Below are 67,520 nucleotides of genomic sequence, written 5' to 3'. Positions count from 1 at the left end.
ATCTTCCCATCCTCTTTGGAAACCAATAAATAAGCCACAAAACCAGAACAACCCTACTAAAGGTACATCCTATCTCTCGCAGCTGAACAAAGAGTTGGTCCCCGTTAAGCACCCTCACCACGAATAACTAGTTCTCCCTCACTTAAGATTCGAACCTGAACTCACTGGTGCTCGCAATCAATCATTGCCTCATTAGGGATTAACCAATCCATTCCTACAATAACCTTGCTCTCACACAAAGGTATAGGGATTAAATCAATCGGATACTGCTTGCAAATAACTCTAGTACACAACCACGATGAAATCTCGATACTTGCACTGTACGATCGTCGACTATCTCCACCTGTAGCAGATAATGAAGCTCCCTAGGAGTGTCACCGAATTTCTTGTTGAGCACAAGTGAAACGACCCAAAATACGACCCAAATTTTTTTGTTTAAATAGTACTAAAAGTTAACAATCATCTGTAATATATAATGAAACAATACGTCACAAATCTCAAAGGTTATAATAGACGTGTCATGACAAAATAACTATATCAACATATCATAATATCTGATATAAACTCCCAGGATAAAAGCTGAAGTTGTGGTGTGTGCGATGCCATCAACCCGATCTCTTCCCTTTGCTAGCGGAAGTACCTGAAACCAAAACTAAAAACTGTAAGCACGAAGCTTAGTGAGCTCCCCCAAACTACCACATACCATACAGTAACATATAAAGCACATACTAGGCCTTGCCCACTGCATCGGACCCAAGTCTGGAAACTGCATCGCACCGAATTCCGGAAACTAACCAGGGCCTTGCTCTCTGCATCAGACCAAAGTCCGGAAATTGCATCGGATCGGAGTCCGGAACTAACTGCATCGGACCAAAGTCCGAAACTGACTGCATCGGACCGATGTCCGGAACTAACTGGGACCTTGTCCCCTGCATCGGACCGAAGTCCGGAACTAACTGATCATAACATGGCATAAACATATCAACTAGCATGAACCCAAATACTTCATACTGCATCGGACCTGAGTCCGGAACTCATACCACAAAGCATACTTGAATCACAAAGACATCAAGCACTCTAACTAATGCATCGGACCTAGGCCCGAAACTAGTGCTAACTAAACGAGTCGGCATTGTGGCCGTAGACCCATTCCTACTGGAAGGAAACTCACCTCGTAATGCTGGCTGCTGAGATGCTAACTCTAAAAGTGGTTGACTGCTGCTCCGGAACTATCTGGCTACAAACCCAAAAGCACTAGGTTAGTTACTTGCAAATACCCTCAGGGTAAGATGACTATTTTACCCCTGGTCAAAGTCAACTCCATGATCAAAGTCAACTTCCAGTTGACCGGACTCGCCGAGTCAGGGCACAGACTCGTCGAGTCCCTCCTTTACTAACTCTGTCTTTAACTCACCGAGTCCCTTTCTCACTCACTGATTCACACTGAACTCACAAATCGAAGAAAGATGGGGGACTCGCGACCCGACTCATCGAGTCCGAAGAACAACTCGCCGAGTCCTATCTTGCAGATTCCAAACAGTCGTTTCTAATCCAAATACAGAGCATCTAACTCGTAGATCTAAGCTCCTGGGACCATCTGAACATGTAAGGTTGCTAACTTTACGTGTAACTAAGAAGGAATGAAGCTATTTGTAACACCGTAGATCCGGGCTAGTCAATTTAGAGACGTTAAGCGTCAAAAATGACTTTTTGATAGAAGATTATTTAGAATGAATAATCTTAACTAAGTTTTAGTATATATTACAAGGATTCCGTACATATAAATAACGTTGAAATCTGAGTTATAACGAAGAAGTTATGACCTGTCAAAGTTTCGCGACGGAACGACATGACACAACACGACGTAAAAAGTGAATTTACGTTAGAGCGATATTTAGCCTTAGCGATCTAAACAAAAGTCGTAGAGTTCGTTAAACTGTGAGCGTGCATAAAAAAGAACGTCCAAATTTGACTTCGTATGAGGAAGTTATGATTTTTCTAAGTTTCGACTTAGCGGTATGCAGCCCGAATACTCGATTTGAGATCGAGCGGTTTTTAGCCGAAACAATCTAAACGAGAATCGAAGATCTTGTTGATATTAGTGCAACGGTAAAAAGACAGACGAAAACAAACGTCGGATAAAGAAGTTATGAATTTATAACGGAGTTTTCTTGTCCCGGCCTACTAAAAATAAATAATAAAAATTAAAGTCAAAACTAGCCGATGAAGTCTAAGTAGATCTTATTTTTACCTACGCGTGGATATAAAGAACGTCAAAAACGGAGTTCGTATGCGAAAGTTATGAATTTCTGAAGTTCGGGGCACAAAACCCCAAAACTGTCAGAACTCACGAGGTGAACATATGTAGTTCACGAGGTGAGCCCAGTTCACGAGGTGAGCATTAGTGACTCACGAGGTGAACAGATGATGGACGTTTTCCAGGGCAAGTGGCCATGACGAACACAATGACGTATCGAGCTTACGAAGTGAATATTAGAAACTCACGAGGTGAACCCAGAAAATCCGCCCTATAAATAGAAATCAAGGGTCAGCCGAGTTTGGTTGCTCATCTCTTACTCTCCCACTCCCGATACTCTCTCTAAGCCCTATTTTATCCCCCCGAAGCCCCGGTATCATTCCCGATACCCGAAGCAAGTCCCGAAGCCCGAAGATCCCGAGAAGTGAGATTCCCGAGCCGAAGCTCTGCCCGCGAGGAGCCCGGTTTTTGTGAAGATCTTCCAGATCTACCAAAGATTACTACTTCTACAAGCTGTAGTGCTGCCCGATCATCTTTTAATCAAGTGAGTGTGTGGTCACTTTATTCTATCACATAATTATAAAGTATTTGATATGAAATACATGTTATGTGTACATATTGTTGTTTATATGAGAGAGTGTATAGTTACTTTCTTCTAACACATAAATATGAAGTATTTGCTATGAAATACATGCTTTGTGTTTATATATTGTTGTTTATTTGAGATGAGTGTGGTATGGATGTTTTTTATAGTTTTTAAATGAGTTAAACTGTATATGTATTTATATCTACAAATATGTTGGGTAGAAAATGGGTAGATGATATAGTTGGTGTGTGATGAAAGATGGTATGAGTGAACCTTGGCAGCTATTGTCTTAGTGCCTAATAAATAACCATGGCAGCTATTGTCTTAGTGCCTGACAAAGAACCTTGGTAGCTATTGTCTTAGTGCCTAACAAAGAACCTTGGTAGCTATGGATTTAGTACCGTATAGATAAACCTTGGCGACTATGGAGTTAGCGCCTATTGTATAAACCTTTGTGACTATGGAGTTAGCGCCTATTGTATAAACCTTGGTGACTACGGAGTTAGCGCCTACTGTTAAGTAAACCTTGGTGACTATGGAGTTAGCGCCTATTTGATAAACCTTGGTGACTATGGAGCAAGCGCCTATTGTACAAACCTTGGTGACTATGGAGTTAGTGCCTTTTGTATAAACCTTGGTGACTATGGAGTTAGCGCCTATTGTATAAACCTTGGTGACTATGGAGTTAGCGCCTATTGTATAAACCTTGGTGACTATGGAGTTAGCGCCTATTGAGAAAACCCTGGCGACGATGTGACATCTGCCTATACCTCAGGTCAATCCTTAAGAATGAAGGATAGATGATTCTTAGGGTAGATCCTTAAGATAAATGGAGATAATGGGGGATGGGTAATTGGATTGATTGTTTGATGATTAAATATAATAATTATATTATTGTGGGTTGAAAACCCTATATGCTCACCAGGTTCCCAAGCCTGACCTACTCAGTTTTCTTTGCATTATAGGTAATGGCACAAGAGTATAAGTTGGTGGACATGTCGAGAGATTTTGGATTATAGATCAGTAGTTATAAATAACTGTTGCAAGGTCTATTTTATACTGTTTATGCTTTTGGTCTGTATTGAAACATGACATCCCGAGGTTTTATTACTTAATAAAAATACATTCTCTTTGAGAAATGTTTTGATAAATGGTTATCACATTTTGTTTTTGGGACAAATTCCGCAACTGTTTTCTTTAAAAGATAACTCTGGTTTTATAAAACAAAGGATAAACAAATCGGTCTTTTTTGGCCGTGAAATTGGGGATGTCACAGTTGGTATTAGAGCATTAGTTTAAGCGAACTAGGAAGTTTGTAGGATTTCTAGACTTAAACTTAGATTGCTAAGCAATGATTGTGAGATGAGTGTCTACCATAGTTTAGACACAAGCACTAGTATATTTTAGGAAAGATTCCTAAAATGCTTTTATGTGCTAAATGCTATATGTTTCCCTTATATGCTATTATTTGTTTGGATCTATGGTCTGTTGCCGATCGGATGTAGAAATTTTATGTGCTCAGGATTCTAAACATTTAATTACGATATTAGAACTATCATGTAATTTTTTTCGGAGTAATAAAGAGGATTACACGTCTAAACCTTCCTCTATCTATATTCTTTCCCGGTACACCGAACGTTTGCTTGGGTGTATAAAACGTGAAGGTGAAGACTCGTAGAGAATTAAGTAAATGGAGGAAATGAATGGCTTATGATAGTGAATGACACCTATCGGAAGATATCGTAAGAGTGGTATCTTGCCTTTAGTTTATATTTGATAAAATAACAGTACGTTTAAAGGAGTACGGTACGTCTGAAGTACACCTTCGATTGGCAGGATGATGGAACGGTTGGTGTAATTCTTGAAGTTGTCCCATCGTATGTAGTTTCCATCACTAACCGAGTTGAAGTAGAATTGATGATTGAAGATACGCATGGAAGAAGTCCTAGTAGAGTCTAGGAAATTTTATATATTAATTGGACACATTCATATGTGTTAAATTGTTTTGTGATTTTAGGACACATTCCATCACTAACTGAGTTGAAGTAGAATTGATGATTGAAGATACGCATGGAAGAAGTCCTAGTAGAGTCTAGGAAATTTTTTATATTAATTGGACACATTCGTATGTGTTAAATTGTTTTGTGATTTTAGGACTTGGGGACTGCGAGACAATACTTGGGACGAGTATGAGTAGGTGTGAATAGTAATAGAGATCTATACTACTGGAAGCACAGGACTCACGCTTGGATCAGGGAAAGTCACAAGGTTACCAAGAAGCTTGTAATTGAGTTCATTTTTATTCAAGTATGTTGTTACCATCATTTCGGTAATGACTAGTGAGATGATTTTTATTCCGACCCCAGTGGTCATATAAAATTGAGTCTGACTATGATGAGTTTGTTACATGGTTCGGAGAACCAAGTTCGATGTAGCATCTGACTGAGGTCAGAAGAATGAAATCAATGCGACCGATAGCATCGCGCTCGTTGTTAAAGAAGTTAGTAGCTAGAAATGCTACATGCTAAAATGTGAACATATCACATTAGAAAATGAAGGAAGGTATATTCCATTCTGGAATTTAACTCTAAGAGACCTGAGTCTAAATGTTGCATCATACGGTGAGAGTTCATTAGAACATGACCCATCGGTCTGATACAATAAATGAAGGAAAGTACTTATCCTAAGAAGAAGAAGGAGTCCTCAATAAGGATTTATTTTGTAACTCGTAGGTTACGATTGAAAGTCCAACATAGTACGAAGGGCGGGTGCAAGATTGAGCATCGTCTGCAGTCAAGAAGTCCAAGAGTTAGATACTCATCCGAAGAAACATAGAACTTACAGTTATTACCTAGGATGAAGAGATAACGTATGGAATCATTATACAAGTTATATTTCGTTGATGATTCCGGGACGTAATCATCCTTAGGGGGAGATAATTGTAACGCCCGTAGATCCGGGCTAGTCAATTTAGAGACGTTAAGCATCAAAAATGACTTTTTGATAGAAGATTATTTAGAATGAATAATCTTAACTAAGTTTTAGTATATGTTACAAGGATTCCGTACATATAAAGAACGTGGAAATTTGAGTTATAACGAAGAAGTTATGACCTGTCGAAGTTTCGCGACAGAACCGACATGACACAGCGCGACGTAAAAAGTGAATTTACGTTAGAGCGATATTTAGCCTTAGCGATCTAAACGAAAGTCATAGAGTTCGTTAAACTGTGAGCGTGCATAAAAAGAACGTCCAAATCTGACTTCGTATGAGGAAGTTATGATTTTTCTAAGTTTCGACTTAGCGGTATGCAGCCCGAATACTCGATTTGAGATCAAGCGGTTTTTAGCTGAAACAATCTAAACGAGAATCGAAGATCTTGTTGATATTAGTGCAACGGTAAAAAGACAGACGAAAACAGACGTCGGATGAAGAAGTTATGAATTTATAATGGAGTTTTCTTGTCCCGGCCTACTAAAAATAAATAATAAAAATTAAAGTCAAAACTAGCCGACGAAGTCTAAGTAGATCTTGTTTTTACCTACGCGTGGATATAAAGAACGTAAAAAACAGAGTTCGTATGCAAAGTTATGAATTTCTAAATATCGGGGCGCGAAACCCCAAAACTGTCAGAACTCACGAGGTGAACATATGTAGTTCATGAGGTGAGCATTAGTGACTCACAAGGTGAATAGATGATGGACGTTTTCCAGGGCAAGTGGCCATGACGAATGCAATGACGTATCGAGCTCACGAGGTGAACCTAGAAAATTCGCCCTATAAATAGAAATCATGGGTCAGCCGAGTTTGGTTGCTCATCTCTTACTCTCCCACTCCCGATACTTTCTCTAAGCCCTATTTTATCCCCCCGAAGCCCCGGTGTCATTCCCGAGACCCAAAGCGAGTCCCGAAGCCCGAAGATCCCGAGAAGTGAGATTCCCGAGTCGAAGCTCTGCCCGCGAGGAGCCCGGTTTTTGTGAAGATCTTCCAGATCTACCGAAGATTACTACTTCTTCAAGCCGTAGTGTTGTCCGATCATCTTTTGTTCAAGTGAGTGTGTGGTCACTTTCTTCTATCACATAATTATAAAGTATCTGATATGAAATACGTGTTATGTGTACATATTGTTGTTTATATGAGAGAGTGTATAGTTACTTTCTTCTAACACATAAATATGAAGTATTTGCTATGAAATATGTGCTATGTGTTTATATATTGTTGTTTATTTGAGATGAGTATGGTATGGATGTTTTATATAGTTTTTAAATGAGTTAAACTGTATATGTATTTATATCTACAAATATGTTGGGTAGAAAATGGGTAGATGATATAGTTGGTGTGTGATGAAAGATGGTATGAGTGAACCTTGGCAGCTATTGTCTTAGTGCCTAATAAAGAACCATGGTAGCTATTGTCTTAGTGCCTAACAAAGAACCTTGGTAGCTATGGATTTAGTACCGTATAGATAAACCTTGGCGACTATGGAGTTAGCGCCTATTGTATAAACCTTTGTGACTATGGAGTTAGCGCCTATTGTATAAACCTTGGTGACTACGGAGTTAGCGCCTACTGTTAAGTAAACCTTGGTGACTATGGAGTTAGTGCCTATTTGATAAACCTTGGTGGCTATGGAGTTAGCGCTTATTGTATAAACCTTGGTGACTATGGAGTTAGCGCCTATTGTATAAACCTTGGTGACTATGGAGTTAGCGCCTATTGTATAAACCTTGGTGACTATGGAGTTAGCGCCTATTGAGTAAACCCTGGCGACGATGTGACTTCGTGCCTATACCTCAGGTCAATCCTTAAGAATGAAGGATAGATGATTCTTAGGGTAGATCCTTAAGATAAATGGAGATAATGGGGGATGGGTAATTGGGTTGATTGTTTGATGATTAAATATAATAATTATATTATTGTGGGTTGAAAACCCTATATGCTCACCAGGTTCCCAAGCCTGACCTACTCAGTTTTCTTTGCATTACAGGTAATGGCACAAGAGTATAAGTTGGTGGACTTGTCGAGAGATTTTGGATTATAGATCAGTAGTTATAAATAACTGTTGTAAGGTCTATTTTATACTGTTTATGCTTTTGGTCTGTATCGAAACATGACATCTCGAGGTTTTATTACTTAATAAAAATACATTCTCTTTGAGAAATGTTTTGATAAATGGTTATCACATTTTGTTTTTGGGACAAATTCCGTAACTATTTTCTTTAAAAGATAGCTCCGATTTTATAAAACAAAGCATAAACGAATCGGTCTTTTTTGGCCGTGAAATTGGGGATGTCACACTATTTCAGTCGAACTCTACTTTAATCGGGAAAACTCATCCGATTCGCCGAGTTGTTTGAACAACTCGTCGAGTCTAAGGCAATCTTCATCGGACTCGCCGAGTTGCTCATCCAACTCGTCGTGTCCACGGCTATCTTCATATGACTCGCCGAGTCATCCTCGAGACTCGTTGAGTCCATTCAGTCCTTTTTCCATACAGACCTGATTTGAGCCATGCAGCGGCTCCAAATCATAGATCCAAGCTTCTAGGGCATGCTTATCACGTAAAGTTGCAAACTTTACGTGCATGCATGGCTTTAAAGGCTTCAAATGCCAGATCTAAGCTCTTAATTGGGTTCCAAGCTCAAGAGGGACCTCAATCATGACCCTAACTAAAACTTTACACTTCTAGAATGCAATAAAGGTCCAGATCTGAAGTTTCAATCCAAAGGAGAGTCTATATCTCAAGTTTTGAATCATAAGAGGTTCCAAAGAAGGCATGTCAAGCATAAAGGAGGTTTTAATGGAGGAATGCACAAGGTCATAACTTCATTACCTGAATGAGAAACAGATGGAAGCTAACTCCTGGATCTCCCTTCTGTGTTATGGACCTTCTTTCCTTCTTTCTCTTCCCAAAGCTTCCAAGCTAGCACAAACACACTCAAATTAACAATGGGGGCTAGGGTTTACAGGGGAAATGTTCTGAGAGGGATAGAGGCGAGGTTGGGGGCGCATAAGTGTGTTTAAATAGGGTGCAAAACCTAAAAATTAGGGCTTCATCCAGTCAGACGGACTCGCCAAGTCCCAGCATATAGACTCGTCGAGTAGCCAGCTCAAAACGTGCGATCATCCCGTCTCTACTCAACGATTCGGGCTACAGGCTCATCGAGTACCCCTTAAGAAATGAAAATACTTTATTTGAATTACATACCAGAAATGGGGCGTTACAACAAGAGATACGCATGATCAGGTGGCACCCGAATCAAAAAGAACTAAAGCTAGAACATCGTTTACTAGGAATGTCCCTACACAAATATATATATATATATATATATATATATATATATATATATATATAATCATTAAAACAATATATGAAATAAGGAGATGACACATACTAGTAACCACATATGGTGTTACATGAGCCTCCTTGGCTGTCAGATGGAAAGATCGACTTCTCATAACTGGCACCTCTGTCTTTCCCTGGCGGTCATCAGTGATCCTCAATGTAGATGGATCGGGTGTTGAAACCGCTCCTCCTACCATTGACCTTCTTGTGGCCCTTCTTATTACAATAGAAGAAAATCAGATCAGATACCGAGATAGTAGGGCAATCCATGCTAAAGTGATCGGTCTTCCATACTTGTAGCTGCCAGAATCACCCATCCTGCAAACCCCATCATGCGTCTTGCCACAAAAACCCTGACCATGTTGGCCCCTTGATCGAGAAACAAATCCCTTGGGCTTGTTCTGTGAGCCCTATGATACCTGAGCATAAACCATCTTCCTTTTCCTCACAGTCTCCACATTAGTCTCCCATTCACGGGCCTTCGCTATCATAATTTATTAATCATATAATAAATTAATAAATCAGTCTCTCTCTCTCCAAAAAAATCAATCCAGTCAATTATTAGGCTTGAGGGAAACCCAAAAGGACTTTGCTAATAATTGAAGATTATACTAATTTAGTTATTGGCTTATACACCTAATCCAACAGTCTCCCACTTAGATAAGTATAAAACTAAATTATTAGTATAACTCTAAATTAAACAGTAAAGGTTGCTTTCCAAAGCAACTGCCGAACTCTGATCTGATCATATGTTTTTCCTTTAGATAAGTGATCAAATATTCCTCCGTTCTTCTAGATATCATATGAATATGAGACATGGATTGAAACCAATCTGATTGTCCAAAACCTTGTTTCTCGATTTCTTGATTTACGACAACTGAATTCAGACTGCTAATTGAACACATCAATTTAGTTCGGGCACGGCCAAACACTTCAGATGTCGACATCAAATCATCGAGGGGCCCAAAGATATTGCTTTTCCCGTTAAGACAAAAGGAATAAATAAACTTTGACTCATATGCATGTATCCTTTACTCACCAAATCACACATGACACTACATTTTATAACACCAAGTTATTGATGCTGATATTGCCATATTTATATCTATTTTTAGGCAATATTTAAGTACATTCTTATTAATAAGTTGGTAATTTGTTTAGAATAATGGTACTTATGGGCTTAAATGTTATTTGCAGCCAAAAAGAAGACATTTTGAAGAAACGGGACTAAAAGCGTTAAAGAAAGAAACTTTGGGAATTAAAAGATTAAAGGAAAAGAAAATTTGGAAAAAGCGTCTTCACGTCGTGAGAACTGGAGGATTCACGACGTGAGTATAAGTTCTAGAAGATATGTATGCGGGTGAAGGAATCCTTGATGGGCACGGTTATCTGGAACTCACGACGTGAATATCTTATTATTCACGACGTGAAATTTATAAAAATCAGCAACTATATAAACCCTTGACCATTACAAATAAGAGGGACTTTTGGCTAGAGAAAGGGGTTCCAGAAGGTGATTTTGAACAGAAGAAAAGTCCTGGAAAGAGGTTTTCAACACCAAAAGAGTGAAGGTCCATAATTTAGTTTACTTAATTGTTACCTCGGAACATGTTTCATATTACTTTGATTTGTGTTAGGGTGTTAGTTGCTATTATGAGCAGCCGAATCTAGCTACTCTTGTTTAGCTAGATGAAGCTTCCAACTTATGAATAGCTTAATCTTTATGGATTTATTTATTTGGTGAATTGCTTGTGTTGGATTTATAGTTACCTAGCATGCTTGTGTTTGTTTCTCTAGTTGCTTGATTTCATGTTCTGTGTAGCCTAGTGACCATTAACTGCATGAACTTGTTTACCTAATGATTTAGTGAACATTGAATTGTTAGAGCTAGGATTGACCAATCTTAGTTAGTAACTAGAGTAAATAAACTTAGCTGTGCTAGAGAGCGTGGATTGTGACTATAATTGTGTTTACATAATAAATCTTACATAGCATATTCATATTCATAATTGGTTCTATGTTTAATTGTGTGTGACCATACATAGTTTGACATGAATTAATTAATTATTGGTAAAGTTAGAACTAAATTACTAATACAATTAAAACCAACTTGATAATCCATAATTATTAGCTAGCCATAAGGACGAAGTGGATTCGAACTAGACAATAGTGTTTTTACTTATTGATTGAATTTGAGTTAAGTTTGTTTGATCTTGTAAAATCAGATAAAACCCTTTCTAAACTTGTTAATAATTAGGTTAATTTGATAGCAAGTAGATTAATTAGTAACACCGTTCCCTGTGATCGACACCCAACTTACCCAAGCTATATTGTAATCTGACTAGGTACACTGCCTATAAGTGCATAGTTAGTTTAAGTTTGTTAGGTTATAAATATTAAAATTAGTGGGTACTTTCGTGCACATCAGATGCATTTTCGCAATACCAATGTACAAATGACTTGTAAATTACAACACATATATCTCGGTTTTAAAAATATAAGGTATTATCATCTCAGAATTACTCGTGATAAAATCCAAGAAGTAATTCTCTGAGCGTGGGTTTATCCAATACTCAAAATCTTCATTTTCTAAGTACTCATGAATATTGTGGTAACCATTTCAATGTCTAATCTCCATAGACAATATACAATTCAATTCATGACAATCTTATTTCACGACTTACTTCCAAAAGTATGAGCGACTGTGGAATTTTGAATAATCAAATTATTCAGGAACTAAAACATGCAAAATGAAATACAATAATAAACTAATTAACTATTGTCTCAAAACTATTGAATATAAATAAAAATCTTTAATCACCATAATAATTAAGACTTTATTCATTGTATAATGTTTCAAGTAATCAACTAACCATTTGAATTAAGCATTAGTCATGCCATGTTATGAACATGCATACTATGCCTTTCTATGGTCTTTCCTTTATGAACAGATCAATTGGACATTATTCCAATGATGCTTATTTCATAATTCCAAATTCTTGTCACTACTAGAATGTATTGGAATTCCAAACTTACATGCATAGACCTTCTGTGATGTCGAGGCTTCAAAGTCATAGAGACTGAGCCAGCGATATTACAGAATGTTCCATTGGAACTTTGTTACTAGAAACAATTCTATGATAATGAAGGTTCGGATTCAAGGTACACTCCTTGAACACTTCTCTTACATTAAAGTTTCCAACTCAAATTTAGATTTTATAATCAAATCCCATTATGGAAACATTTCCACATTCCCATATGGCCATCAATTCTGATCAAGAATCATCTCAATCCAGAATCATGTCACCATGGTCCATCCAAATTAATACCATACTTCCAACTGTCCACAAGCAACCAATCTTTAGTAAACCTCATAATGTTCCTGACAGTTGTTTAACAATTCTAGTCACACAAAATTTCTCATCCTTTTCCTCTCATTTCTCAAGGCATTTGGAAAAAATCAGAATAAGTGAATATTACAACATATGTTAGCGATCCTATATCTGAAGCACATGGGACTCGATTCATTATACCTTATATCTGTTCGATCTCTTGCTATAATATTTTCATATATAAAATTTCCTATGTTGAACCATTTCAACATGATATTCACATGTCTATGACCAATTTCTATTAAAATATACGATCTAATCCTTTAGATTTGAAACAAAGTATGAGTGCCCTCTCCCTTAGCTCTACTATAGTAAAACAATTCCTAAACTTTGCAATTTGCAAATTGAAAAACTTTGTTCCCAACGAACAGTATTGTCAACATGCATTACTAGCGTAACAGTTATGCTCCCACTAGCTTTGACATGTATCCAAAAATCAACTGGATTTCTAGAAATCAATACCCTTGACTTTCTTACTAAAGTACAAATTTATGTTACACGATGCTTCGATAAATCTCCAACTAGACTTCTTAATATTATACACATTCATTAGATAGCATATGTGTGTGTTTAAACCCTTTCATAACTTATAACTATAAGTCTTTGAAAGTTCAAACAATTCCTTGCCATTTCTCACAATTTGAAATATGAAGAGGGATTTCGTAATCATATTGTTAATTCGAGAATGCAGTTAATACAAACAATATCCATACTGATCTTTATTAGATCCTTTAAAATCTACTAGCAAAATTGTTTCCTCATAATCATTCTCATGAATTATAGTACAACCTTTGCCACCTAGATTTTATTATACATACGTTTCCATCCATGTGAATCTATCATTTACAACATACAATCATAAGATAAGGTTTGGGAAAAAAACATATTCAAATTTAGCTTTCCTTCATGGACTAAACTTCGCAATTCTGAAAATCTTCCCCTCTAGTAGCTCAAGGCCTACCAATGTTTCCATGTTGTTAGCAACTTACCATATTGATTATTAGATTTTCACTGACCAACATGCCTTTTGCTTTTGCAGTTAAATGAAAAACATTGAACTCACAAGCATTGCCAACTCAACTAGAAGTGCACAAAGATAAGAATTTGTCAACCAAACATGATAGGTTATTAACCTCAGATCGCATGTTAGTGATAACTAAAAGGTTCATTTTTTATTGACTCCCACTAACTTCTTGACATATAAGTTTTCTCCCAAGGCACATTCCTTAAATAGCTAAAAAAATATTCAAATGTTCGTGTGGATTCTCGATAAGAAAAAACACTTCATAGAATAGGTCACATTTTATCCTTTGTTTTAACGAAAAAATATCACAACTTCAATTCTATATGTGCTTGAGTAAGAACAACACTTTTACTCCACATATTTCGAGGTGTTTTCAACCTTCTTAGTTTGAAATGAGTTTCAAAATATGATTTGTAGTTACTAGAGCATGGCTCTAAAACTTGATTGGAAACGAAGTATGACTCATTTCTTGATTGAACTATTTTTCAACAAAATCTGATTCCTACTCTTATTCATACAATTGCACTAAGATGTTTTTCGAGGATCAAATGTGATATAGTTCACAAACATTAAGATGATCGTAAAACGTGATGCTAAAGTACTTTCATTTCCTTTCACATATTGGAGAAACTTTTATCTTTCTGACTAATAGACTCTTCTATTCGTTCTGCTATTCTTTGAAAACCTTTTCAACAGTAGTAGAATTTTGTTCAATCTTATGAACAAGACATGTTTACTGAAACATCAGAAAAATCATGACGAATAGAGTTATCGTCATTTGTGGTGGATCTGGAGAGTCCATATCAATATGTACTAGATCCATTAGTCCCTCACTTGACTCACATAAACATGTGATCAATGAATTAGTCATAATCTTCTAATGACCAAGATTCTCATACACCACGCAATTCGAATTGCATGACTTCAAGTTTCTGTCCAATTGAATTTGGTGATGAGAATTCCTTTTCACTTGGTTAATTATGACAATACCAGAGGCAATATAATAAGAATCAAATCCACATTTAATATTGCTAATATTAGAAACGTAACCAACACTTTCATAAATTCATTTGCAAGGAAATATAAAATATGGTAACAAGATAAACCAAAATTTCACTTTTATTGAAAATAAACGAAAAATTAAAAATTTTCATTACAACTCATAAAATGAAAGCTATGTTTGTAGACATCTCCTAACAGTGATAACAATCAATTAAATTATCCTAACTCCTTAGTAGTAGCTCCAAATTCTGATCATCGAACCATGTGACCAAAGTCCATTTCTCATGATCAAATTTAGCTCATATTTCTCAAGCTTCCTTCTTTATCTTAACCCCTTTAATACTATCAAAATGTGATCATCACATCATGTATTAAGAGTCTAAACAAGAACCTATAAAATAATGGATTCAGATAATGGATGTACCTAAAGTAGAGTCACGCAACTTGACTTTACTATCTCTAAGATCTTTCAGGTATTTTGGGCAGCTTTGTTTCCAATGTCCCTTCATTTGGTAGTAAAACAAATGGACTCTTTGGGGTCAACATATGGAACGATCCCAAAACTAGCCATTTCTCTTTACCATATGATCCAACAGTTTGATCTTGGACAACCCCTTTCCATTGTGAAGAGAAATCTTTTCTAGACCACCATTGTCACCATTGTCAATGTCCATGGAAACCTTGGAATTAGACCCAATAAGCATCCCTACTTTAGATGTGTTCTTAAACATTTTTGCTTCAGCAACAATCAACATTTGAGTTAGATCAATTAGGGTCATGTCGATATATCTCATATAAAAGTTCTCAATGAACTGATCATATGTCTTTCGAAGCGAAAGAATAACCAAATCAATGACTCGCTTCTTTGGGAAAACGACACCCATTTTATCCAACTTGTCAATGTACGATTTCTGTTCAGAACATTCATACACACAAGGTTTTCATCTTGATGTTTGTATGCCAATATGGCTCGAGTAGTTTCCTATCTTTCAACTCAAGGAAAATGCGATGTTGGGAAGTGGAAGAGTTGAAGAAGCATGATGTCCATCTCCACTAATTCCCGAAGAAGAGAAAACATTTTCACCTTGATTAGAAAGTGGAAGATCATCTTCAGAATGAAGAGGAAAACCATTTCCAAAGGAACGAGGAAGACCATTATTGTCTTGACTTGACATCTATAATGGGAGAAAAGAGAATTCAAGTTAGTTTATTTTAATCGTTAATTATTAAACCATAACTTTAAATTAAGGCTAGGATCCATATTTTTTATTTGAACTTTGAAGAGGGATGTCGTAATCAAATTCGAATCTATTTTAGATAGGTAAGGCTTTTTTCCAATTTCAACCTTATGAAACTCCTAGAACTTTTAAGATTCATTGAATCTTATCAATGACATGTTTAATCTCATATTATACTCTCACTTTTATGACTGGGATGCCGAGGATCACAAACGAGATGTGAATAACCATGAAAACTTGTTTGGCAACGTCGATGTCATTTATCATCTCACATTGATGTGTCGGTTAACCATACACACTCCATCAACAATGATAATTCTCTATATGCTCATCATATCTCTTTATAGCTACTATTAGTGTTTCAGTTAACCATACATGCTCCACTAACACATATAAAGCATGATGTGTGTTTTGATGGATTAGCATAGTTTTCACATTTTTTCTAAAGTAACTAAGAGTGAGATTTTAAATATAGTTTAGTTACTTTGTATCATTATACTTATTAATGAGATTATGTCTTATCAAATCCATTTGGCTAACGACCCTCGACCACATATGAGAGCCGTGGGTGAGAGTAGACACTTATTCAACGACCATTTTATAGGCCGCTTCCTTATACCCACTTTATAGAATGGTTTCGTGAATGAGGCGTACTAGTGAGTTGATTGACTTGTCTTATACATATATTATTTTAATCTTTTAATTATATATAGTATAAGGTGTATTTTAAAACTTTTCTAAAATACTAGGTTTAAGTTTACTTTTTGAAATTAATATAACATTAATTTAATTTAAAAATAAACCAATTTTGATTTAATCTTTATCTTTTAACTAAACAGTTAATTAATTTAATTAAATCAATATGGGTCAAACAATTATTTACAATTAAACAATTAGTAAAAATAATTCAATTTAATCCTTATCCTAAGCCTTCTATTTTTCGAAAAAGGGTTGCGGTTTACTAGGTTTTAATTTTTCAATATCTAAAACTCTTAAAATAACAAAGAAAGAAACGAGGCAAACTCTAGAAGGGATCCTTAAATCTCGAAATTTAGGCAATGGGGCTAAGGTTTCAAAAATCCTTGAAAATTTCGAAAATACTAGGGTGGAGACTAGGGCTTCAAGAACCCTATGGAATTTTCGAAATTTGTCTCCTTGGGGTTTAGTTTCTATAAGCCCTAATTTTTCTCTATTCAACTTTGTGCAAGATCAATGAGAACAATGGCTCTGATACCACTGATGAGTTTTATATGTTACAAAGAAAATCTATTTTTGGCGAAAAAAAAATAAACCCTAAGTTTGCATACACCCTAAAGGATCTATGTTCTCACTATGATTTGCAAACAACTATTGAACATCAAAAACCCTACAGTGTACAATGCTATTTTCAAAAATACTAAAGGTTATTAGAAAATACTTACCTTATTTTTATTGTAGTAAATGAACAATGATTCCTTCTTGATCTAGCTTTAGAAAGCAAGCACCAGAAGTATCGTGCCTCTAATGGGTCACACCCAAACCCTAGTAAATTGGAGGCTAAAGAGGAGAGAGGATAAGGAAGGAGAATTTCGATTCTTGCTTTTGTGGAAAGGGATAGACAAAAAATATGACCCTTATGAGGGTTTATATAGGTGACTAAGGGAACTAGGATAAGACAGGTTTCCTTAGATAAGCTTTATCCCCTTTCTTGCTCCTTAAGGACTCCTAGGCTTCCTTAATGCCCAAGGAATTCCAGTTCCATTAATCTATTCTAGAATACCTCCCCCATCTAGGTAGGTTCTAGAATTGCTCAATGTTCAACTTTTGAACATTATCACATTTAGTCCTTCCACTTTTAATTAATCCAATTAATCCCATAATTAATTTCAATTAACTTGTGATTAATTTTTAATTAAACAATACTATTTCTAATTAATATATTATTCTCATAATATGTTAATAAATTATTTATGTTGATTTCAAATTAGTTTATTAATCATATAATAAATTAACAAATTAGTCTCTCTCTCCAAATAACAATCCAATCAACTACTAGGTTTGAGGACAACCCAAAAGGACTTTGCTAATAATCCAAGATTATACTAATTTAGTTATTAGATTAGACACCTAATCCAATATTTCATTTCTCACACATCCTCTCTCGTTTCTCTCTCTCTCTCTCTCTGGTCCAATTTTTGGGTATTTCCTTCAAGGATTTGAGGTATCCTGACTTACCCAAGCTCTAGGCATCTAGGCTCAACTAATTGAATTACTCGGTATCTAAGTTCTACTAGTGCAAATCTTGGTTTTTGCTAGAAACTCTCTGTAAGTTAACCTATACTTACTAGGATTTTAAGTGTAATTTGTATTTATATTCATGGTCGTTATTATGATTGTGTAAATTAGATTTATCAGTAATTCCAGTCATAATGTTGATTGATCTATTTACGGGAGAGGTGACTAGAATGGCCATGTTGGCTTGGTTGTTGGATTTCAATAAGGCTATATGTCGAAATGGTCCTGCCTCCCAACTATCCTGTCTAGTTGATCCTTATTTGATAGATCTCTTAGTATTCATTGGGATTAATGAAAGATCTATCCTTTTTTTACTAGATTCCTATAGGAACTAATAAGCTATAGTATTATAGGTTAATCCTCGTTGGTGTGTTGTTCGCCAGTTGAATTGTCCGATTAGCTGTAAATCCTCTGAGAAATTGTCCAAGTGAGTTCTTCTCACTATATTGTATACTCTAGTATGTATCCTTTGTATGTTAGGATATAATTTCCTTATAGTATGCAATTAGGCAATTAGACTAGGATAGTTAGTTTCTTGTTATTTGGATTGTTGCTATATGTATATATAATGATTAAGGGCAGGGTCGGTTCTGAGGATTCAAATGCCCAGGACGAGGTGGATAAAAAAGGCCCTTAGGCTTTAACTTGTAACGAATTAAATTTCATAAACTAATTTTTTATTAAAATGATGATAAACTTTATAGCAATAAACAAAGCAAAATCATAATATTTTAATGAGTAGTTACATATCCTAACAGCTAACCGACGAGTTGTGAAGCTCTCCTAGCATTCTTGATTGCAAATTGGTTGATCAACTCTTCATAGTCTATACTCTCCAAGATTTCATTCTAGATAGATATCATTGCCAAACCGCTAAGTCTTTCTTGGGTCATCGTAGAGCATAAGTAAGATTTCATAAACTTCAATTTTGAAAAACTCCTTTCTGCAGATGCAACCGTTACTAGAATAGTCAACAATATTCTATATGCAATGTTTGCATTTGGGAAATAATCAAGTTCTTTCAAAAACTTCAAAACATTTATAGGGTTTCTAAATTCATTGGTTTCCAATGTCTCAAATAATTTCAACTCTGTAAAAAGTTCCTCGGCATCAATATCTGATCTTTCTTCAAACTTGAGTGCTTTTTCAAGATGATGGCAATACGACTTAAGATCTTTATCTTCAATTCCCCTCAAATTATGTGGAAATAAAAAACCAAATACTTTGTCATACTATTTGAATTGTTCAAATCTCGTCTCAAGAGAAGAAATAGCTTGATCAACAATGTATAAGAAATAACTGACTCTGAAATTCTCTTCAGGTGTAAATGAAACTTCTTCGCTAGTTGAACTCTCATCAAACATTTTTTTACTTTCAATCAAACGCTTTTGTGGAAATATCGGATCAATACTCATTTTAATAGCAATCTCCTTAGCTTCAACAGTCGCTTTTGAAAAACCAGTTTCTCTATAATCCTTGAAGTACCCAATTAATTTGTTTATTTTTGTAATAGCATTATCAAGATGCATATCCTTTGATTGTAACTTCTTACTTACAATATTCACATGGTTTAGTACTTCATACCAAATAACAGTTGATACCAAAAATTCAAAGTCACCAAGTTCTTTTTCTGCTAGTGAAGTTGCTTCACTTATAATTGCAACATCATTATCCTTTTCTCCAACTTGAACTAAAGTTTCCAGTACATCCACAAGTTGAAGTTTAATAGCCTTTACACTCTCAACCCGACTTTCCCAACGAGCTTGACACAGTGACTTAAGACTCCAAGCTTTAACACCGTCTTTCAAAATTTCCCACCTCTTAGTAGAATTTGCAAAGATAGTATAAATGTGTTGGATGAATCCAAAAAGTTTTTTTCCTTTAACACACTTGTTAGCCATATCACATAATGTTAGATTAAGAGAATGGCAACCACAAGGAGTGTAAAATGCTCTAGGATTTATATCTAAAAATCTCTTTTGCACTCCTTGGTGTTTCCTTTCATGTTTGCTCCATTATCATAGCCTTGACCACACATATCATCAATTTCAAGACCAAGAGACTCTAACTCCTCAAGTGTAATATCAAATAGTCATTATCCGGAGGTATCATCAACAATCAAAAAACCTAAAAGGGACTCCTCGATAGTAACAGAATTATATGATAATGTTAAAACCTCACTATTATAGTCATCTGTTATTGGTGACTTGAATCGGGAGTACAATCAAGTATGATTGAGTAGTACTTTGCTTCCTTTATCTTATTGATAAGTTATTTTTTAATTTCTTGAGCTAGAAAAGATATTAGTTCGTTTGGATTAAGTGGCCAAGATAATGCACATGAAGTCCATCACTTGTGATCCGTCGCACATGCTCTTTGATAACCGGGTCAAACTCTTTTAACATTTCAATAACCCCAAAAAATTTCCATTACCTATTAAATAAAATTAACAAATAAGAAGTGAAATCAGTCATAATAATTAACAAAAATGTATTTGGTAGAATTAGAACAAAAAAAATTACAATTTATAGTTACCTTTTGACTAAACTGCACAAATGGTCCCTGTGGTTTGCTCAAAATTGTCACTTTGGTCCAAAAAAGGTTTGGACTAGCACCAGAGGTCCAAAGTTTTCATTTTGTTGTTTGTTTGGTCCATTATGTTTTGGTTTTTTTTTTCAAAATGACGAATTTGCCCCTATTAATATGATTTTCTTTTTTTCTTATTTTTTTTCTGATTTTAAGATTAAAAAAATAAAAATAAATCTCTCTCACTCTCTTATTTATTTTTCCGATTTTTAGATTAAAAGAAATAAAAAATAAAAATAAAAATAAATCTCTCTCTCTCTCTTTCTCTCTCTCTCTCTCTCTCCCTCTCTACACATCCCAAGAGCACAAACCACCATTATCTTCTTTAATCTCAGATCTTCAGATCACACCCTTTCTTGCCCGTGTCTTCATATTCTCTACAAACTTAATGAAACTAATTTCTCTTAGGATCTGCTCCTTTCTCTTTGTTTTGAGTTGGGTAAAAAAACCAAATTGGGTTCATCCAGAAACGTAAGGAGAAAAGTACATATCTTCGATTTCCATGAAAAAGAGCTGGAAATAGACGAGCAAACCTATTTGCTAACTTTGTTCACCTGATGCTCTGATGTGTGCCTCTACTCTCAAAGAGAAGTGATTTGAAGAAATGAAATCAACCCCGATTTGAAGAGCCAGAGAAGCGATTCCCAAAAGATTCCCACATAAATACATAGAGAGAAAGAGATTGTACTCTTCGTTTTTACCTGATTAGGTTTTTTTGGTGTTGTATCGCGTCTTCAATTTGGGGATTCCTGAGGAGCCAATGTTCTTCAGTTGTTTATTGGCGTTTAGGTACCAACTACAGGAGAGTGGAGGAGGGAATGGAGGCGGTAGAGATGTGAATAGGTTGGGGGGAAGGAGAAGAACAAAGCAACAAAGGCTCTTGTTGACTGCTGCAGTTAAGGAGTTGCTCCAGCGACCTCTTGACTGTTCCTATTCTGATCTGGAGAGTGGAGGAGGGAATGGAGGCGGTAGAGATGTGAATAGGTTGGGGGAAGGAGAAGAACAAAGCAACAAAGGCTCTTGTTGACTGCTGCAGTTAAGGAGTTGCTCCAGCGACCTCTTGACTGTTCCTATTCTGATCTGGAAAAAAACGCGAAGCGAAAGGGTAAGGCATATCGGAGATAGAACAACAATAGGTGGGGGCATTTGGGTTATGAAGCCGATGAAAAGCTCAAGGAAAATGGGAGGGGGTTGTTGCCCTCTTGACGGCCAAAAAACCCCACCTCCGGTGGGGGTTTTCTCATTTAAAACTGAAGAAGAAGAAGAAGAAGAAGAAGAAGAAGAAGAAGAAGAAGAAGAAGAAGAAGAAGAAAGGAGGCAGTAACAACAAGTATGGGGGTGTTTGGGTTGCTTATCATCGAGCAAGAAGAAGAAAACATGGTTGGAACAGAGGGTAGCAACATTCTTTTTGTGCTTGAGTTTTCCATAGAGAGAGAGAGATTTATTTTTATTTTTATTTTTTATTTTTTTTAAATCTAAAAATAAAAAAAAAAAGAGATAGAGAGAGAGAGAGAGATTTATTTTATTTTTATTTTTTTAAATCTGAAAATCAGAAAAAAAAAATAAGAAAAAAAGAAAATCATATTAACAAGGTCAAATTCGTCATTTTGAAAAAAATCAAAACAAATTGGACCAAACAAGCAACAAAATGAAAACTTTGGACCTCTCGTGCTAGTCAAAACATTTTTGGACAAAAGTAGCAATTTAGAGCAAACTATAGGGACCATTTGTGCAGTTTAGTCTTACCTTTTTATACAACTTTTCATTGGATCCACGAAATGCTAAATTATGTTTAGCAAGAAACTTCACTACTGCAATGATTCTCAAAAGGACTTGTTTCTAGTAATCTCTTTCTTTCTTGAATTGCTCGTATTGAACTTTATCAATTGTTTCATTCAAGTTCAATCTTTTACGCATATCAAACCACTTATTCCTATTTGTAAGATGATCGAATGAAATTTTGTGTTCTTTAACCCTAGTGGTAACATGGTGCCAATCTGCATAACCTTCACCATCCAATCTACCCTTTGAAATCCCTTTTCTAAATACTTTACAACAGAAACAAAATACATTGTCTAGCTCTATCGAATATACTAGCCGTTCTCTATCACAATTCTCCAAATTTGGTAAAGTTCTTGTATATAAAGCTGCAGAAAATTGTCTACCAAATTTATCGTAGGGACCATACATAATACTATTATCTCTTTTAAGACTTTTCTTGACCAAAATTTTAATCTCCTCATAATTAAGTTTTTCCCACCTTCTTGGATCATATATATATATATATATATATATATATATATATATATATATATATATATATATATATATATATACCAACAAGCTCTTTAACGGGCTCTTGCTTATCTGCCTCTTCTACTTTTATATGCTCTTGTTCTTCAACGTGCTCTTCAATGTGCTCTTCAATAGGTTTTCTATGGATAAACTTATCTAAAGCATTGGTGTCAACCTTTCTCTTTTCTTCATCTAGTTTTTTTTTTTAACGTTTTTGACTACCGGATGGTTGTTTAGACTTCATCTCTACAATTTTACAAACAATAAACATAATTTGATTCTTTAAACACTTCGGTTTTTGAATTCCAATTTCTGATAAACAATTATACAATAAATATAATCTCATAATTTAATTTCGATTTCTAATAATCAATTTCAGAGTCATTCATTCAACATTGTGAATCAGTCAATCAGATTTCAATCTCATAATATGACAATATGACATAGTGACAAACAATTAAACATTCATGAATCTAAAAAATTAAGCAGTTAAAGATAAACAATTAAACATACCATGAATCTGAAAAATTGATAATCTATTTATTCTATAAGACTATAATTCATTCACACATTCAACTATTCAAGTATGTTATTGAATTGACAATTATAATTTACAAACTTATAATCCTTAATTCCTTATTCCTCATTCCTTAATTTCTCAATCCTCACAATCTATTACATATTTACATTATCTGTAATTCTGTATTACTGGTTAACACTAAGAATCAAGAAGACAAGAACGAAGATTGAAGAATTATTGATAAAGTGTTAACAGGATAAATAGATAATCGACCATCACCTATCTCTCACAGTATCGCATGCCGAGGCCTGATGTCTGATGCCCACTGATTTGCTGATTGACGTCACTGCAGTCTGGAAGGCTGCCATCGATTTTTTTTAACGAAAACGAACACAACGATGATTAATCGTATGATCGCTACTGGGTGCTGGCTTCGGTTTGACGTTGGTCGTTGTTGCCTGGTACTTCCGATGATGTTGAATTGATTGGGAAGTTGGGCTGAAAGATAAAACAATTTAAAAAAATGGGCCCCTTAAATTTGTGAGCCCTGTTCCATTGCCCCTCTTGCACTTGCCCTAAACCGGGCCTGATTAAGGGCAGACCAGCCTTGCGTTGAAGGCCAATAGACTCAGTCGGACTAGCTTTATGCTAAAGGACAAAGGAAAGTGAACCAGCTACATGCTGAAGGCTATATAGGGCGGACCAACTATATGCTAAAGGCCAAGGTGGGGACCATCTATAAGCTAAAGGCCAATATGTGTATACATTGTATATATGTTACGGTATGTGGTATTTTGAGGGAATGCACTAAGTCTCGACTTACAGTTGGTGAACAACTGATTTTCAGGTTGTTCTTCGGATCGAGAAAAAGCTCACGCATAATTGTACTCGTATCGAAGGCATTTGTTTTAAGACTTCTGCTAAAACTATTTTTAAATAAATGTATGACGATAGGCTTTGTAATACAATGGGTTGTAACTTATATTTTAATAAATAAAATGAAAAATTTTCCTTGAAAATTCAGGACGTTATAGGTTATAAGGAATTGATAGTAGCCTATAAGTCTAGTAGGATAGTTAATGGTTGGAACAACAACTTAGAAAGCTGTAAATCTAATTTTAGAGGTTTATATACTAACACTCAATTTGAATGTATGTTTATTGATTAAACAGCATGGATGATATAGATTTAGTTGTGTAACTATTTTAAATCTTACTATACATGTAACACTCACTAAGCTCGTTGTATCTTACCGTTTTCTATGTGTGTGACTTTCAAGTTCAGGTAGACTTGTAGAAAGAGGTGGAGTTAGTAGCATTTGATTTGGATTCTTACACAAGATTATTGTAAGATCATCTGGATAACTATTTATACTGATTTGTAATATGAATGTACACCAAATTTGTTATGTTTCATGGTTTATAAATGAAAATTTTGTGTGTACTTAGTATTAAAAATCAGGGCTTTACATAACACAACCACATCTAACTTCATTACTCTCTCATCATGTATTATATTTGAGTTACACATAAAACTTTAGAAAAATACATCTAACTTCATTACTCTATCATCATGTATTACGATTGAGTTAAACATAAAACTTGAGAAAAATACCAAGTTTGAAATTACTTATATAACTTTTTGTTAGTAATGTTAAAAAGCATTTGTATTCGAAAATCTAAAAAGTCAAATTTCAGGTGGGATTTAATATGAGAAAAGTAACAAAAGGAGGGTATTTTGGTCCAAAACAGAAGGTTATAATATTTTTTTGGAATTTTTTTCCTTCTACACCTACGACTTGGATTTCCATTTTTCAATTACAAATTACTGTTTTCAATTAAAAACAGCGATAAATATAGGAAGGAAATTAGACTATGTGATTATACTAATTATATGGTAACACATGCCATTTTTTGACCGTTATGCCCCTGGTCATTTAAAGTTTTTTTTCATTGTTTTGGCTTTCACTTTGTTTTTTTTGTTTGTATTTTTGTCATAGTAAAAAATACGCAGCTCATAAAGTTTTTTTTGGCTATCACAATATTTTTTTACCAAAAACGACAATGCACTTTAGTTTTTTTTAAAAATAAAAGTCGTGTGTTTTTTAGTATTAATCGGGTTTGTTATAGATTGTCTTATCACTGAATCTAACAAATTAGTTTGAATGGTTATAGGAAACGAATGAGAAGAAATTGAAGCTTTGAAAAGGCATCAAATGACACTTTTGGGTAAGCAACACAATATATTTATCTGTTTTTTAATCGAGTTAATGTCATTTTTTTCATTTGTTTTGGTCTGATGTTTGTCGCAGGAGGAATTAATTATCCATGGAAAGTGTCTTTTGCTTCAACTTCCATTGAGATAAATATGCCTAGAGATGGTATGGCGATATCTTATGTAGAGTGTTGTGGATTATTTTATCTCAACTTATTCATAATTTTATTTTTTCTATTAAATGATATGGATACTTTTGTACATGCGAGTATATGGAACATGATAAATAAAATATTTTCCCATCTTTATACTTCTAATCTTTCTTCGTGTATCGATCTATTGTATTGTAAAAAATAAAATGACAGAATTGTCCCTAATATGAATTAATGTTACTTTTTTATTTAGATTACATTTACTCTTTTATTTTGATTGTTAATGTTGTTTTTCTGTTTGTTTTTTTAGAGTAAATAAGCCAAACTGTCTGCAGGAGACAAAATTACCATTTTGCCCTTTCTTCATTTGTATGTAATTTCAAAGAAATACCTTTTGGAGCCATCCAGTGCGGACTACCCTTTAAGGAAAGATCACTTGAATGAGCAGAAAGCTGTAAAGTCACAAAAGGGATAACAGATAACTATTAGGACACATAGAACACTTTTTTTTTTCCTTTCCTTTATTATTAATTAATATAATATTGATAACTGATAAATATATAATATAAATTATTTTTCAACTCACATGTTTTGCTAATCCAAAGTCTGCTACCTTCACTACCCCGGATGCATCAACGAGCAAATTTGCTCCTTTAATATTCCTATAAATATAATAGAGATATATCATCTACTTATAGTTGCAATTATCAATATGTATGTCAAGAGAAATAAATCATAAATCAATATCAATAATAATAATCACCTGTGAACTGTTTTCTTGATGTGTAAGTAAGCCAACCCTGAGAGAATATGACGTGTGAAATTTCTAACTACAGATTCTGTTATTTTGTGGCGGAATGTGTGCAGAATTTTATCACTGCGATGGATTCTTTTAAGTTGAATATGGTGGCTGTTGATCAAGTTTTTCCTTTGCTTTCTGATTTGTCGGTGTCGTTGAACAAATTGTCGATTTTGCCCCCGGATTTTGAAGGGAAGGTCAAGATGAAGGAGTGGCTTGGGAGGTTGGCGAAAATGGGGGCGGCTGATGAGTTGACTGAACATCAGTCCAGGCAACTGCATTTTCACTTGGAGTCTTCCTATAATTCTTTTATGGCTGCATTGCCTACTGATGGGACATGATTTTCACTCATGTAATTTTCTAAAATCCTTGGTTTTTTATTATTCTATAATCTATTTGGTGGTTTGAAAAATGAAATTGCAGGAATTACCAGTGTGCTTCACTCTTTTTACCAATGTACTTTTTTTTACCCATGAGTAAAAAATAAAGTACATTGCTATTATGGGTATAAAATATAAGTACATTGTCTATATTGATAAAAAGAGTAGTCAATTGCTATTCCTTGCAATTTGCCCTTTTAATTTGAAGTCATTAAGACAGAATGGCAAAGGTCGGCGACTTCTTCACCCGATTTCCTGCAGTAGTCCTTCATGGACGTAGTTGTAAAGAGGTATGTCGTATATGTCGTATATGAGTTTTTTAGTTTCTTTCATTTCATAAAAATTTATAAATTTCTGAATGAATCCTAATTGACTTTACTTTTTGTCACTTCGAATTAGATATACAACCTGAAAGAAGAAAAAATAAAATGACTCAGCGCCAACGGCCACGCATGATTCTCATCTAGTTTAGTATTTGTTTACCGTAAGTTTGTATTTCATCTAATTGATTAACTTGCGAGATAAAATGTAAAACAATCTTGGTTTATAGTGTATAATGTCTAAACAAAAAGAAAATAAAATAAGACTTATTAATAGTTTAGTAATTTCGAATATCTGAAATCTACATCTGAGAATTCAGATTGGAATTTGAATATCAATATCTCCACTGCCCAAAATTTCAGTACCTATTTATGTTTATTTAAATCATTATTAGCATTATCTTAAATTATTGTCCAAAATAAAATTATGCAAATATACACTGTTGTCATATGTAATTTGATTTATTATTTAAATTTATGATTTATTTGAATCTGACTAATCATATAGATAGTAAAATTTCATATAGAAGGATAAGACTAATAAGTACTGCCGTCAGATCCGAGATGTCCCGAACGTACGACCACTCTACAAGAACGGGGAGGTATGCGGCTTTCAACGACGAGGTGCCCTTCTTTAAAGTAAATAAAAGAAAGGAATCGAAGAATTGAAGTGGCCATATCGAAACTGAAAAGGTTAGGTTTCGAGCTAGAGCCCAGAGGGTTACGAATCACGATGGGGCGGAGAAAGTTGGAGATGAAGCAAATCGAAGACAAGAATAGCAGACAAGTGACGTTTTCAAAGAGGAGATCAGGGTTGAACAAGAAAGCGTGGCAGCTTTCCGTTCTCTGCGATGTCGCCGTCGCCGTCGTCGTCTTCTCCTCCAGTGGCAAGCTCTATGAACACTGCAACGGCGGTACAAACAGGTCAGCCATCGTTTTGTATTATATTCAAATATGATATGCATTTTTCGTTACCCTTTAATTTAGTTTGTGCTCTATACTGCTTCATGTACGAAGCAATACGCTTTAGTAAGATAAATGCGCTATATATCTGCAATCGATCGGAATGAAGATATATAGGGCATAATTATATATATTTAATTATGTAGCAGAGATATACTAATTGATTGCCTCATAATTTCCTGTCTTATCTAAAATCTCAAATTTGTGAAGAGTTGGGAGTCGGTTTCGGTCATCTGAGTCATAGTCAAGCTTTTTTGCATCGGACATGTAGTGGTAAAGTTGACTATGGATTATTTTTTCTGAGTAAATTGTATATGTTCACTCATGTTCAATATGTGCACAAGTAATTATTTTCCGGTTCATTGTTTAGGCATGTTTTTTGTTAGAAGTTTGCAACTTCCAAGTATTAATTAATAGAACATATTTATGAATTAGTTTAATATATATGAACTTTGATAAAGGTTTTCTTTATCTTGCAAGTTAACACGACTTGGTGTTCTGTGATGTAAAACAATTATAACTACTAGTTAAATGAGACCTCGAAGGCTGGAAGTGGGATTATGTTTTTGCCCTAGCATAATTTTGATACAAACTTACAATATTCATTATGACCTTAATTTATGTTTGTTTTATTTTATTTTTTTATTTTTTTGAACGGCAAATCTAACCTACTCCTACTAAACTACTCTTAATACCACCTAGGTCCCAGACGGGACTTGAACCCTCAACTTAAAAGAGGAAGGACTACAACTGGTACTGCTAAGCTAGAATCTCTTTCATACATACCGTTCTATTAGGCAAAGTTGAACTAGAAAATATTGTTATTGTCATAGTATTAGATTGGAAGAAATAGTTATCCATCCTAGTTATGAGATATTCATTCTTGTAATTTCTTTTGTTTCTAGAAATTTTTAATCTATAATTATTTAAGTATTCTATTTTGTAAATTTCTATTGATTAATATTAATATAAGTGTTATGAGCATTAGTTATATCAAATTTAATTATTATAAGTAGTTGATAAGTGTATACTAACTGATTATGTATGATAAGTTGTTGGTGGAAGTCTGCTGGTTTTATTTATCTTGTTTTGGCAATTTCTCTAACAAAAAGAATTTGAAACTATTTAAAAAAAAATAAAGAAGATTGGTGAAAGGAAAAAGAGATTTTTGAAGAAGCTTAAAATTTTCGAAAAAGTTCATGATTTTCAAAATGAGATAAAAATTTTCAAAAATATAATTTAAATGATTTTTAGAAAAAAAAAACATACTTATGTCTCTTCACAAATTTTTGAAGAAAATATCAAACCTTAAATAGAAGACACCACTTTGAAAATAAGGGTTCTTCGAAATCTTTCATTTAAAAAGAATATAGATTCGAAAATTCCAAACACCTTGATTTTCGAATAACATGGTTATATCATGCAAATTATTGAAACGTGGTTGTTATGTAAGATAGGCTTTCTTTTTGTGGTTGTTGAGGTCAATATCTCATAAAAAATTTGTAATGTTATTTAAAGAAAAAAAAATGGTATGTTGGTTCTTTGTTCTTGCAAATAACCCTTCTTTTTAAATGTTAAAAACTATTAATTTTATAAATTTTGATTTTAAAAAAATGCATAAGTAAAATGTTAATTAAAGACTATAATCAAAATACTAAATAGATAAGATGCACATAATTAAATAATGTAACATCCATCATATGTGCTAGTTAAAGACTTTTTTTTAGTAGATAAACATCTTTTTTTAAAATTGGATTTCCAAAGTACTCATACTTTTAGCATCAAAGTTGCTAAAAGAAGTTTATATAAGAGAACATATCAATCATGATGAAAGGTAAGGTTCACATCAGTGGCTATTGTTATATATAATTCAAAAGTCATACATCTTTATCTCATCCGATGCTCATATTGTCACTACACTTTTCATTTGTACAACACATCAGCAAAAGTCTAGTTAGCAAACACTTGAACAAAAATCATCTCATCAAGTAGGGACATTTAGTCATCGTCAAAATTGTTAATGGTAACAAGAGTGTTTTCGGTTTCCACCATATCATCTTATATTGAATATTCAAATGTCATCAGTATCATTAATAATGAATAATTATGTTCTATATCAAAATCATAAAATGTGAAAAGTATGTTGTTATCTATAATGAGAAAAGTAAGTCAACACAATCAACCCATTAATCTTAAGTAGGTCATGACCAAAATGTGAACTATGTAGTGTAAATCACCACCACAAACACTTCCTTTTAACTCAAGAAGGTAAACGAACTTGTATTAATGAACCTATGCTAAAATATAACTATCCTCGAATCATATGCTCAAAATTACTTAACATTTATTCCACCTTATGTTTTGACAATGTTCATTTTAATTTTGTTCGTTTCTTCTATGTAGATTTGTTTTTCTTCACTTAAAGGCCTTATACAAATCGATCCTTAACCTCTCGAAAGTTGATAGTTAGTATGATAGCTTGTTTTAGTGTTAATCTGTGCAACTTTTGGAATAGTGAAGCAAATTCAATTAGTAGACCCTTGAGTTGGTTTTGTTGTGAGGGTTTCAGAGCATAATATAATAGGACTAGTATGCTTAGAGATGGAAAAGGGGCCGGGGAATACCGGGGACACCAATCCCCATCCCCGAATCCTCATCCCCATTGGGGAATATAAATGAATCCCTGTCCCCAACCCAATGTGGACCGGAGGGGAATCGAGGATTTTTTTTACTATTTTAATACGATAACTTTGTGTAAAGAAAAACTATAAATATCAATTTTAGCAAACATAAGTTTAAAGATTTTTACAAAACATAGAAATATTATAGATTGCATAAAAACTATAAATAAATTTACTACCAATTTAAATATATATATGGAAAATCAAATGGAAAAAGGTGATCAGGCTAATATTTGAGGTAACAATAGATAAATGGAGAAAAAATTGTACACGAGGTTAATTACATCAACGAAGAAGAAAAAGTATAATTTCAACTATGTAATTACTAATACGTGGGTTACTTTGATCAAATTTTAGGTATTGTAAATTTACTATAAAGATAGGATTTGTATTATATATATATATATATATATATATATATATATATATATATATATATATTATTTAGTTAGTTTTGATCATAGGGGTTATATGTTGCTTTGTAACTTCTAGAAGGTTCCATGATTCTAGAATCAAATCTGGTGTGTTTGTTAGTTAAACATGACATCAATTAATGTTCTTTGCCAATCAATTCTTAATATGCAATCCAAAGGTCCCAAATGGTAAACAATATCAACCACACACATAAATGGGCCAAATAAGAGTTATACTCCTTTACTATGCTCGTCTATGTTGCCTAAGCATATACCCAAGGGCTTAATAGTGTTGCTCTCTAGATAGAGGGCCTTGTTTACTTTTCTTGAGAGGAAATTGTATGTAGAGGAAATTGGACCAAATTTTGCTTTGTAACTTCTAGAGGAAATTGAACCAAATTTTGTACCTTAGTTTTCAATCCCCTTTGAATTATTCTGATTTCTTGTTTTTATTAATGATTCGGGATTAGTGCAAAGAGTGCTTTGAATTCCTTTATATATACTTCGATATCACATTCATTGAATATGGAGCCTAACGCGTCATTAGCGTTCCTTAACTTTGTCATATTAAACCTTTTTATTAGTTTATTCTACAATTTAACACAAACAATTTAGGGATGATTGATTAGGATTTTGGTAAATTAGTTAAGTGTAGCCCTATCCATACAAATTTAAGCGGGTTTTAGTTTCTATGAGAGGGGAATTTGATGTACCTGTAGAAGTACAAATGGCTTTATCATCCACATGGGTCTACACCATCAAATATTAGGAACTTCACCTTCGACATGGAGAACATGTCATCCTCGAAAGTGATCAACCATGAGGAACTGAATGAGTCAAAGACTAGAAGTTTTTCAAGCTAATTAACCACCAGGAGTGGAGTTCATCGATTACAAGATCAGAGAAGTGTAATTCATCTATGGTATCAGGTTGGATGAGTTTCTCATAAGATCCCAGGTGCCCCATCATCATCTTATCCATTTATTTCAAAACTTCATTAATGATTTTTATCAGAGTGCACAATGTCAATGAGGTCGTTCATCTAGGTAGAGTTACTCGAGTCTTTTTCCTGAAGTGTAACACACCATCTTTTATACAAATTAAAACCATGAAAAGTAGACAACATTTGCAATAATGTCTTTTAGCATTACCAAACTTGGTCACACCAAAAATATTTTTGGACGTTAGGTCTATAAAGGGGGTTACAGCCAATATAAAAAACCATAGTGAATCATATTACAATTACAAATGTCTAAGTAAAATACGTAATTGTCTAATTAAGCTTCTCACTTTCAAACTTCCAAAGGTCCATCTTCAACTAAGGATCAAAAAGTCGACCTATTAGGAATACATTTTTCAAATCTTAGGTACTTGAAGATGGAATACATGGCGATTTAAAAACTACATGGGTTTTAGACACATGTATCTTCATCAAAATATAATGAGAAATCTTACTTTTAATAATAAAATGAAAATCTTTACCTGTCCAGTGAAATTCCTAATGTAATGCATGACCACAAACCAAATGCAATATTGAGTAATTAAAACTCGAACGCCAGGCCTTCCCGACTTCATTAGTTTTATTTATTTCCACTTGGTTATGTACATAAACTCTAATCACAGTTTTGATACTTTATGTATAGATTCTTTATTTATACATAAAGTCTAATCACAATTTTTATACTTTATGTTTACTCGTCACTAATAAACAGATGAGATCAATTTATCATGATATCATACTATAGAGATATACCTCATGAAGGGTGGTACAACTAGAATCTTCAAGGTCCCTTCTTTGAAAATCATGTGTCTAGACCAAAATATCAAGCTAAATGCAATCTATTGTATGCATAAGCACATCTATTCTTTTATGCAAATTTCAATCATATAACATGTGATGCCATGAATAAAATTATTATCATAAGAGTTTGCATAACATAAGAAACATTCATAAAGTCTCAATCTAATAATGGAAGACATGATCTACAAATAACATCAAAATAATCTAAATCATATTCAAGCTTTTACCTATCATAGTCAAGTGTATCAACAAATTATACTTTATAAGAAATATTCATAAAGTCTTAATCTAATAATGGAAGACATGATCTACAAATAACATAAAAATAATCTAAAACATATTCAAACTTCTACCTATAATAGTCAAGTGTATCAACAAATTATACTTTCATCAAATACAATTCAAGAGTATCATAATATTTTTTTTATATGCTACTATTCAAGAGTATCAAAATACTTTTCTTTTATTAAATATCATTCAAGATTATCAAAATACTTTATTTTTTTCAACTACTATTCAAGAGTATCACAATACTTTCTTTTTATCAAATACTATCTAAAAGTATCAAAATACTTCATTCTATACTAAAACTATTCAAGAGTATTAAAATACTTTATTTATACCAAAAATATTTCAAAAGTATCAAAAATATTTTGCTTTTATCAAATACTATTCCAAAGTATTAAAATACATTACTTTTCTCAGATACTTTATAACTTTATAAAGCAGTTTATGACAATTACTTCTACTTATATCACATATCCCAAAAGGAAAAAATCCACATGTACTCACCTTTTGTAGTTAGTCTCAACTAACTACTATTATTTCCCTTGTCCTTGCCTTGTGCCATTGTTCCAACCTTCCTTTGATCTTATTCAATAGATACAATATACTTGTTTAGCAATTCACAAGTTTGTTCCAACAATACTATACCATTATTCTCATATTTTCCCATTATTGTCCCTCACTTCTATAACATCGCTTTGCAGTGTTATAATTGCAAAATCTAAGTGCTAGTGTGATTTACACATTAAATTTAACTCATAATAAGCTAACTCTAATAACAATCATTTAATCCATAATTAAAGTTGAACTTCCATTTATCAATGACCATCGCCTAAATCATTATATTGAATACCAAATACAACTCGTTACATGTTTATTTTACCTAATGCATCGCTATTTATATCCATTCCAACATTCCAAACAATTGTCCAAAACTATGGTTAATGTTATAATTCTCCTTTCATCAATTTTCATGATTCAATCTCCATTATTGATGATTTAATGGTTCTTGACCAAGTGCTATAAATCAGTAATTTAAGCTTGAATAATATGTTATTGTTACAACCAGACATGTTAATGAAGAGTTTAAGATCATTTACATTTGATCGTTTTTTGTGAAAAAGCTTGATTTTGTTTCCATTCTTCTAACCTCCTTTTTTGCCTCAAAGCAAAAATCTAAAATTACAACTTTGGTCAAACATACAAGTCTTAAAAAGTTCTAGTGAAAATGGGTTGTAATGAGCTATAATCTTAGAGTCAAAGATTCTGGCCGGTCGACTAGAGCAGACCAAGTAGATCTAAGGATAAATGGGCATGAACCGAGCTAAGCTATTGGCAAAACCTAATTAGTAACTCAGACCGAGGAAAAAACAATCCCATCTTGTGTCCATAACTCCAAATGAGTTGATTCTTTTTGCTACTTCTTCATATTTATATTAGCTACACATTAGAATCAAGAAACAACTAATAGGGAGTACTGAAGATTGAAATTTACTATCAAAATTCAAGGGGTATACTTATACAAACCGAATACATCTATGAGATTTTTGTTTTTTGATTTCCTCATGCTTTCCAAGTCTTATCTAATGCTTGTGTAATGTTTCTTGATAGTTTCCATGTATGACTTCCAAGTCCCAACAATAATTCTATCATATGCTCATTAATTACACAATTTCAAACCATAGTTAATTATTATGTATCTTTTTCCAAATATAGCAACCTACTTTGCTATTTTTTCATATTCATGTCCAAACCCTAAATGCTTTGCACCATTTTACCTCTAATATATCATAACATGTCTAAATATAATATATACAACAATATAATACATAAGACATGTTTGGCACTATTTTCTAATATATTGTCCCATTTTGCATTATTTTACTAGATCCTTGCATATAACTGTTGTTTTCCTATCTTTTTAGGACTTCAAGGTTCTAATAGGATTGTTATACTTGAAGGTAGGTTTAATGATGAGACCTTGATAGGACCTCACTCAAATACAACAATAAGAATAAGAACAAGGAGTTACTAATAATTTCTAAAAGATGATATTAATGATTCTTCCACATTTGAGATGTGGAAAACTCTCTAAGGGTCGTAGACCTTTTACAAAATTCTTCACACCTATAACAAGGGAATAAACTAGCTATAAATACTCTTAAAGTTTGAACCACCAAGTAGACATGACAACAAGACCACAAAAGTTGTCCCCCAATCAAAATTAGCCAACCTATAGAGACAATGGGAGTGACATAATTATTTAGAATCTTAAAGCATAACAGATGATCTCCAGCCCATTCCACGGAGCTAATTGGTTGCTGTCACAGGTCCCATGGTGGAACCTGCTTTAGGATCTCCCATTCTTCTATAAACTTGAGTTAGTGGGGGTTTATCAATATCATCTACCCAAACTTTCACATTGACCTCAAGGTGAAAATCAAGGAATTGCTCCATTAAGTTGGAAAAGTCTTATGTTAACGTATCCCTCAGAGGAAACGTCAAAAAAAGAAGTCAAAACTAATATCGGGCCTAGCCAGAGCTGAACCGAGTCGGACCAAGTCCGAGACCAAGGTCGGATCTTCGCCAGCGCGAATGACACATGCGTGACGATTATGGTTCAGAGCAGCGCTATAATCTCCTCACCAAGGAATAACACCCCAGTGAGCATGGGACCATTCAGAGCGTCCCACGTGCTCATCAGACGATAGCAACGATCTCCGTAATAACTAAAAAGATCCTCTTCTAGCCAATGAGGAGAGGATGCAAAAAGGGCGTGACGAAGGATCTTCTGGTAGGAGTTTGCCATGTTACGCCCCACGAAGAAATGTCCAACAGAATCAGTTAGGCCCACATACCTCTCAAACCAGGTATAAAAGGACCCTTCTTCCTCGCAAAGAGGGAACATAACTTTTTTTCCTGTGAATACATTTTCTCTTTTAGTACATACACTGACTAGATCGTTGGAGCTTCGTCCCTGGAGCCCCTCTCGGACATCGACTAACGATCTATCTTCCTTTTTTGTACTATGATATCAGGAGAAGGCATCTACACGAAACCCACCGACAACCTCAATACCACCGTCTCCAGCATATCACAACATCTTCCCAAGTTGGCTCCACCTCGAACAATCCTTCCCATTGGATTAGAACTTCAAGCTCATTTGTGTGGTTTCCTTTCCTGTTTCGTATTCCTTTGAGGGTCTTCACCGTTAACTTAAATTCAATATCCAGGGGTACTAGGTGCATTGTATTTCTGATATCATTTCAGGAACTCTAAAAGCAGGGTGAAGTTGTGATACATGAAAGGTAGGAAGAATCCTTGTTGATGGTGGCCGCATGAGTTTGTAGGCAACTTTTCCAATCTTCTTCTTAATCTTAAATGGTTCATAACGCCTTCTAGCTAAGCTTTACTGTATATAAGGTTTTAGTTTCAAATAAACTAAATCCCCCTCATGGTAATTCTTTTCAGCCCTCTTTTGATCAGCCTGGAATTGCATTTTTGATAGGCTCTTAAGAGGTTCGTCCTTAGATCATCAAGAATTGCGTCCCTGTCTTCTAACATTCTATCAATGGAATCGACTATAGTAGATTGCCATCTCACCCATATAAAGCCTTGAACATGGTGCATTTTGTTGTTGAATGGTATGATGAATTGTATCAAAATTTTGCCCATGATAACCATTTGGCCCAACACCTCAGTTTTTCTGAACGCAAACATCTTAGATATGTTTTGAGCACTTGTTTACCACCTCTGACTGACCATTTGTTTGTGGGTGGTAGGCGGTGCTTCATTTCAGATCCACCCCATGAAGTCGAAAGATTTCTTGCCAGAATTGACTCACAAAAATCCTATCCCTGTCATTGTCACTGATTATAGATATGGATAGACCATGCAACCGGACGACCTCCTTTATAAACTTGTCATCTATGGTTGCAGCAGAAAAAGGATGTCGAAGTGGGATAAATTTGCCATATTTACTCAACCTATCCACCACCACCCACAGGGTATCCCAACCCTTGGATCTCGGAAGGCCTTCGATGAAGTCCATCGTGACTTCATCCCAAGTTTGCATAGGGAAGGGAATGGATTGAAGAAAACCAACAGGTGAGTTATGAGGGTTTTATTTTTATGGAAGACTTCACATTTTTTTAATATACTCTATTATTGTAGTTCTCATTCCGGACCAGAATACCTCCGCAATGGCTGCATTGTAGGTTTTCTGCTCTTCAGAATGACCTCTGATTGGCGAATCATGATATTCTGTAATGATCTCGGGAAGAAGATGAGGTTTAGGTGGTATCACTAGTATCTCTTTGAAGAGTAAATTCCCTTAGAACACAAAAATTCCCTTATGCAACTGTGGGTCTTCAATCAAGTATGCCTTCATTTTGGTTAGAAGGTCATATCTTGCTATTTCTTCTTTAGGTTTGTCCCGATTTTTCCAGAACCACATGCTTAAAGAATTGTAGCTTGTGACAAGATCTTTTCTTGAGATGGCATCCGCTACACGATTGCTTGCTTCAGGACGATAAATAATGCCAAACGTGAATTCCATTAATTTGGTCACCCACCTTTGATACTCACTCCTGATGACCTACTGTTTGAGGATTTACTTGAGACTCAATTGATCGGTTTCCACCATGAATCTTCTCCCTAAAAGATATGTTCTCCATTTAAGCATAACCTTAACGATCGCCATCAATTCTTTTTCATAAATTGATTTCATTCTAGCCTGTTCCGAGGCTACTGATGTAATATTTTATTAGGTGGTTTTCCTATGTCAAATCTTCCCCGAGACCGAACCCCGAAGCATCCGTTTCCACCACAAAATTCTTCTTGAAATCCAACATGTTTAAAACAGGGACATTTATCATAGCAGTTTTGAGGCGTTGAAATGCTTGTTCGGCTGTATCACTCTACACGAAACAGTCTTTTTTAAGCTAGTCCGCCAAGGGTGTAGCAATTCCTGCATAGCCCTTAACAAACTTGCGGTAGTAACTCTTGAGGCCTAAAAAGCGCATTAATTCCTTTGTGTTCTTTAGATTCGGCCACCTACCATTGCCCTTACTTTGGACCCCTCAGCCTATACTCCAAGAGTTGAGATTTCATGTTCTAGGTATGACACCTAGGGTTGTCCCAATTCTCACTTTTTAAGATTAAGAAGTAAGATGTTTCTTAGAGGATTTCTAAGGTTTTTGTGAGGTGGGACTGTAGGTTCATGTCCCACACTCCACACAACACTCATGTATGTATATGAAATCAAAGTTGCAACAAATGGAAGGAGATGGAGAAGTTTTCCAATTTTCTTTTTATCTGATACGCCAAAAGAGAAAATACTACACCTATTTAACATACACCACATAAAAGAAAAAAGCTAAAAGATAGCAAAACATGTGAGACTAATGAGGTGGCTACTAAGCCACATTATTTTCTCCAAACTTGGTCAACTAAAGACCAGGTTGTCTGTTGATCCGAATCCACCAGTGACACATGATATACGACCCGCTCGCTCGTTAACCCATTAAACAAACCGATTAACCCAACAGGGACTTGTGTATCTCCTTACTAGTACTATATATGAGAATGTCATCGAAAAACACGAGTATGATTTTCGAAGTTAAGGGTGGAAAACGCCGTTCATCAAAAGAGTGGAATGTAACCGAGGCATTCGTGAGCCCGAAGGGCATGACTTTGAACTCGTAATTACCATCGTGAGTTCTAAAGGTGGTTTAAGGGATGTCTTGCACCCGAACTCGTATTTGATGGTAACATGATCTAAGATCCAACTTGTTATAAATCACCGATCCATGTAGCTCGTCAAGTAATTCATCAATGACCAGAATACGAAACTTGTCGGGAATCGTCGCCCTGTTGAGGGCCCTATAATTAACACATAACCACCATGATACGTCTTTCTTTTTCACTAAAATGATTGGGCTAGAGTAGGGACTGTTAGTTGGCTGAATGATATTTGCTGTTAGCATGTCTTTGATCATTTTCTCAATCTCTCCTTTATGGAAGTGGGTATCTATACGATTGCGCATTGATGGGAGGTGTTCCTTCTGTTAATATGATCTGAGCATTAGATCATTGTGGGAACTTGATAAAGACCCTTGAATTTATCCAAGACCTGTTTTATGAATGTGGGAACTTCTCTTGGAGATGCAAGAGTTTTTCCCAAAGCTCATTATCCCTGAAATTTCACCCATTGATCTCCCATATTGAACTCAATTGTTTGATTCATCCAACTGGTTTAAATGGTTCCAAGAGTTTGTAACCATTTCATTCCAAATATGACATCATATTGAACTCAATTGAACTAGTGATGTTGGGCTTGAGTCCCCTGTGATGAACGTCACCATGGTTACCGGTTCAGAAAAGTCATCTAAACACGCCGACAATTCAATGAATCGACGTATATAGTCACCTATCGTCCTGGTTTGCTCAAGCGAAACCCATTGTTCATATAGGTTCCTCCACGAAGAGACCGAAAATTGTGGAGAAAAAGAGATTTCATACCTTCCTAAGTGTCGATCGTTTTCTGCTTGTTGGACCACCGGAACCAGGATAGGGCGTCTCTGCTAAGGCTGAGAATGTCGGCCTCTACTTGTTCCTCGTTGATGAGTTTATAGATTGCAAAGTATCTCTCAGCTTGCACGATCCAACCATTAGGGTTTGTACCATCAAATAGAGACATATCGACCTTATGATGTTTGTAATCAAAATCTCCCTCTCCATATGTATGTTCCATCAAAGGAACCAAAAACCAACCCAGAACCTCCACCCCCGGACCCTTGTTAGACCTCCCTCGAATCCAATGTTCTTCATTTAGGGGTTTGAGTTAGGTGTTACCAAACCAGAGTTGTTGACTTCAGAGCTTTTACCTTTATCCATCTTCCCTAGTATTAGATCCATCTTTCTTCAATGGTTCTTGAGGTCTTTTTTTTGCCACACATGTGTTCTTCCCAAAACTAGCCATGCTTTGATACCAATTAATGAGACCTTGATAGGACCTCACCTAGGATACAACAATAAAAATAAGAACAAGAAGTTACTGACAATTTCTAAAAGATGATATTAATGATTCTTCCACATTCGAGAGGTGTCAGAGACGTTTTACAAAATTCTTCACACCTATAATAAGAGAATAAAATAACTATAAATACTCTTAAAGTTTGGACTACCAGGTAGACAGTACAACAAGACCACAAAAGTTATCCCCAATCAAAATTGGCCAAACTGTAGAGATAGTGGGCATGACATAATTATTTAGGATACTAAAGCATAACAAATGATTTCCAGCCCATTCTAGGGAGCTAATTGGTTGATGTCACAGGCCCCATGATGGAATTTGCTTTTGGACCTCTCATTCTTCCATAAACTTGAGTTAGTGGGGGTTTATCAATTAATTAAGTCTTATATCTCTTACCTTATTCTTTATACTAGAATTATGTAAATTTCTCATTTTGTCCCATTTTTGGACATAACTAGAGTGCCAATCATGCATTTTGACCTAAATATTCAATCCATCATTTCCTTTTCCACTATTTTCATCATGACGTACATCATAACAAGTTGTAAGCATTGAAGAAAGTAATATCAATAGAAAGTATGATGGTTAGTAATGACAGACTGTGAAAGGAAGAACGGGAGATGTTAAGCTTAGTGAGGGCATAAGATGTGTAAAAGCATTTGAAGTGATCTCACTAACCATGAATGGGTCAACCCAGACAAAAAAGGAGGCTACCAGAAGAGATGATGTTTTAACGAATGTTGTCCGATGAAAATCCTATGTATAGGCTAATTACACATGGTACCCTAGCTATAAATGCCAAGTTAATTCCTATAAATAATGGATTTACAATAACTAAGAATATTCTTTAATTAAGACATAACCAATTGATACACATTGATACACATTTATTGGCTTTGTATCTCAAGCTTGACATTATGTCAAACAAAGCAACCAAGAAAGACTTATTGCCCTACCTTGTCATTCTACCTTTGGAATCTTGAACCCTATTAGCTCTAAAGGTCCCCAACAAAACTTTTGATGATGTATTCACCTTGATTATCAAACTACACACTTTAATTATATTTTTCTCGTTCTCAACAACTCGTTTCCACCTCTTAATGGAGTGAAGACATGATATTTATCTTGTTGAAAATAAACCTATACCATTATGTGATGGAATCAACAGTACTGCGATCTTTCTGTTGATGAAACTATTGTAGATACATCAACATGAACCAACTCCTATCTACTAGCCTTTGGTGATGTCCCCATCTTTGCATGAATAATATTTTTCTATTTGCCGAATACACATGACTCACAGAAACCAACATAGACATTCATTAAAACCGTTGGTTCAACAAATTCAATGCAACCACATCCTCAATAGTTTGATTTTCTCCATTTATATGTACTTCAACATTGTACAAAGTTGTATGTTTATAGCCGAAAGCAATACCTGAGTTTCCATTTGTCAACAACCACTGGAGATGCAAAAGGAAACTACTTGATGAATAAAAGGGAACAATGAAAAAACTAAAAAGGTAGTTAAAATGAAAACACCAATAGGCTCTTAAATTCAGGACTTCTAAATAACCCCAAAACACACTACCAAAAATCGAAAAATCTTCCAAAATTGTAGTTCCTTAAATGAAACCACACATAGAGATTGTTCCATCTCGAGTCTCTCATTATTCAGTATATTGGAACAAGTGGTGTTAGAATGTAAGTTGGTTGTTAGTATGAAATGGTAATGGTATCATACTTGTCATCAGTTTTATGCTAAGTGTGGGGATTTTGGTTCATAGAATGTTGTGGAAGAAGGAATGAGAGATGTCAATGGTATTGGAATATGAAACGGAATTTGACAACCAAAAACAAAGAGATGTAAAATTCCAATTCCAACGTGCAAATTAGTGGCTAATTAATAACTTTATATTCTCTTTTAGTTCGTTGTAATTGAAGACATGAAATACAAGATGAATTTTTCCTAGTTAGATCCCTTACCCTTATGTTTGTATGTTATTATTATATTTGTTGTTTGTACACTAACATTACCTACTGGGGTGTGAGCATCTGCACCAAAGTTTGGTTTTTCTTTCAACCTTACCTGGTACCTGAACATCATCATTTATCCTTTATAGTTTTAGGAATTAATTGCAACAACAGATCTTGTTCAAGTAATGTCGTGGGCTTTATAGTTGATGGGCCACACTTTGGTTTTGGGCTAACTTTTGTCAATAGGTTTAATATTATGGTTGCAATCTAATTACTGGCTATATATGGTTCAGTCTTTAGTCTTTAGTGTGGGGCTTATCCTTCCTTGGCACCAGAAAAGCTATAAATAATACAGCTGTTCATATATTTTTAGGGCTAATTAATTTCCAGAAAAAAATCTGACCAACTTTGAAAACCAAACTTCTTCCAGTTCACTGTACTTTGGTTGACTCATGATCTGCTCCATCAGCAGAAGAAATCCGTTGTTCCGCTACTTCCCACATCACATTATGTTTCTTTAGGCCTTGGGTTCCATTTTTTTAATGCAATTCTGATTGATATTCCAGAAATCCGGATGAGATAGATATATAATGGGCCTACCAGTCTCCTTATTATCTGCATATATAGCCAAAGAACAGTTATACATTCTTGTTATCATTACTCAATATATATACACCTTAGCTTGATGTGGCAATAACTTCTCACCAAGATAAAAATAAAGAAATAACTAAAAGTTTACCTTAAATAGAATTGTGGAACAAATCAATGGACCTAAAATGGTTGATTATCTGACTGACTAGCTATTTATTGTTCAGTGTGGAGGTTATGGTTTCCAGGTATATCATAAAAGCTGCCTTGAGGCAGAAGAGAGAAGCACCCAAGAAGGGGCTTCCCAAGATAATATGGTGAGTAAGTAAGTAATTTGTGCTCTATCATTTAAATTTTGTATTCAGTCTTTTGATCATATTTTTCATTACACAGGAAATTAACAACACGTGTACAAGATTCCAAACATGCAATGAGCTTCTACAGTCAGTAATAAGAAGGTATATACACATATCTATAATATGTGTATGAGTATCTATTATTATATATGGAGGTTAATCCGGCCCAGAGGTTGACTTGACAGGGTTGATGAAGAGGGAAATAAGGTATCTGTGAGTGACATGACAGAGTTAGAGGAGGAACTTATATAATGCTGCTCTTATGCATACACGTTCTAGACATCTGGCTCCCAGTTTAATTGTTCAATCCATCTGGATCTCCTGAATTTGTCTTGTAATTAGTTTTTTGTTTTTATTATTTTGTGGTATATATGATGCTCTGTTCTGTTTATACGTACTTTATATTGGAAAGTTGATGAAAACAGAATTGATGGATGTTTCTTGTATATATATAATGTTTGAGGATTGACAATAAATAATGTTTGTTTGCACAGCCACAGGTAATGATGGAGCGCATATCAAGCTTTCATGAACAGCTGGTATGCATATGGAAATTGTTGATTGTTTTTAATTAAGGTCGGTTTTTATTTTTTACGACCTTCATGGCTCCTTTTTTTTTTTTTTTTTTTTTGTCTCAAATAAAATAAAAATACGATTAAATAGGTGTCTTATGAAGCAAGCTTGACAAAATGCAGGAAAGGAAATTAAGCGAGGAAAAGAAAGAACTGAAGCAGCAGGTACGTACGTAAATATCTTATTAACATGAAAATTGCAAAGATTTTCCTCGGTTGTTTATGTCGAAAAGAAAAGAGCATATATATAGTTTCCATGAAAACATGTCTAGTTTTCATTGGAGATGAAATGCTGTTGACTTACAGTTGCAGGTGGCAAACCAGACAGATGATGTTGAGGACGGTGGTGGTGGAGGAGGTGGTCTGCAGCTAACCAATATTGTTGCCACCACCAGACCACAGATCCACTCCAACAACTTCTAACACTCCCTCTCTTCAAGGATTAACAATTACTTCCTACAAATCAATATAAATATCTTTATATCTATCACCGGATCAGACTCTTTCTTGTGTAGGCTGTTGTTGAAGCACATTAATTTTTTTGTTCAGCAATTAATAAAGTTTATCTTTAATTGTCGACGAATTGAATGAAGCTCCTACAGTTAGTTAGGCGTGCGTCTTTTAGAAAGAAAGCTACGATAACTATCATACATACATATGCCCAGCATCGGAGCTTAATTAACCATGAAGAAACCTCACTCATACTCTTTTTAGTATTATTATTATATATTATTATTATTGGTCAGTGGTCACCCACAGCCATTATTATAATTATAGAAAGTTGTATTAGAGAATGGGGATTTGCCTAATCGAGAACATCTAAACTTATCATAGCAAATCCTATTTTGAATAATGTGGAGATTTTTATAAGTCACGGATATCCACGTAGTCTATAATAAGTATATAATTGGTCCATGTGTCATTACCAGAGAATCATAGCCCAAGACGAAAGTTTACTACTAGGGGGCAAGCATTAATTTGTTTGTTGAGGGATCAAGTATTAGTTGGTTCATGTGTCGTTATGTAACTAAACAACTATATCATTAATTTTTTTATTTTTCCGCTTGAAAAAAACGAAACGGTATAAGAAGTAAGAACTACTATTAAACTATATTTTTTAATTATAAAGAAGATCTAGTATTTTAGGGATATTAACTAAAATATCACAAATTATATGAGTTATTTTATATGACCTAATTTCCGAATTGCCCATTCCTGAATTACCTAATTAGAAGGTATAAAAGCCTTAACTTTCTTTAAAGTAATGATTTTTTATTTCGCTATCATCTAATCTATGACGAATAATGCAGGTATTTGGCTTTATTTGCACAATAAATTGTTATATATGTCAATATTTTTGTTTGACTTTATTTGTTGTAAAATTTCTTATTTAAATAATGAACATGCCCATTGAGGTATGATACATATTTAAAGGAACTCACTAAATTTCACTTGAATCTTGGAAAAAATGATTTGAGATATCAGCCGTTTTTTGACTTTTTCTCTTAAAACGAATTATAAAATATATAGTTCTTATTTTTTATATTTATAGTAATATTAAAATAAATATAACTATACTATAAACCTAAACTAAAAGTACCCTTTATTTTAATATAAATTTGTTTGAAGCCTTGTCACTATTGACATTACCGAACAATGCAGGTTCTTAATAATCACATCCGCACCATTATATGTTCAACAATCATAGCTTGAAATGTGGAGTATCACTAGGGGTCAACCATTAATTTGTCTAGTGTTTAAAGGTAGGCATTAAAGTGATATTCTAAAAACCAAGCACTGGGTATAAGTTTGTTAAGAATAATAATAAAATGTTTCTTTGAAAAAATGACTATTTTGTACGGAAAGTCATAAAATATGATGAGACTTGACATAAAAGTAACTCAGAATATGTATGATAAGAAGAAACTTACATTTTGGGTTGACATATCTTAGAATGTACAATGTTCCGAAGTCAAATATTTTACCAATATGGTCAACATAAACAAATATTTTACCACTCTGGTCAAAATAAACAAATATTTTAGTCCCCATAATTTGCAACAAGACGAACCCCATCTAACAAGGGTCTATTTGGTTCATAGTAGTAAAGTTTCTTACATTCTTTTTGCATGAAATGTTCGCGTCAAGAAAAAAGTTTGGCGTAGGTCATACCAGCAAAATCATGATCAATAATTGCACATCATTAGTATAAGAGAAGAGATGTCCACGAAACACCCCTTTGACAGTTAAGCTCCATTATCAAATAAAGGCCATCATGATTTACGAGTTGACATTTCCTCTCCTTCGATGATTCTTGAGTTCAAAAACCCTAGCCTTTTTCTTTGTTTCTTTGTTATTAAAATTATGGAACAATAGAGAAGAAGAAGAAGACCTACTTTATATCGTGTACCTCATTTATAATTATGCGGAATTTCGTATGTGATAATACTTAAATAATTGTCTTATTAAATAAAAGTCAAGTTAGCCAGCATTGTTTATTGGATAACCTTTTCGCCCCACGTTAAATAGTGTAATTGACACATAAGTACAAACTTTAATGACCTATTGTGTGTTAGAGTTTACGGATTTCAAATAATAATTTACTTGAATGTTTCAAGGATCGTGATTATATCACTTTCCAAAATTTGAGATTCGTTGTGTATGAGATGCACGAATTTAGAAGTGAGATAATCCAAGAACTTCAATTCTGATTGCAAGCCTATTTAGTGTGTTGCCTGTTAAACCCCGATAGAGGTGCTTCCCCTTGGAACCCTATCCCCAGGGGCGCTACTCCTTGGAACTTGTCCCTAGGGATAGCGAGGCGTTGCCACTAGATCCCTATATTTTCGAATCCACATTTATCAATCCAAGTGTACACTTTGCACCTCCAATCTTAGATTGTAAACTTGAACTCAACTTGTCTTGATAGTAATAATAATAATACTAAAACATTTTGACAACACCAATGTATTGCCTATAAAAAAAACCTACATAAATCAAATCGAACTGAAAACAAGGTTGATTATGCAACAATTTCATTTTCCCTATATAAAATCATATATTTTCTAAAACAATATATTTTATTTTATCCAATTATTAAAAATACTTATTAACTAGAGTAAATTAGCAAAATCGTCCTTGTGGTTTGACCAAACTTGCACGTTTGGTCCTCAACCATTTTTTTTACACTCAAGTCGTCCCTTAAGTATTTTTTTATTGCATCTTTCGTCTCCGCCGAAGATGAAATTACCAAAGTATCTTCTCTGTTTTTTTATCATTTTTATTAATTAATTTTATTTTTTTTATTTTTAATTAGGGTTGCTCTACCGATCACCATCATTGTACTCATTGACGGCATCTATAACAAGGAAGTCACTGTCACATGAAGCGTATATCAACCACAATCCTCTCTTTTTGTTTATGTGACACAAATCCTACTTTAATTATTGGAATTTGGTTTGGGATTGCAGTTCATCGAAGCCATGTTTGAGGATTGAAGTTCACCAACACTCTCGTCGAAGCATGGTGCAGGTCCAAGGTCCGACTATAATAATAGGCATATTCAAGACCGATGAGTGGCCCTAGAAATCATTGTGTTCAACATTAGATCCCGACGTCTTTTCTAGAAATCATGACCTTTAGAGCCACTTTCTAGAGGAGACTAACCTATTCGATTGCTAGAACTATTTTTATGGAGGGGGACACACACACATTCAATTTATGAACCTATTTTGATTACTAGAACTATTTACGATTTTTAGAACCTCCGACATCTCCATTCAACCAATTTCCGGTATGATTTTGATTTTGGTTACAAGTTTGTTTTTTTATTTTGCTTTGGTTAGGTTTTGTTTTGATTGTGATTACATGGGGTTTGTTTTTTATTTTGGTTCAATTTCAATTTATTTGGTTGGAAGGACATACAAATTATTGGAGGTGAATAGTCTCGGAGATGAACAATGGTTGTTGAATGAGGTTGACAGAGGTGAAGGGGAAGCAAGGAGTGTGAGGTGATAGGATCCATATATTTATTAAAATCATATCAAACAGACGGTCCAAATAAAAAAAATTGTGATTAAACAAACAATTTTGGTCAAAACCACAAAGATAATTTCAGTAATTTATCCTATTAAGGATAATAAACTTTAATAATAATCTACTAAGCACTTTTAAGACCTTAACATAAGCAATTTCAAACTCCCTTAACGTACTAGCTATGAAATAAAGTAGAGTAAAAAAGCAAATATTAGCACAAACACATTAAGTTGCTGTTAATAAAGAAAAAAGAAAAAAAGAAACTAAATACAACCGCTTATGTAATTGTGTTACCCAATGGGAGGAAGGAATAGAGTAACATTACCCAATGGGAATATAGTACAGCACTTTGCACTAATGTCGATACAGTGTAATCGCCAACTGGTTTGTCCATCAATAACTTCATCCTGAAGCACTTGACTTGAATTGAAAACTGATTGCTCTATAAAGGTATTCTACTATATCGTCCCATTTCCCAAAAACCAAAACCCAAACCCAAACCCAAACCCACTCGCATACAAAAAGGATAGACTCTCCATAATTTAAACTCACACCATCCGGGATTTGATGGGATCAAATTCGAAAAAAAAAAAAACATCTCATAGTTAGTGGGAAAACTTGAAGATCTAGGAACCCTATTCTTTTTCTTTCATTGGATTATTATTATGTTGCCATAAATTTCCCTACAGATCTGATTTGCAGAAGGACTAAAAGAGGGAGTGTGACATGTTGGGGCGAATTCATCTGGTTAGTTGCAAGGCCGTTCAGACCTCCAGCCCCATCTGAATCTGAATCTGAATCTCTACACCAATCTGGCTAATGTAAGTCTAAATAAATATCTGCTTAGTTTTTCTTGCTTCAATTTAAATGGCAAGATATGTTCTAAATTAAACTACCATAAACATTAAAAAATATATATGAAAAGTGAGATCTGACGTTTATGCCAACTTTTAATGATATATTTTGCATACCAAACTTCGTCCTTTCATGTTAAGATAATAATTTATTTGATGGCCAGAAGTAAATTAGTTTTTAGCTTCAGATCTTCCCAAAAGATTTGGAGAAAACTAAAAAGAAATTTGTAACAATAGTTATCTCTGGAAGCTGAGAAAGAAACTAACAATTAGTATTAGTTAATATAAGATTCTACGGTATTAAATAAGGCCGACTCTTAATATTATGGGAATATCACTTCAAATTTGATTTGTTATTTGTAAATTGTAACAGGAGGTTATGTTATCTTAACGACCTTGCAATTAACCGGGTGAATTAGCCCCAACATGTCCCAGATCGACCTTATCAACAATCCAGCAATTTCGTCTATCAACAAGTGCACAGTTTTTTTTTTTCAGATTATGCACATGAATGTTTGTTTAGATTAACGGAGTGTCACAACCATCGGACCTTTTTTTTTTTGTGTGTTCATACTTGATAATGTTTTTATGAAGCAGATTTCACTAATCCAAAGAGAACACTTCTCAAAGTCAAAACTAACATGAGCCATTAATCCAACCAGACCATAGAGGAGGTGACATTCCAGATTCCACACTTTTTTTTTATATTTGATTCGATAATTGTTGTTTCCTTTTATTTAAATCTCATACAAGTAGCAGCAGACAAAAAAAGATCACCTTTCTCAGCTAGCTGTGTTTGCACTTACTCTTCAACAAGCAAGCCTGCCTTTACAATTAAAGAGTTGGATTTCAATGAATGCTTTGCTTGGCTTGGCTTGCTAATTCAGCTATTCTACTGGAGAGCTGAGTGAACCAATTTACATCATCTTGCTGACCTTATTTGGTGTGGGCAGGTCTATATATAGAAGCTCTGTACGTCTTCTAAACCATGTTCACTGCAGGAAAATTTTCAGTTGCAACCAAGAATTCAATGTAATGGAATGGTTGAGATGCATAATCACATACCACAAAAAACAATATATAGGTAGTTAGTTGCAAATGATTAAAACAGTTACTATTCAACAGTGTACATGATGTGTGTCCTTTTCATTTAGAGGATTCCTGAGAGAAGTTAGATATTTAACCCATTTGGTTTGATTTTAAATTTCAGGTGTGGTGATAACTTTCGGTGTTCATTCTAAATCCTAATTCCCTGAAGCATGCATGAGCCATGAGATACCTGGCTTTAAGGCCATTTCTTTAGTCTCTACCACCTATTAATAAGTTCAACCAACCTATATATTGAATATATTGAATTGAACCACCACCCAACAATATTCATCATAGTTTGTAATAGAGCACACATACACTACTTACACTTGTAGATATTTAACTAGTCTGATTACTGTTTCTACCCAAGATCAACCTTTCTGTAAATGTAGTACTAGTTGGCCAATTAAATTTATCTTCACATCTGGCATTTCAATCAAATTCCCTCACCATTAAACTTTTATGCTTTCCATTACTTAGATTCTGTACAGTAATTACGTTTGACATTGATTTTTATACAAGTTTAAACAAACAAAGCCCCCTACCCCATTTTACTTGTGGCTGTTTAAATTAAATAGTAATGGGCTGGAAAACCAAAAACCAAGCAGTTTTGAAAACAGATGGCATCTGTAAAAAAAAAAAAAAAAAAAACAAAATTTTATATTGGTGTCAGTTTTTTTCTTTTAAACCAAAAATAAAAAACCAAACCAAACTTATGTTAATATCACCTCATTTTTATTAACAATTGACCTAATATACTATTAACTTTTTCACTTCATTGGGCCTGGATGGCTGGATCAAGTGTTTCATTCAGCCCTTAAAGAAATTAAACATACTTAAGGCTTGCCATTAAACCCGATATTAAACATACTTTGTGTCTTTCACTTCCCCTCCTTTTCTCTCCAAAAAAAACTCTAACTATTAATACATTTAAAAAAGTAGTTTTTCTAACTCCATACTAATTTCATTCCAGAAATTTTTCTTATTATTAAACAAAGCGTGTTCAGATCGATGCATAAGTCGAACGCTATGATGCTTTGTTTGAAATTAATCTGTAGCCTAATACACCTGTTACAACCTTAATGTACAAGGTTGTAACAATTTTTACAAGAATAATGATCTTGTTGACACCTACAACAGCAAAGTTTATAATGTTCATAACTTGACTCTCTCTCTCTCTCTCATATTCATACACATGTATACAAAAGTTATGTGGATGAGCATATTTATTGAGGACTAAGCCCATTGACAAATGAGAGAAAGACAAACATGACCCAAACAGGCCCAACTTAAAATGAATGTAACTTTTGATTCCTAATTCCGCCATTTAAGCCCCCAAATTCCAATTTGCCCAATATCGATTTTTATTTTATTCTGTTTTAAGGACAAAAATATATGTTTTCATTTCTTTCTGTTTTATTTAGGAACTTAATTAGAGGATTTTTATGTCAATTTTAGTTTTCTAAAATTTGGCACGCATGACAAATTTAGCTCCTTGACTCCTATATAAAAGGGTTTTGTAAGCCTTTCATAGACATCTTGAAATTCTATAATAAATCCTTTTGAGTATTCCTTAGACACCTCTCAACATGAGCTAACCTGAGAGAGATTATTATATTTTTCAAGTAAATCTAATCAAACTGAACATTCCTTCATCCAAAAATATACATTATTCTGTTAATTAAATGATTTCAAACCATGACTCAAAAGACAAAACCAACAAAATCAAAATAGCAAGTACAAGAACTAGTGTTATGCATGAATGTAAATACTTACTTTACCTCTCCATAAAATAGTGAAATTCAGCACAAAGCTAGCATGTTAAAAAAATACCATACGTGTCAAAAACCTGTAGGGAAAATCAAATCAACATAATCTTCACAACAAACCACGTTAAAACCAATGACCCCGAGAATAGCTTATTACGACTCCTATCTAACTATAGAGTATATATAAAAGCCAATTCCAAAGCCATAATGCATACTGTTGTTGTATGTTAAGCGCATTTTTAAGCATATAAACTCACTCCTTAATGCCCTAGAAATCTCCTCAGATGATGTACAGTTATACCTAGATCGAGGGTTATGTCCGTACAGAACAGCAGATATATATATATATATATATATATATATATATATATATATATATATATATATATATATATATATATATATAGAAGTATATATTGAACACATCGGAACATAAACTTTATGCAGAAAATCGGAAAATGATATTGAATATATAACATACAGAATGATGAAGACACCTGTTACCGCCACTGTAGGATTCATAGAGCTTGCCGCGGGCGGAGAATACAACGACGGCCACATCAACGTCACATAGCACGGAAAGCTGCCGGCGTTTCTTAATTTCGAAAATCCTTATCTTCGATCCGCCACATTGTTTGTCTTTCCCGACGGACTCTAACCCTAACTTTTCAACTTCCGACGGCCTCTTGCTGAATCCATCTTTTACTCTGGCGTGTGTGGAGTCCATTTCAAAATTACTTATTAATTTATTAGTTTTTCAAATACGTAGTATTAATTTATTTGTTTTTTTTAAATATCAATAAATTAAAAAAGTATTTGGTAAATATTAAATTTTTAGTGTAAATAATTATTTTTTCCGAAAGCAAAACTTTTTCAAAAAAATCAATAGATTAATTGAAAAACACTCCCAAACACCACTTACTAACCAATCATGTAGCCGAGAGAATGTGTTAAATACGAATAAAGCATGACCTGTAAATTGTTGAAAACAACCATACTCATTGCTTATCAAAGCAGCATCCTCCCACTCCTCCACTACATTCTCACGACCTCTACAACTCTGCTATAGATTTTTAATTTAAAGATATTTTTTTAGGGGATCTATCTATTAAAATAACTTTATTGACTTAAAAAATACAAATAAGTCTAAGAAAAAGGTGTTTGAAATTTCATTTAAAAATAACTTATTAATTTAAATAAAAAAAATTAACAATATGAAAATGACTTTTGAATTAACTTTTCATCAACACTTTAAAAATGAGATTTCAATAATTTAAAATTTTTAATTTTTCAAAATTTCTAATAACTTAACTAAAATACCATTAAAAGATGTCTAAGACAAAAACTTTAAAAAATAATTTATATGACTTTGTTATTTCAAACATTTAAAAAAAATCCTACAATCATAAATCAATAAGTTATTTTGTCTAAAAATCTTTTTTAAATTCAAAATAAATAAACATCCTCTAAGTTTTTGACATGTTTTAAAATGAAGGTTTTCAAAAATTAGGATATCGTTTAACTTTTTAAATTGAAAAATTATAATATTACCTTTAAAAAACTCTTTCTTCTTTTTTTCTTCAATCCTTTATTTTCATGTATTTTTGTAACATCCGGATCCTGATACGTATTATAAACCAAACTATTCATTTTTGCAAAGGGACTCGACGAGTTAGGCGAGTTAGAGGCACCAAACTCGTCGAGTAGAAACGGATTTTGGGCGCAGGACTTGAAGTCTACTCGACGAGTTGAGAAGCCTCAACTCGACGAGTAGGGCTGCCAGAGTGAAACCCTAATTTTCAGGATTTACACCCTATTTAAGCACCTTAACACTTTATTGTGGCCTCCCTCATCGCCTCCTTCAGTCTAGCAAAACCCTAATTCGTGATCTTGAGCCTTTTGAGTGTGTGTGAGTGAAAAGAGAGTGATTCTTTGGTATTTCCTTAAAGGAATGGAAGCTAGAAGTGCTTGGTTGAAGGAAGAAGCTTTGGATCCAGAGATTTCGTTGTCAAAACAGCCTTATTGAGGTATAAAGTCTATACCTTGACTATTCATTTACTAGATCTCTTCATGGAGTAGTTTAGGGCCTTAAGGAGCTTATTTTGGGGCCATTCATGGATGTAAGCATGTTTTGGAGTTATGACTGCATATCTAGATGTCCATGGCCTTACGAGACTTAAAGTTGCCAGCTTTATTAAGTCTTGGCCCTTCTCCATGCCTTAGATCTCTTTAAGAGTTTAGTTTTGGTGTTATTAACTTCATGACACAATGCATGAACATAAAGTTAGCAACTTTACGTGGTAACTTAGTCATTGGGGACCAGATCTATGGTTTGGAAGCATTGAACCCGACTAGAAACGACTGAATGGATTTAGACTATGGGGACTCGGCAAGTTGTTCATATAACTCGGCGAGTTCGGTCGTGGTCCCCCAACCTTTTCTGTTACTAAGAAAACTCGTTGAGACTAGGAGATGACTCAGCAAGTTGGCATAGTTTTGGGTTATGAAGATTTAGTAACTCGACGAGTTCAAGGAGGGACTCAGCGAGTTGAGAGTGAAAGGTCCCATGTAACATCCCAAAAATACAGGCCAAAAATTTCATTTTTAATTAAGTGATTTGCAAAACGTCTGTAACAAAATATCATTCGACCATATCATTTAATAAAAACATGTCTCGTGTCTGTAAACCAAAACGTAAAACATAATAATGTCAGAGTACAAATCCCAGAATGTCTCATAGTGCGGAAAACAAAGAGCGTGTGTGTGATATGCTACTACCGCGCCAGCTCCTTCCCCTTGGCTGAAGAGGTACCTGAAACAATAACTGAAAACCGTAAGCACGAAGCTTAGTGAGTTCCCCCACTGTACCACATACCATATAACCACATAGCATACATATATTGTCAGGCATATCTGGGTGCCCGACCTACCCCTTCGGTCCTCTCGACCGGATACTGACTAGCATATCTGGGTGCTGGCCTCCCCTTCGGTCCTCTCGACCGGATACTGACTAGCATATCTGGGTGCTGGTCTCCCCTTCAGTCCTTTCGACCGGATACTGGGGACTATTTCACCCCCTACTACTACTACCACATATCACATATCACATAATCTATCTAGCATGGCTGGGCATGACTACCCCTTCGGCCCTATCGACCGGTAATCTGGGGACTATCTCCCCTACTGTCACTGGCATATAACATTATATCATACTAGCACATAAACATATCGCAGGTAGTAGCAGCCCTAGATGAATATCACAGAGACAACCATCTAATCATACAACTCCTACTGGTGGGCCAGCATTGTGGCCGTAGACCCACCGCTACTGGAAGGTAACTCACCTCGAAAGTAGCTGCTGAAAGTCTGCTTGCTAAGCGCCTGACTGCTGAACCGGTAATCCTCCGGCTATAATTCATGAACACATATTAGACACTCATAAATACCCTTAGGTCAATGACCGACCCACCCCTGGTCCAAGGTCAACTCCTTGGTCAAAGTCAACTTCCAATTGACTGGACTCGCTGAGTCATGGCACAGACTCGCTGAGTCCCTCTCCTACTAACCCGGTCCTACTCGTCAAGTCCCTCTTCCCACTCACCGAGTCACCCTTAACTCACTACTTGGGACGATTGGACCGACCCGCGATCCGACTCGCCGAGTTCCCACGATCAGATCTCCTACTCGTTTCCAAATCCTCATTAGAGCATCCTTTATGAGGATTTGGGTTTCTGGGACCATTGCTACACGTTAAATTGCTAATTTCACGTGCAGATACGAGGGGTTGGACCTTCAACACTTAAACCCCTCTTATTCAGTAACAGTTCATATGACTCGACGAGTTTGAAGAACAACTCGTCGAGTTCCAGGCAATCTTCATAGGACTCGCCGAGTCTAAGACCATCTTCATAGAACTCGCCGAGTTCTACTTTGGGACTCGCCGAGTCCCTTCGACCCATTTCCCATACAGACCAAATATGAGACATGCAATGCTTCTAAACCATAGATCTATGTTCCTAGGGCATGCTTATCACGTAAAGTTGCAAACTTTACGTGCATGCATGGCCCTATAAGCTCCAAAAGCCAAATTCAAGCTCTTTACGAGGTCATACACTTAATAGGGACCTCAATCACTTCAACCACAGAGACTTTATACTTCTAATACGTCCATAAGGTCTAGATCTGAAGTCCTTTCGGATCATAGAGCACAAACACATGAAGTATGGTGTTTTAGGGCTTGAAAACCACCAATTATGGACAAAAGGGGATCTAATGAACTAGTGATAAAGGTAGGGACTTTTCTACCTAAAAGGAAGCCTCCTGCAGGGTGGATGTCGGATCTACTTCCCCTCCTTGCACTCTTCCACCTCCTTCTTCTTCTCTTAAGCTTCAAACTCCCTTCACAAGGCCAAGATCTCTCACAAGGACAAAAAGGGTCTAGGGTTCCGCTCTACAGCTCTTCTGGAAGTGTTAGGGACAAGGGAGGCCGAGTTAGAGTGCTTAAATAGGGTGCACACACCCGGGTTAGGGTTTTCGCCCAAACAGGGCCTACTCGCCGAGTCCGGGAATCGACTTGCCGAGTCTGAGGCTCAGACCCCGCGTCTCATCCCGCTTCTACTCGGCGAGTTGGTCCTTCAACTCACCGAGTCCAAGGCAAAATTGCATAAATTACGAAATATTAATTACAATGAGTACGTACCAGGAATCAGATGCTACATCCCGACTATGTTATGAGGAGGAACTTGACGAGTTCATGAAAGAAATCGACGAGTAGGATCGAGATTCCAGGGTTTTATGGATCATGGAACTCGACGAGTTGATGGACCAACTCGGCGAGTTGAGTCAACCAGGATGTTGACTTTGACCAGGAAGTTGACTTTAACTTTGACAATTGACCATAGTTGACCCTTAAAGGGGTTATGAGCATGAAAGGGTAATTAGAGGAGATTATTAGGTGTAGGAGTTTGAGAGAAGTTGATCCTAGAGCCGAGGACAGTTCAGCTACTACGCGACATTCGAGGTGAGTTACCTTCCAGTAGAAGTGGGTCGAAGGCACCAATGTCAGCCCACTTGTAAGAGTTATAATAGAGATGATTATATTTGTGATAATTACCTGGTATGTCACTATCTGTTATGCTTTATGTGCTAGTATGCTACGATATTATGTGATAGTGGTATGAGGGGTAAGCCAACACCCTGATATGCTAGGCAGTTACCGGTTGAAAGAGACCGAAGGGGTAGTCCAGTACCCAGATATGTTAGACAGTATGATTATTGTATGGTATGTGGTATGATGGGGGAACTCACTAAGCTTTGTGCTTACGGTTTTCACTTTTTGTTTCAGGTCCTTCTTTTTCGAAGGGAAAGGAGCCGACACAATAGTAATGCATCTGTCACACCCCCGAACCAGACGGCGGAAACGTCTGGGGGCTGTTGTGACTCAATTGAATACCATCACAATGAATATACATGAAACATAACATCATACATTACCAAGCATTGGAATATTACAACTGGTAGCATTTACATTCAGTACATTGATCCATAATATTACATGCCCAAAAGTAAATTGTTTGATACTAATTAGAACAACAACAAGACGTTACTGAGTACATTTTTCCTTTTTCGATTTACCTGTTACCTGAGAATACAAGTATTTTGAAAAACGTCAACATATGAAATGTTGGTGAGTTCATAAGTAATGTTTGAAATATAGTGGTTTGTATTGTTTTGAAAATCACCAAAAAATCCGATATTTTCTGAAAAGAGCATAGTATAAAAAGAGTGAAGATCCGTAAGTATGCTTGTTTGTTTTCTATAGATGTAAAAGTACAATTTGTAAAACTCGGTATGTAACTCGTAGGTGTATTAATTGAAAACCCTAGGAAAACCCGATGTTTTCCTAATACTTTGCATCAAATGTTTTATATTTTGTTATTTCGTTGCGACGGGTGTATTCGTTGAGTCCCGGTGACGTTGGATTAATTATGGATTGTGAATTGTTATAAACACACATTAATGAAAATGACTAGTTTACAACTATACAAACGATCCCTTAGGCGTCGTTCGCACTATTCACTTAATCCAATCACCCGGACTTCTCATAGCCCCACAACCGAGGAGGAAAAGAGGGTGCGAAGCCCCCGATATTTTCCATAAGTCGTTCAAGGCTATCATGAATACGAAGGGCCCTTAGCCCGACTCGCATTTGGTGAATTCTCGACTTTACTAGCAGCACCAGAGGACCCTTGGAGGGTCCAACAGCACAAAGCCTGTAAAAGTCCTTTTACACGGAATTAGGTCATATAAGACCCAACTACATATAAGCGAGTTTCCTTCGGGCCTAAAGATCATGTCATTGGGCTAGCTACGCCCAACAAGCACGATTTGAAACTTTCGGGCCCAAAGACGGTGTATCGACGTCTGGTGTATTCCCATGTGTATTGACTTCCCGAAATTTCCGCGTGTGTATTGAATTCCCGAGATTTCCGCATGTGTATTGAAGTATCGTCGTGTTAGTAATTTCGGATTCATTATTGATTCGAGACCGAATCAATTCGTTTGATAACGATTTTTTTGGTGTTGAAGGTGTATTATATTTCGCCGATAGTCGAGGTACTTGTATTTCATCATGTCGGATTTATTGTTTAAAACATTAGAATTTTACATTTTTGCAGCCCCTTTCTTTTGGATAAATTTACACTTTTGACCCTTTGTATAAAAGAATTTCTATTTTAGTCCTAAAACCATTTTTCTTGACACTTTAGTATCAAAACTTGTAGAAAAGGTATTTTTCAGCTTAAAGTTATTTGAAAAACAGTTTTAGTCCCTCAAATGAAATTTTTCTCGGCTGAAACCCTTATTTTCGCAATTTTTACACTTTTGGCCCAAAATAGAAAATTTTTGCATCTTTTGTCCCTTTTAAATATGAAAAGCATTTTTAACCCTTGAAATGGACTTGGAGCACTAGTAGTCCCCTGTTTTACAGAAAAATACAGTTTCAGCCCCTCTAATTTGAAAATCTCGCAATTTGGGCTTTATTGGGCCGAAAAGTTTATTTTTGGCCCATTATGCTTAAAAATTCACATTTTAATCCTTCCAAAGAGTAAATTTCTGGAAAATCCATTCTTGAAACTGTTTTGACTCATCTCATCCCTCAGAATTTGTATTTTGACGTTTTGGGCCCTTTAGTTTCATATTTTTAGCATTTTGAGTCCAAAAATGGGTTTTAAACCCAAAGATGTTCATAATAATCAACTTGGTTATTTTTCTAGAAATGATTTGTGTGAAATAACATAGTTTATACTTATTTCATGCAACTTAATGTAGATCTCGATCTTAAGGTATTTTTTGACTAGATCTAACACCACAATCACATAAGAGCATAAATATAAGCACAGAAATCACACCAAGCATACATATACTCATAGATCTACACATTTGCTTGTATTCTCCCCCAAAAAACTCATAAAAACCGAAAAATAGGGGGTATGAAGCTCACCTTTGGGTGTGGTTTCGGTTTTGGAGAAGAGATGGAAGAAAATGAGATGATTTTCGGCCTAAGCAACCTTTCCTTGGAAGATCTCGAGTTTAAGGGGTTCTAAGATACAAGATTATGATTTCATATGAGTTAAGAAGAGATTTTTGGATATAAGAAGGAGTCTAAAGTGTGGATCCAAGCATCAACTTACCTAGATGATGATTTTTGTGAAGAATCCTCCTTGCAAGGCCCTTGAATCTCGAAATTTTGAAGGGAAAGTGAAGGGATTTGTGGTGTGTTCTTGAGAGTGTTTAGGTGAATGATTGTGTGTGTGTGTGTGTGTGGTACTCTCGGCCGAGAACAAAGAGGAGAAGAGAGAGGGAGTTGAAGTGACACTCCTAGATGCATGTTGGTCCATGCATGGAGGCATGTGAGGTATAAGTGAGGTGGCACTCCATAAGTCAACTCTTCACCCTTGGATTTGGGCTTTGGGCCGAGATTTTGAAAGAAAAAGGAGAGTATTGGGCTTTAATGCCCCTAAGCCCATATTAGAGTTAGGTTTGATGATTGTTGGCCCTATAAAATATAAGTGTGATTTTTATACTTTGTTGGGCTAGTTTAAGTTAATTATGGTTCATAATATTTAATTCATTTCATTCTAGGCCCAATGTGGCCCAAAATGTTGGAATAAATGAAAGTGGGTCCAATTAGAGCCCATTTAAAGGTTCTAAGCCCATGATAGTCAAATTGGAAGCTTATTGGTCCTTTGAGTCCAATAAGGAAGTCCTAGTCCAAAATGGACCTAAACAAGAACTTCTAGGGTTTCCAATTGCTTGTTGACTATTTGTAATACTTGTATGGTGTATTTGATTGAAAATTTTGATGTCATAGAGTATGCATCATACATGCTCTTAAGTTTTTGATTCTACATTTTACTTGAGTGTAATGATTACAAGACACAAAATTTCTAGTTGTGACAGCATCACACACATGATTTTCCGCATATGAGATTCTTAGGATTGTACTCTGACATTATTACTATCTTATGACATGCTTTTGAGACCTATGATCTATGGTTTTTATGAAATAAGATAACTTGATGTCGTTTTCTATAATTTGTTTTATGAATTGTTAAATCAAAAATGGAATTTTTGGTCTTGACTTTTGGGATGTTACAATTTTATAGTCATTTTATAATTATTAGGTTTGTGACTACTACATAAACTAATCCAAACAGTTTTTTAGAAATTCATTTTATCATTGTTATAAGTTGATAAACATTTTTGCACAAAATCATTTTTAGGGTTTAGAAAACATTCCCAAACATCCCCTTACCCCCACCCCGCTTAAATAAGAGAAAATACTCATAATAGTTGCTTTTTAAAAAATTCATTTCATCACCACTAAATTGATATATTCAATTCGTAGTATAATAACGTCATCATGAATCGGAAATCGAGAAACATAATTTTGGGCTATGAGATTGACTTATAACCATGTCTCGTATCCAAACAATATCTTGTAGAATGAATGAATAGTTAGTCACTTATCTTAGGGTCATCGTTTGATATGACTCAGAGTTCGACAGTGGCTTTGGAAAACATACTTTGCTCATTATTTAAAGTATATATTTGAAATTGTAGTTGCCGACTTATCCAAGTGGGTGACTATTAGATTAAGGTGTCTAAGGTATTAACTAAATTAGTATATTTTTATGAATAAAAACAAAGTCCTTTTTGGGTTGCCTTCATATCCAGAAATAACTAGAAATGATATTAGAAAAGAAAATAAATGGTTTATTAATTTATTATATGATTAATAAATTAATTAGAATTTGATGTTGGCTTAATTTGAATTAATTAGAGATACAAAGGTTGGATTGTAATTGTTCAATAGTTGAACAAATGAGATATTCTAGAACCCTCCTATGATGGATGGTTTTGAAGCTCTTCCAGAAGGGTTATGGAAGCCTCATTTTAGGGATATCTAATTAAATCTGAATATTTTAATATTCAAATTTCGGTTTATCCTAGATATCTTTTTCTAGAACACTAAAACATAATCCTTAATTTTTAATCTTAAGACTATAATTTTGTTAATTATATAACTTAAACTATTTTTGGTCTTTAATATACACCAAAGACTATTTAGTGTTGGATATTATGCTTAGAGGATCAACGATCTATTCGATTTATGGTTTTAAAAGAATGGGTCATAGGTATTTGCGGTTCGGGTATGTGAAACTTTGGTTCAAAATTTGGTCAAGATGGGGGTGTAGAGCAAGTTGCCATCATATGTATGTGTTCAAGAATGCAAGAGTCGTCTTCGTGGAAAGAAGCTATTGGACAAGGTGCGCGTTGTAGACAGGGGTTCCTTTCGGGAACGTCGAGGAATAGGTCAAGAGGCGTTTGGGTCGCTCAGGTTGAGTATCGATTGTTGAGGGATTTGTAAGCTTGTTGTATAGATTGATATCTATGTTGCGTTTTGATATGAAATAAAAGTTTGTTTTTCACAAAAACCGGCAACGGAAAACTTTTAAAAATAACAAGTTTATTTTTAGTTCACAACAAAACCAAACCATCATGGATCCATTTATAGATCTTAGAATAAAATGAAAACAACCATAGGATGTTTTAGAGATAACCTTTGAATCCTTTGAACCCACTTGATTTTGGTGTGTTAATGAAGATAACAAAAGATCAAAGCGTATGATATTCTCTACAAGTATCCACCATCAAGAGTAAGGCACTTGGAATGCTAGTTCCTTCTTGTATTCTTGAGTGTCTAAAGCCTTTAAGTGTTTAACTCAATTAAGCAGTAAAGGGAACAACTCAAGAGGTCTTCTAAACACCAAAGTAAAGCACCAAACTTCAAAGGTTTGGTGCTTCTTCATAGTCACGGTTTTAGAGGGAAGAAGAAGGGAAGAAAGAAGACCAAAAACTTGCACATTTCTCATTCATAAGACACTTTTATATAGTCCATGAGAGGTAAAGCCTAACCATTAAAATATATAAAGTAATGGTAGCCTTTAGAAACATGGGAGACAAAAGGTGGAAGGTTGACAAGCAACCTCCCATACCTTTCAAACTTTCAGCCCATGCTCGTATTATAAGAAATATTATTTATTTCTTTTAAACTCCAAGTTTATAAAATATAAATTTTGTCTTTAGGTAAAAGACAAAAGAATCCAACTAGTCCAAAATGTTGTGCATGACTTATTAATTCATACTATATGAAATAATAACTAGTAATACTCTCTTATAATTTTTATTCTCACAAACCAGTAATTATTCCCTAATTAAAATACAAGAATTGATATTATTTATTAATAATCATATTAATAATAAATATACAAAATATGTCAACTTGATAAATGTGTGACCCTATATGATCATATATTATTAGCAATATCACTCCATAATGATTATTGGGCATATAGATCCAACAATCTCTCACTTGCACAAGATTCATTATAGACTGACATAGACAGTAGTTGACGTTTAGCAACGAGCTACTGCCCCTAACAATATATGAATGGTGTCATCTCATCAACAACCAATTTCAGAAACTCTAAGTTGCAAATGTGACTAAAGGTGTGGTATCAATTATTCCTTTGTCCCAGACATCATGTCGAACATGAGATATGGATCACGATCAATCTCATTTACTGTTCAAATTTAACCAAGGCCTTAGATGTTATGCTCTCAACGAATAAGAGGGACAAATCCCATCTTGATTACATACGCTCATCAATGTAGTTCATGTTATACCCAACGATAACCCTTATGACTGCCTTTTACGAAAAAGCATTAAACCATGTCAAAGCACAACAATTCCTACACTTCAAGTCCCAAATATGTATCTCAGGTCTAAGAATACAAAGATCATATTGACTACATATGCCTATTAATGTAGTTCATATCATACCCAACGATTGCCCTTGTGACTATTATTGTGACATCCCGGAATTTAGGTCAAAGACTGTGAACGGTCAGGTGCATAGTAAACCTATTTGAAATTTTATTCATTGAGTTTTAGTGCACCTAATATAAAACAAATGAATTATTTCAACTATTATAAGATACCAGATGATATCTTACTTCCAAATATGTAATATGATAAACAAATCAAACTGCTCAAACTGCAACCTTAGTTAACGCGACTGAAAAACTGAAATTTCATATTAAGTCGTTGTGAGAAAAACAAATGTTGTAATCTTGTAGTATGTGTATCCCTATTTCTGAAAATAGAAAGAACGTCCAAAACAGAGTTTGTATGCAAAAGATACGACCGTTTTAAGAATCCAAAACCAGTACAATACTGATTTCTTAAAAACTGTCAAAACCATTTCTATCTGTTGAGGGACTTGCACACCTCAAATGGAAATTTCGAAAGCATTTTTGGAATATTTTTTGTAAAAATATTTATAAAAGTTGAAAAATCAGACGTTTTCAGATTTATTAATCATGGAACCTTGAACTATTGACTTCAATTTAATTTCAATTATTGGTAGTATAAAAATCCAATTCGGTTGATGAAAAATTTGAAGGTGGAAATGACACAATATTTCTAAAATTCATACATATATTCATATGTAAGGAAACATATTTTTATAACAATTAAAAATGTAATTGGTTATGGTTTTTATAAAAGCGAAGTTTCAATAGCGGTCACATGCCGCTATTTGAAATCGCGGTTATTACGGTGATATAGCAGTGATATAACGGTTGTTTAATATTATGTACAATTTATATTATATATTTTTACAAAATTTATACATTAGATTATTAATACTATATAGAGTTAATATCATAAAAATTCATATAAAACATAACATAATCTATATATAATATTCTAATATACTAATATGGAAACTAAAAAGTGTCAAAGTGTCATCGCAACTCAAGTCGTTCGTGGTTTCTAAATACTAAAAGAGACGAGAAAAAGAAGTTGTAATGTGTTGCTTTGTAGTTTGTAATTAATTATATTTATTAATTGGACTTATTAAGATAAAAAGTGTAGTGGATTAATTAAAAACATAAAGATTTAATATTGAAATAGCAAACAATCGTTTTTTTCTTTGTTAAAGTAGCCTAATGTGTACGAAATTGTAAAAGCGGGTGTAGTGTCGCTATAGCGCTGATGAGGTTCACAGTAAATAGCGGTCAATAGCACCGCTAATAGCGTCACCGCTATTCGTAAACTCTATTTCAAAATAGCGGTTCAGTAACACCGCAAAACGCTATAGCGTTGCTATAGCACCGCTATAACGCGCTATTGATAGCATAGAATATACATCATGTATAGTAAATAAACATCAAATAACCGCAATGTATATATGTATACAATTATAATATGGTAACAACACTACATACATACTTGTTTGAAATGTATAATATATAATGATATTTATATATGAAAACCTAAATACATGAACACATAAGATTATGTATCGTGTATAAATTCAAAAGACCAAATACATTATATAAATTCTTACACAAATACATGTATTTAATCTACCAAATACAAATAAATAAATGCCAAATCTTTCACATCTAAAACCATACACAAAGGCTTATACAACTTTACACACAAAAATAAACTAGTTAGAAGCTATCTTCTCATTGTGAGTTGTCAACTGAAACAAACACAAGTCACAAACATCACTTGTCCCTGCACATCACAATTTCACAGATTACATATTATGTGCACAATTTTCTTCAACCCAATACCTCACTCAAAATAAAACCCGTACAATGCTAAAGTGATCACACAAACACAACTGTCCGATATGATAAAATCGTTTGTTGGAAGTTTGGATGAGAAGAACACCCCAAGTACCTGTGAAAACAAGGTAATTGTATCTTTCTTTTCCCCATTTCCATTCCAGTAAACTGAAACAATGTTGAACATATTATGTATACCTTTCTTCCTTGATTTCTTGCTTGATTCTTCGTCCACTATCAAGAACCACCGGAGGTGGTGGCGTTTTCCGGCTACCACTCGAGGAATCAGCCTCCTCCTCTACCTGTACTCAACGGTTGCAGCCCAGGAGTCCATCATGTTCCCTCCTTCGTCCTCACCTCACCATAAGAGAATAAAAAGAAGAAAACCACCTGTGATTATCAAGCAAAACCACCATACTAGCCTCTTTGTAACATCCCAAGATTCAAGGACAAAAACTTCATTTTTAATATAAGAAAACCTTTAATAACTTTGTTCCGGACATTGAAAACATTTCAATTAAAGCAAATATCAGAGTTTAATCCTAAAGATCACATAATGCGGAATAACATGGGTGAATGTGTTGCGATCGTCCTGAGCTCCTTTTCCTTGAAACCTGAAGATACCTGAAGCCAAAACTGTAAATCGCAAGCACGAAGCTTAGTGAGTTCCCCAGATACTAGGGATGAGATTTAGAACCGAAAAATTGGACCGGAACTGAAACCGTTAGAACCGGAATATGTAGAACCGGGTCCGGTTCTGGGTTTAAGAATTGGCTTTATCCGGGTTCCAGGTAATCCGGGTTTGGGTCCATCAGGTCCGGGTAAACCAGGTCTAAAAACCGGAACCGGTTTTTGGAACCGGAACCACTTTTAGGGCCGGAACCGGTTTTTGTGAAACGTTTAAAAGATGCATATCTTATTCGTTTCAACTCCAATTGACATACGATTTTTTCCAACATGTAGTTTATAGTTTGTACATGATTTTAGACTATAAATTTGTCATTTGTATTTTTATATTCATTGACTTACAGTCCTCCAAAGTCGAGATATCAAAGCTGGAAGTTTTTAGTTTTTCAGTTTTTTTGTATTTGGTGAAAGTTTTAAAACATGCATATCTAATTCGTTTGAAGTCGGATTGACATGTGGTTTTTTCCAACTTCTTATTTTCAGTTTAGACTATAATTTTGTCATTTTTGGTTTAACATTCAATGGTTTACAGTCCTCCGAAGTCGGGATATCAAAACTGAAAATTTTCAACTTTTTAGCTATTTGTTTTTGTACTAAGTAGTAAGTCCCCCAAAGTCGGGATATCAATATGAAAATTTTCGTATTCAATGAGTTACAGTCCCCCAAAGTCGGGATATCAATATGAAAATTTTCAAAGTTCAACCCACTAAGTAGTAAGTAATTACCAAAAAATTCTGGTTTTTCCGGGTTTTCCGGTTCTAAACCCACTTTATCCGGTTCCAACCTACCCACTTTGATTTTTCCGGGTTTTCCGGTTCTAAACCCACTTTATCCGGTTCCAACCTACCCACTTTGATTTTTCTGGGTTTTCCGGTTCTAGACCCACTTTACTCGGAACCGAACCGGAACCGGTTCCTATACACCGGTCCGGTTTCCGGTTCTATAAAATCCTGTTAACCGGTTCCGGGTTTTCCGAGTTGGGGTCCATCCGGTCCGGGTTTGGACCCACTTTCATCCCTACCAGATACCACATACCATACATATCGACTAGGCCATACATGCCATACATACTGTGAGCCATACATATCAAACATATCCATTATCAAGTAAGTTGTTATGTGCCAAACATAGTCTTGCCGTTATGCCATGGGTCGCACATGGTCTTTCTTGCTAAGCTTGGCCAAGAGCCACCTCTTGGTCTTCCATGTAAGCATCACAAAGACAACTAGCATACATACTACGCTACTTAGCTAATCATCATATAGTGTGCTAGGAGCCACATCCTGGTCTTTCATACATAATAACATACAATGTGCCAAGAGCCACCTCCTAGTCTTTCATACGTATTGCTTAAGGCTAACCCCCAGGTCTTCCTACCATACATAATAACATATTGTGTGCCAATAGCCGCCTCCTGGTCTTTCATGCATAATGCTTAGGGCTAACCCCCGGGTCTTCCTTTCATACATAAACTAAATGGGCTAGTATTAGTGTCTTAGACCCATATAAACAGTGAGGAGACTCACCTCACAAGATGACTATAGAACCCTGCAAATAAACCTCTTGCTGGTAGCTGGCGGATCCCCGAACTGCTGGTCTCTTGACTCCCTGAGCTACCATTACCCAAAATGACAATTAGTCCAATTCCAAATCAATAATCCTCCTTAAGGTGAAATGACCATTTTACCCCTAGTCTAACTTGGTCCATATCTAAGGCCCAAAGCCATAATACAAAAGGCCAAATACTAGATAGGCTTTCCAAGCCCACCAGTGGCCTACTAATGGCCCAATTTGCTAAATTGGGCCCAATCCCTCTATTGGGT

The 67,520-nt window shown here is 34.8% G+C and overlaps 3 protein-coding genes and 2 long non-coding RNA genes across 14 annotated transcripts; 2 read left to right on the top strand and 3 right to left on the bottom strand.

Moving 5' to 3' along the window:
• Window positions 1-15,596: 15,596 nt before the first annotated feature.
• On the bottom strand, window positions 15,597-20,020 carry LOC145097808 (uncharacterized). Its single transcript, XM_079035447.1, has 3 exons — window positions 19,424-20,020; window positions 19,082-19,351; window positions 15,597-15,782 (listed from the first exon to the last, which is right to left on the bottom strand). The coding sequence occupies exons 1-3, from the start codon at window positions 20,018-20,020 to the stop codon at window positions 15,597-15,599; spliced, it is 1,053 nt and encodes a 350-aa protein (XP_078891573.1).
• A 3,630-nt stretch (window positions 20,021-23,650) lies between these two features.
• On the bottom strand, window positions 23,651-27,744 carry LOC145100907 (uncharacterized). The gene is made up of 4 exons (XM_079038041.1): window positions 26,650-27,744; window positions 26,473-26,548; window positions 26,278-26,338; window positions 23,651-24,018 (listed from the first exon to the last, which is right to left on the bottom strand). Exons 1-4 carry the CDS (start codon window positions 26,964-26,966, stop codon window positions 23,864-23,866), a joined length of 609 nt encoding a protein of 202 aa, XP_078894167.1. The 5' UTR covers window positions 26,967-27,744; the 3' UTR covers window positions 23,651-23,863.
• Window positions 27,745-27,920: 176 nt separating this feature from the next.
• Window positions 27,921-44,640, top strand: LOC145100909 (agamous-like MADS-box protein AGL27). 10 transcript variants are annotated; one of them, XM_079038043.1, is made up of 7 exons: window positions 27,922-28,309; window positions 43,357-43,446; window positions 43,523-43,587; window positions 43,671-43,819; window positions 43,980-44,061; window positions 44,181-44,222; window positions 44,364-44,640. In XM_079038043.1, exons 1-3 carry the CDS (start codon window positions 28,119-28,121, stop codon window positions 43,578-43,580), a joined length of 339 nt encoding a protein of 112 aa, XP_078894169.1. In that variant the 5' UTR covers window positions 27,922-28,118; the 3' UTR covers window positions 43,581-43,587; window positions 43,671-43,819; window positions 43,980-44,061; window positions 44,181-44,222; window positions 44,364-44,640. The 10 variants fall into 10 exon arrangements, with proteins under 10 accessions (XP_078894178.1, XP_078894177.1, XP_078894169.1 ...); XM_079038052.1 differs by lacking the exon at window positions 43,671-43,819 and having other exon boundaries at window positions 27,921-28,309; window positions 43,357-43,454; XM_079038051.1 differs by having other exon boundaries at window positions 27,921-28,309; window positions 43,357-43,454; window positions 43,671-44,061.
• Window positions 44,641-48,404: 3,764 nt separating this feature from the next.
• On the top strand, window positions 48,405-50,476 carry LOC145100905 (uncharacterized). Its single transcript, XR_013705355.1, has 3 exons — window positions 48,405-48,913; window positions 49,320-50,030; window positions 50,157-50,476. It is a non-coding gene; the product is annotated as an uncharacterized LOC145100905 (long non-coding RNA).
• LOC145100906 (uncharacterized) lies at window positions 49,596-52,826 on the bottom strand. Its single transcript, XR_013705356.1, has 2 exons — window positions 52,302-52,826; window positions 49,596-49,941 (listed from the first exon to the last, which is right to left on the bottom strand). It is a non-coding gene; the product is annotated as an uncharacterized LOC145100906 (long non-coding RNA).
• Window positions 52,827-67,520: the final 14,694 nt, after the last annotated feature.

Source organism: Lactuca serriola, chromosome 4, assembly GCF_051521515.1.
Source record: "Lactuca serriola cultivar US96UC23 chromosome 4, Lser_US96UC23_V15, whole genome shotgun sequence".
NCBI classification, from domain to species: domain Eukaryota; kingdom Viridiplantae; phylum Streptophyta; class Magnoliopsida; order Asterales; family Asteraceae; genus Lactuca; species Lactuca serriola.
This window is presented reverse-complemented; position numbering and strand designations above follow the sequence as displayed.

Coding starts and splice junctions, on each gene's coding strand:
- LOC145097808 (XM_079035447.1), bottom strand. CDS start 20,020: ATGGCTAACAAGTGTGTTAAAGGAAAAAAACTTTTTGGATTCATCCAA. Junction 19,352..19,423: donor CACCTGAAGAGAATTTCAGA/GTCAGTTATTTC, acceptor CAATTCAAATAG/TATGACAAAGTATTTGGTTT. Junction 15,783..19,081: donor GAATATTGTTGACTATTCTA/GTAACGGTTGCA, acceptor CTCCCATTATAG/ATGTCAAGTCAAGACAATAA.
- LOC145100907 (XM_079038041.1), bottom strand. CDS start 26,966: ATGCAGTTGCCTGGACTGATGTTCAGTCAACTCATCAGCCGCCCCCAT. Junction 26,549..26,649: donor ATCAAGAAAACAGTTCACAG/GTGATTATTATT, acceptor TTATATTTATAG/GAATATTAAAGGAGCAAATT. Junction 26,339..26,472: donor ACTTTGGATTAGCAAAACAT/GTGAGTTGAAAA, acceptor GTGACTTTACAG/CTTTCTGCTCATTCAAGTGA.
- LOC145100909 (XM_079038050.1), top strand. CDS start 28,119: ATGGGGCGGAGAAAGTTGGAGATGAAGCAAATCGAAGACAAGAATAGC. Junction 28,310..43,356: donor TGCAACGGCGGTACAAACAG/GTCAGCCATCGT, acceptor TTTATTGTTCAG/TGTGGAGGTTATGGTTTCCA. Junction 43,447..43,522: donor GGGCTTCCCAAGATAATATG/GTGAGTAAGTAA, acceptor TTCATTACACAG/GAAATTAACAACACGTGTAC.